Source organism: Apodemus sylvaticus, chromosome 15, assembly GCF_947179515.1.
Source record: "Apodemus sylvaticus chromosome 15, mApoSyl1.1, whole genome shotgun sequence".
NCBI classification, from domain to species: domain Eukaryota; kingdom Metazoa; phylum Chordata; class Mammalia; order Rodentia; family Muridae; genus Apodemus; species Apodemus sylvaticus.
This window is the reverse complement of record NC_067486.1, coordinates 64,050,138-64,122,226: the sequence shown is the minus strand read 5'-3', so window position 1 is coordinate 64,122,226 and position 72,089 is coordinate 64,050,138. Positions and strand designations below refer to the sequence as shown.

Sequence of the window (72,089 nt, the reverse complement as noted above, 5' to 3'; positions counted from 1 at the left end):
TTTGAGCTTGAACTTGTGAATCTTTCAAATTTTGGGATTATGAACATGTGTCTCTGTGCCCAGTGCTAACATCTGCTAACTTTCAATGCATTGTTCTTATAATTTTCTTTGCTCATGTTCAGACTCAGTAAATGACACGTCGGGGATGGAGGTCAGTGTTGGAGCTCTTTACCAAGCTTACTCAAGGCTTCAATCCCTTGTCTGACCAATAAAAGACATTCTTTCCCAAGGTGGATCATTGAACTGTTCCCTTGAAGACAGCCATAAAACCTAGACACCTTGTTCAAAACTCCCCCTTCCCTTTTGTGTAGGTCTTGACCCTGAGCAGGATGTTTACTGAGCCTTGCCTGGTAGTAGGTCATACAATCTTCATTCTAGGAGGGGTTCTGCCCAGTGCCATAGAGATGGACCTCCTCCTAGACAGACCAAGAATCTGAACAGACCAGCCTTGCTGGTTCTTCTACCCAGTCTTTCAGCAGTAGGTCATGAACCTGTTTGTCCAGTCACATCTGCAGTTAGCTGTCCATTTTGGGTCAAATAAAAATATTAAAAATGATCAGCTGCTTTTCTTGGGTATTTGGGACTCCATTTTCAAAGTGTCCTGTGTCATTTAAAACTTTGATTGCATAAACATTGCACCTTTTTTCCTGTGCTATCTTTTGTCATAGGAGTGTGAACCTTAGAAAGAAGAAGATGAGTCTTACCCTCTTGTGTGCCCCTACATAACTTTCATTGTAATGATTCATTTTGCTCTGAGTCAAAAGTTTGAAATATGCTTACTTGATACACCTTTATTTTAAAAAAATTCTTTTTTTTTGAGACAGGGTTTCACTGAGAATCTCTGGCTGGTGTGGAACTCACTGTGTAGATCAGGTTAGCCTTGAATTCAGAGCCCCACATGCCTCTGCCTCTCAAGTGCTATGATTAAAGTTGAGCACCAGACCACCTGGCTGATAAATTTGAGTGTCAACATCTAGTTCTATGTAGTTGTCCATACAATAATGACAGCAAGTGCCAGAAGGGCCAAGGCATGTTCTTCCAGAGAACGGAAGAGAAATGAGAGGTGGCTGAGAATGATGAAATACTGAAGATGAAAATCAATGGGGAATGAGGAGGGCTTTGCCACACTGTCTTCTGAGTGTGACAAGGCCACATAGGCAAGAACTCACTGACAAGGCCACTGTATACAAGAACTCACTGCAGCTGTGGTCAGTGCTAATTGGAAAGGACAACAAAGTAGCCTGAGAATGCTTGGGGAATATAGTGGGGGCGTGGGGAGGAAGAGTTTGAGGAATATATACATATAAGTATATGTATACACATACACACACACATACACACACACACACACATACACATACACACACACACACACACACACACACATACACATACACATACACATACACATACACATACACATACACATACACATACACATACATATACATATTAAGGCAAGAGGTTAAATTTTGCAGTCACAAAATGTGTGACTTGGTTTTGAGGTCATTAAAATCTGAGCCAGAAGCGGTGGCTTTGGTCTATTTTGGTTGTGAAGAGTTTTTTGAGTATGGTCATAGCTGTAGCCTTAGCAACCCCTTGCATGTTAACTGACTCACTATCTGTATTGGTTTTAATATTAATTTGGAATCTAGAAATTCTAGAAATCTAGAAAATTCTGGATGAGGCCAATTGTAACAAGACATGTTAGGCTCTTCTCCATTCAGACTGCGCACTTGACACTGCAAGAGATTCTCCATCTTGGGTTCATATCTACCATATCTGCAGAAATGCTGACAGAGGACTCCTCTCACCTCCCAGTGGTTCCTATGGTAGCATCCTCCTCCTCCTCCTCCTCCTCCTCCTCCTCCTCCTCCTCCTCCTCCTCTTTTTTTCTTTTTCTTTTGGGACAGGGTTTTTCCGTGTAACTTTGGCTATCCTGGAACTCACTCTGTAAACTAGGCTGGCTTCGAACTCACAGAGATCTGCCTGCAGCTGTCTCCCGAGTACTGGGATTAAAGGAGTGCACCACCACCATCAGGAAATATCTTTCTTAAGAGCACTGATAACAGACTGTGTTTAGTTTGGTTGCTATTGTTCTTTTTGGAATAACTGAAATCTTCTCAGATCCCAGAGTCTGGAGCAATGCTTGGCAGACAATACGTTTTGGTGAATAAGTCATTGTCTCGCCATTCTCCATCAGACATATGGAGATGGTACTTGGAGGAGTGACCCTGACTGTACCTTTCTCATTGCTATCCTATGCACAATGACCATGGCTATGGAAATGCCCAAAAAAATAACTGCTGACTACAGATGTGCTCTTTATCAGGAACGGGTTCTAGGTCTGCCCTACAGAACTCCCATCTAGTGTGGGAAGTAGGAACTGAGCTATCTCTACCTGTCTTGGGAAAGCAGATGGTGTTGGGGAACAGGCAGAAATGGGCTCTGCTCCTTGAGTCGCTTCAGTTGGAGGCTCTTACTGGCCTTATAAACCAAAGCTTCTTTTAAAAATTAGCTGAGGGTCTGCTTCTCCTCTAGTTCTCATAAAGTTCTTTTAATGATTTAGATAGAGGCCATCTTTTTACATTCTGAGAAAAACCCTGAGGCCTAGAGAAACAGTGTCTTGCTCAAGTCCACATGTAGCCAATGGCAGAGCTGGGAGAGTGTGGGGTCAGCTGAGCCTATGAGTCCTCCTCATCCCATACCATCTTCTCTAGCCTCTTCAGAGTATGGTTGACAATGACTTGAGGAAAATTCAGCTCTCTGTGTTCACTGTGAAGCCACCTAAAACCAAGGTGTTCTGAGTCAGTGAGCGTGGTTCGCTTCCAGGTTTGTGCTGAACTTGGCACTTCTTCAGAAATGCCGGAGACAGCTCCAGCATTCCACAAAACCCACTGATGTTACGGACATCTGTTTTGCACAGGAAAAGAACATAGGCAGTAAACATCACTGCGTACTTTGCCTTCTACACTGGGGAGGACCTCACAGTTCAGAGAGGAAGATGAACGCATGGAAAGTGTCCACCATCCCAGCCTGAGAAATGGCTTGGGGAAAAAAAACCTTGCCAGGAAGAGATGGCTGAGCTGAGCCTCGGAGGCCAATGACTTAGTTTCCACTTCTAAATGTCATCTTGAAAAAAAATTTTTTTTAAACGAACAGCTGTTTCATTGAGCTGGAATTGACTTACAAGAAAATGTTCATCTTGGTAACCTTGACATTTTGATATATGCTTGTATATACTACAGTTTGCTAAAGGTGTCTGTATTTGCTGATTTAAGCATATCTGTTTGTTTTTAATGTATAATAATGTATAAAAGGGGTGGATGTGTAGATGAGGTCAGAGTCGGTTCTCTACTTCTGGGATCCAAGATCAAACACAAGCTGTCTGTTTTTTTTGGTCAGTGGACTGAGCTCTCTCTCTGGCCCTTGTGTGCTGTCCCCTTCATGTGTCTCCACAGTCCCTGTCCCCAAGCAATCAACAATCCCTGTTGTTCTGTCCAATTCACACATCTTTCATGTGTGTGTCCTCCGACGGAGCGAGCCTTCTCGTACTTGATCTGTTCTGAGGTTCACTCATGGTGTTCCGTGTAGTAACACCCCATTCTTTACCCCTGTCATATTTTACGGAATGGATATGCCTCTGTTTGTTGACCTGCCAAGGGACATGAAAGTTGTTTTCACATTTTAGTAATAAAAATATCACTGTTGTAAGTGTTTATGGTACTTACTCTGGCCTTATTTCTTATACCTAGGAGTAGTGAGGCTGTAAAGCATGGTTAGTCTGTGATATTTATTTTTCAGTTATCATATGGAATAATGGGTTCCATTGGACCGGTTTCATATACCTATGGAATCGCATGTTGTTCTTCTTATCCATCCCTACGTGTTTACAGTTTTAGTGACTTAAACCTTATTTTCCAATGGTCCTAACAACTTTACTTTCTCACCAAGGTTTGAGAGTTCTAGTGTCTCTAGATCTTGGCTAATGAAAATGCACTAATAGTAAAGGGGACAGACCGAAGCTCAGAGTTTTTAATCCCCCAACCCCACCTCTAACAAGTTGCCTGTATGCTCCATAACAACTTCTTTTCCTTGGAAAAGTTTTATGATTATTCTGTAAATACATCACAACAACGTTTTACACAATGTTTGCAATGTACAAGGTGTTTGTTGCAAGTTTTCTAGGAGTTCTTACAGGAGGATTGCATAGCTTATCTGCAGATACTGTGCCATCTAGTCTAAATGAGTGCATTGTGGAGGTCCTAGAAGCCATCCCTTGCTGACCTGAAGGTCAGCTTTACTACTGGAAAATTCTGGATATGAGCTCTGTCTGTCTGTCTGTCTGTCTGTCTCTCTTTCTTTCTGTTTCTAGATTTTGAATATTCCCTAAAGGCCCACTAATCAAATGTCATCAAGAATCAGATTCTCATTCCACTCCACTCCCCACCCCTGGCCCCCACCCAAGGTGTGATTTTGAATGTCCCCAAAGGCCACTTGTTAAAGGCCTGGCCCAGTTTGTGGCACTATTGGGAGTGGTGGAAACCAGCGCTGGGGCCCAGCAAAAGGAAGTTGGGTGTGAAGAGTCCTGGCTTCCGGGAACTAACTAGTCCTGCTTTGATCCACTGCACAGCCACTGACCCAAAGCAGCAGGATTAAGTGATTATGTGCTGGTATAAGCTTTTCCTCCCTTTAACTTGATTATCTCGGGTATTTTGTCACGGTGACGGACTAAAAGCTGAGTGCCAGTGTGTGTGACCTATATGTCCCTTCTGGTCTTCTAGCTTACTTTCCTAGTCTTGTAATGGATGCTTTGGCTGAGCAGATATTTCTAATCCTAAAGAAGTCCATTTCCATCCTTTCGTGGTTATTGTCTATGTCGTCTTTTAAAAATATTTGCCTTCCATACAGTTTAGGAACATATATCTTCCTATGGTTTCTTATGCTTGCTTTCCAGACTTAAGCCTTTGCATTAAATATATAGCCCAGCTGAATTTATTTTCATGTGCGTGTGGTGTGATGCAGAGAGGAGTGTAGAATTTTTCTTTAGTGTTTCTTTACAGACAGCTGATGCTCCTGCATTGCTTACTGAAAAGGAAGGAACCACAGAAACGAACCCATTCTTTTACATTGCGTTTCATCAACACCTTCCTTGAGAACAGATGGTGGGTCTATGATGTGGGAGGTACTCTCTTCTCTATTCACCTTCCAGGACCTGGGGACCCCTAGAAGAGAAAAAGAAAAGAACTTTCCAGAAAGTCTCTAGATCCGGAGTGATCCGGAGTAATCCAGAGTGATCCGGAGTGATCCGGAGTGATCTGGAGTAAGGCAAGTGGAAGGCCTGGCCTCCACTGGGCCCCAGACAAAGGTGTAAATGATAGACTTCTCACCAGGGTAGATTTGGGGGCTGCCAGGACAAAGCTGCGAGTTTCCTGATTTCTCCACTTCCCTAGGGGCGTTTGCGCGCACCTGCTTTCCCATCCCAGCTGCTAAACTGTGGTGGAGGGGAGAATCCAGCACACACCCTCAATCAACATCAGATACCGGGGGTGTGGGGTGGGGATGGGGGCGTAAATCCACCACACACCCTCAACATCAGATACAGGTGGGGAACAAACCCCTGCGGGATTTGTGTGTCTTGGCTAGAGTAAGTGCTGAGGGATGCAAAAATGTGGCGGCACCCTGTGTGATTTGAAAACTGAGCCCTAGGCATCTGTGATTCTCAGCACTTAGGCAATCAATCGTCTCTTCTTTCGCACGCAGAAGCAGTGTTTTCTTGATTAAAAAAACTTGTTAAACCATAAGCATCATTCTTCCTACGTGACTTCCAAGCACCTACCCCTACCCATTCCCAAAGCCTGTGGCTAGAAAGGATAATGCCTTGCTGTACAGGAAAAGGAGACAGATTTACAATATGGAGAGAACAGGGTTGGGTTAATTCTGCAGAAATGTTGAAAACCTAAAGGATGTATCTAATTATTACTTGCATTTATATTAAAATGTCTCTAGACTATGCTCAGTTTAGAGATTGATATTTGCAGAAGACAGCCCTCCCTGTCCTCATATAAAGTACAGATGGAATTTATTGTTCCATAACCAGGATCATGACATTCTGAGCACTTGGAATTTCCTTGAAAAAAATTTTTTCCCTGACTTCTTTGGCCACCAAAATTTTCTGGAACTGCAAGAAAAACTTTTGTATTACAAGAAGTAATAAAGATTCTAGGCAAGAGGAGGCACGAACTTCTACAGAGGCTTTTTCTTGTTCTGTAACAGGTGAGAGGGGAGGGAACTTGGCAGATGGCCAAGTTAACAAAAGTAAAGCTTGCGCTGGAGACGGCTCGGCGGTTAAGAGCGCTGGCTGCTCTTCTCTCTAGAGGAGAGAGGTCCTGAGTTCAAGTTCCAGCAACCACCTGGTGGCTCACAACCATTTGTAATGGGATCCGATGCCTTCTTCCGGTGTGTCTGAAGACAGTGACAGTGTACTTGAACTTATTTATAATAAAATAAATACATCTTAAACAAACAAAAGAACCCAGAGAGGTTCAGAGTTTGCAAGGGTTAGCAGGAAGGCAAGAAGGGCCTAGAACGTGCTGGGCTCTGAACCGGCTACCATAACTGAGGCGCTTGTAGAAGAGGCAGCCGAAGCGAACAAATCTGTGAGTCTGTCTGCAGGTGCGCCATTTGCATTATGGTGTCAAGCATTTTGTTTGTTAAATACATATTTTTACATGTATTTGTTGTGCGTGTACATGCGTACGTAAGCCATAGTGTGAATGTGAGGTGTGTGTGTGTGTGTGTGTGTGTGTGTGTGTGTGTGTAGGTCAGAGCATAATTCATGGGAGTCCATTCTTCCTTTCCACCATGTGGGTTCAGGGATTGGACTCAGGTCCTTTGGCTTGGTGGCTGGTGAGCCATCTCTTCATCTCCAACCTTTTCAATCATCAAACGTTCAGCAACCCATAGCTTTTCTTGATTCAGAATGCAAAAAGTGGTAAAAACCAAACTGGAGTCATTTTGGTTAAACCCTAACCAGATAAATAAGCAATGGAAGCTGGCAGGCACTGTATGAAGGATTCTAAGCTTTTAGTACCATGCTAGAACTGTCATCTTGTACAGTGGCTACCACAAAGCTTCATTCTATAAGGACTATCTATCTATTAACTGCCCTTCTTACCCTTGGACTGTGTGCTGGGTCTTATGTCAACCTGACACACAAACTAAAGTTATCTGAAAAGAGGGAACCTCAACTGAGAAAAGGTCTCCATAAGATCTGGCTGTAAGGCATTTTCTTAGTTGGTGATTGATGGGGGAGGGTCATTATGGGTGGGGTCACCCCTGGGCTGGTGGTCCTGGGTTCTATAAGAAAGCAGGCTGAATAAGCTAGGGGAAGCAAGCCAGTAAGCAGCATCCCTCCATGGCCTCTGCATCAGCTCCTGCCTCCAGGATCCTGTCCTGTGTGAGTTCCTGTCCTAACTTCCTTCAGCGATGGGCAGTGCTGTGGAAGTGTAGGCTGAATAAACCCTTTCTACCTCAATTTGCTTTTTGGGCCATGCTGTTTCATTGCATGAAAATAAGTAAGACAGACTGACACCCTAAGTAAGACAGGCTGAAACCCTAAGTACAACAGACTGACACCACCCATGTCATTGATTCTCACAACCAAGAATTAACATTTCAAAATAACTTGTGCAACCCTGTCTTCTTTGTCTTTTAAAAAACTCCCTCTTGCCTCCATCTTGAATGCACCTATGGCCTGGGATGTCCACTGCCCTACTCCACCCTTAGCTATCTTTGGATAATCTCCTTATTTGTCATTTAGGTTGATGTGAGTGCAATAGAAATTAGTTTCTTTTTCCTTTTCCATGGGACAGTAGAGCCAGTATTTCCAATAATCCCACTGATTGCTGAGAGCATCCCAAATAATCCACAGAAGCATCTATGAGCCAGGGATTATTCAAACATCGGCTCAGCAGCCTGACTGATGAGTTGAGCTATGTTTTTGCCAGTAGATGAGGAAAGGAGGTGAGCTAATCCATAATGGATATCCAGCAAGCACCCTGGCAGACTGAAGTCAACCCAGCCAATTTTTATGACTAACTGGAAATGCCAGGGAGGAGTGGAGTTATGCAACCAACATCGCTGGATCTATCACTGGAAGAAGACTGTAAATCTTCCAGACGTAGGCGCTTCCCAAAATAACCATGTCAGTTTATACCTTGGGGAAAAAGGGCCTAAAGATTTATATGTGAATATAGGAAAAACATTCTCGAAAGGCTTCTTATTTTTTAAAAGTATTTTATTTTGCATATATGTGTGCATGTGTGCCACCAAGTGCACATAGCAGTCACAGAACAACTGCAGAAGTCAGTTCTCTCCTTCCAGGGTGCGGTTCCCAGGGATCAAACTCAGCTTACCTGGCTTTGAGACGAATGCCCTGCAGCCATCGAGCCATCTCGGTAGCCCAAAGGCTTCGAGATAAATGTTAATATATGAGTTTGGCTTTCACATGGATCAATATGTGCCTGGGGACCCACTGCATCCGAGTGAACTGAGACGCTGGTGCAAGGCAGACTCCTGAGCTGCTGGGCTGCTGTCTTTAAAAAGAGTGTGTATTTCAAAGAGGAGTCCTTGTGATTCTTAGGCGTATTACTCTTTGGAGCACAACAACTCACAGTTTGGTATCCTAAGCCTGTGGTGGTAGGTGAAGGGTGTGTGTGTGTGTGTGTGAAAAAATGTAGAAACCAGGAATGGTCTATTATTAGATAGACACAGTTCCTCAAAAGAGAAAACGCAAGTGGCCCAAGGGATGAGCTAAAGCAGATCTTGGCAGCATGTGCCAGTCATTCCAAAAGGGCATAGGTCAGTTCTGGGTTCATATAATGGGCTAGTCTTTCCAGTGTTGGTCCTAGCCCAGTGCTGTGGGACCAGTTCCAACTGAGGATTCTGTGCCTGTCATCAACAGGATGTAGTTAGACGTAAGGATTGCCACATTGTCATCCAGAAGCCAATCTGCTTTCATAAATGTGTGCGATGGGATGTGTCAATGAAAAATAAGTAAAATAGAGAGCCAGTCTACTCAATATATCTCCATAACCCATGGCCTGTCGTTACCTTCTGGGTCATTTCTAATCACTTTTTGGCCTAAGATCAAATGTAGTATCTGTTCCCTCTTAACCCCGAACGGTCCTTTTCCCTTGCCCTGACCCAGGCAGTGGGAAGAAAGAAAGGCAGAGTTAAATATTCAAACTTCTCTCTTCTTGGACCCATACTGCTCTGCATCCTTACAGAGTTGGTGTATTAGCCTCACCTGCAACAGCAGATGGAAACTTGCAGAACATTGCCGCTGTGGAAAGCCTAGAAACCTCCGACTTCAAAGCTGTCGCACAGATACCCTGGGGCAGTGCTGTCAGGAACCGCTCAAACTCCTGGTTTCACAAGTCTTTCCACTTCACTGGTCTCCTCTCCCTGCTTTCTTCATCAAAGCATTTGCCACTCCGTATTCATCCTTACTCACACCTTCTGGCTGTGTCCCATCTAACACCTCCCTCCCAACCCATACTTTCTCATACACTTAAAAACAGATATCTCTTTATGTGATGGGTGCCTCTGCTACCCATCAAATGTATTTTAAATTCCGAGAATACAGTTCAAGTCCTCAAGGGTCGTTTTGAACCAGAAATCCCTCAGAAATCCTTCCCAGCTCACATACTCTCTCGCCTCTTCCTTGGTTCCATCTTTGCTCCCAACACCTCATCCCCACCACAGTGTCTCCCCTGCTCCCCAGGGATAGCATCCTTCCTTTTCCATCAATTTACATCCGACTCTGCTTGCTTTCTAATCCAACACTTCCCATATGCTCTCTCTTTTCCCTAGATCTTGGCTTACGCCACACATGGCCTATTACCTCATTCATTCCGTGTAATTTTCTATCTATTATGTGTATCTCCTCTCTAGGAACTGACTGTAATCTCTTCTATGAAGATTGTTGTCTAGACTGTTACTCCAGCCAAGCTCCTAGACTATCATCATCACGGTTGCTTAGCAAACATGTGACTAAGTTCACAGATCTCCCACTGTCTTATGGGAGAAGTTGGCCCATGTGTATATATGGAGTTCTCGAAGGCCACTGGATGAACACATTTTAGTCAAGTTTTCCTTTTTGCAGTTAAGGAAAACTAGAATCAGAGTTTACAAAACTTGTTAGCTGCAGAACTGAAACTAGACATAGCTGCCACATATTTCTTTAACTAGTTAATGTCTGAGACAGAATCTGATGATGTAGCTATAGCTGGCTTGGTACTCACTATGCAGCCCAAGCTGACCTTGAGCTCGAAACAATCATGCCTCAATGTCAAATGCTGAGATTATAGTCTTGTGTCATCTGTTCTTGTAAGTGGGAGCTTAGTAGACCCTGTGCTAGTGTCGTGTGTGTGTGTGTGTGTGTATGTGTGTGTGTGTCTGTGTGTGTGTGTCTGTATGTGTGTGTGTGTATGTGTGTGTCTGTGTGTGTGTGTGTGTCTGTATGTGTGTGTATGTGTGTGTCTGTGTGTGCGTGTCCAGGTATCCAGGCAGGAATAAGAACCTTGCAAAGAGATAAGAATAACCCAGTGCAGACTGACTTGATCAACCTAGATCAGACTTCTGGGACTCTAATGCCAGGTGCTCGCTGTCAGCATATTTAAAACACAGCGCAATGTGGGGAAAAGGTTTCCCGCCAACAATTAGTCCAATTAGTCCAATTCCAGGTACACAATAAAGCTTAAGGTGTGACTGCATAGAAACTCCTTTACAGAGTACATGTGACCACAAGGGTGGGTTCCTTAGCTAAAAGGCCTAGAATCTAGTGTAATCTCTGACTGACTGCATAGAGGTCAACAGGCCATGAGGTTCATGTGACATCTCCCCTAAGGGTGGGTAATGACCTAGGGAGGAGAGAGTCTGGGATAATCGTTCTGAAGGATTTGGGTGAGGTCTGCCTCTATAGCATAAGGTCGGTGAGGTCTGCTTCTACAGATAGCTTAAGACCACCAGGTCTTAAGCAAATTCCACTCTCAGCTTTCTGGGCAGAAAAAAAATGGAATTTATCTCCTTCACTGAGGAGAGGCCCTGTGTATTTACCTTTCCTGGTTCCCTGGGGTTCTGTGGCTGCAAGGACATTCGTATCTCCAACATCTGTGTACAAGGCCTCATTTCAGCCAGGGATGTGGTAATGTGGTTCAAGTCGATACCCTCACAGGATTATTGGGATCAAAATAACTTTTCAACATGGAGCCTAAGTTTAAGAAGGCTTATGCTGGATGGGTTTAAATTTATTTCCATTCTCAAAGGGGAGGCTTGCCAGAGAGTGGCTAGCACTGTAGTCAATGGCATGATTTCAAAACAGGAAGAGCTGAGTTCACGGCTTTGTGCAGGTTGGCAACCCTTGGGAAGCGTCTTCACCTTTGATCATACATTTCTATGTCTGTAAAATAGAGACAATGATAACTACTGTACCAGATGTAAGAATTACACAAAGATTTATGTAGAATAGTGACTTTGGTGTATACGAATCATTTGGGCACCATTACATATGTGGAAGATAGCATGTTTTTATTTCCAGATATGGCCTTGTCTTGACATTGACAGACTCTCACGTAGCCCAGGTTGGCATCAGAGTTGCTATGAGGCCGAGGCTGGCATTGAACTCCTGATCCTATCAGCACTTTCCTTTCGTCTTAGGATCACGTGTGCACCACCATGCCTGGCTCTCCTCAGGACACCTTCAAACCACAGCAGTCATTCTTGCATCCTGGGTGCTCATTGCCTCTTGAAAGGCCTGGGGCGCAAGGGGAAGTGGGGAAGGCAGAGCAGGGTAGGAGGTGCTGCTCTTTGGGGTCGTAAATAGATTGGTTTTAAATATTTGAAGTGATATGAAATGTAACCAGAGTAGGCCGAGCTCCTAGCTTTTTCCTCCCTCCCTCCCTCCCTTCCTCCCTCCCTTCCTCCCTCCCTTCCTCCCTCCCTCCCTCCCTTCCTCCCTCCCTCCCTCCCTCCCTCCCTCCCTCCCTCCCTCCCTCCCTCCCTCCCTCCCTCCCTCCCTCCCTCCCTTCCTTCCTTCCTTCCTTCCTTCCTTCCTTCCTTCCTTCCTTCCTTCCTTCCTTCCCCAACTGTAAGATGTGGTCCTCAGAGATGGTACTCCGTGGATCACGCTGAGTGCTGGCTCTGCGGCAAGGCCTGCTTGTCTTCTGTCTGTCCGGTCCTTCTCCTTTCGTGGTCCATGCTTGGTCCTTGGCAGACGCGTGCTCTCCTGCACCCTCTGCTCCTGTTCAGTTACACCGACTCTGACTCTGTCCTCTCTCTCCCCTGAAGGGCAGCAGTACTCGGCTTCCCCTCCATCTTCCTCCCTAGCCACTTTCTTTAGTGCGTTCTTCTTACAGTAGCCAAGGTTTCCTTCCTAAAGGCAATTCTGGGGACTGGCACGACAGTAAGTACTGTTGGTAGAGCTCTTGCCTAGTGTGGACGAAGCCCAGGGTTTGGTCTCCAGCACTGTAGTAAATACTCAAGAGAAAGCAAGTCTTGTCACATTGTTTTCTAAACTAGCACCTTCCATAGGCTTCCACTGCTCTTAGGATGAAATTCTCACCTTTTTTTCTTTTGAGACAAGGTCTCACTTTAGCTCGGGGACTCACGGAACTACTGAGCAACCTAGGCTGGACTCATAGTCAAGACAATTGTCCTGGCAAATTGTGACACTCCCCCCTCCTCCCCACCCCACCCCTGAAAAATAAAATCACTCACATCGTGAAAAATAAAAACATCATGCAGCTAGTTTAAGGACATTTAATAAACACTGGTTAAACCTAAACTCTCCAAACACATCTCCAAACTGCCGGTGAGAACTGGCTCTTCCCTGGGCTCTGATAGACAAATGCTAATAATAAGAGTTTTACTAAGACTTCTCATGTGGTGAGTTATGATTTCATACTAAACTAACCTGGCTGTCAGAGCCGGCTTCTCTATGAGGTTACTCCATTTCTGAGTCTATACCGTTTCAGCAATTCACTGAAACCCTCAGAGATCCTAACATCACCCCAGTTCTGGACACACTCCAGAAACGCTTTGATCTCACAAAAGACAGAGTTGTCAGCGGGCTTCTCCATCAGGTGGGCTCCCTATGTCTCCTGGGTAGTGGCGTTGAACTTTGTGGGCTCCGCTGAAGCCCCTAATGATGGTGTGACCCAGGGTGTGCCCCTCCTTGGAGTTCACAGCCTCACAGGCGGCTGGCTGCTGGGATGTAGCACCAGACAAGCTACGAGCAGATGGTGCTTCAGTGGCTGAGCTGCTGGCGCTGCCCCGAGAACAGATCTCATCTGATGGTCCAGAGCCGCAACCAGTTAAAGCTACCTCAACATCTGTGCAGTTTCCTAGGGGCCCTTTTTCTTGCCCGCTGCTTATGCTGGACACCCTTGCCTGTACTTCTGTATACCTGGTTGATACCTTTTTATCCTTCGGGTCTGCTACGGCCTGAATTGAGTCCTTGCAAGGAGAAGAGGAAATTAAATTAAAACGAAGTCATTAGGGTGAGTTCTAATCCAATATAACTGCCACCTCCTTATAAACGGGGAAGGGAAAACCACATGAAGATATCAGGAAACAGAGGAGACAAACCTAAGAGGAAAGCAGTCGGAGAGGAGACACCCTGCTTTCAGATTCCAGAACTTCGGGGTGGTGCGCCTCGAGACTTAGGCACCGGTCGGTGGCTCTTTGTTCTGGTGGCCCCCATTTAGACTGGAACGCCATTTTCCCTGGGTCACATCCCCTTCCCTCCATTGTCCGTGTGTCTCTGAAATAGACTCCTGCGATTACTAGTATTTAGCAATTCTTTCCATAGTCTACTGGAATAACCCTTCACTCCAACCACTCCCCCACCCACACACCTTTGTCTTTCCTTTTGTCTAATCCACAGATAGAATGACAGTCAATAGTTGAATGCATGCATAATGCATGGGTGGCTAAAATCTGAGAGGTTAAGTTAAGGTTAACCAAGAGTCAGCTAGAGCTAGACACCCTGCCCCCCTCCCCCCCCCTCCCGCACGCACGTGAGCGACATTTGGGGACGATTCAGAGCGGGAAGGGAAGAGAGACAGAGACAGAGATAGACAGACAGACAGACACACACACACAGACAGAGATAGAGACAGAGAGACAGAGACACACAGAGAGAGACAGAGACACAGAGAAAGAGAGAGACAGAGAGAGACAGAGACAGACAGAAAGAGACAGAGACAGACAGAAAGAGATAGAGACAGAGAGAGACAGAGACAGAGCCATTCCTGGCGAAGACCACACTTTAACTCCAGGGCCAGTGGAAAACGCTGACATACGCAGATAATTAACATGCTGCCGAAGGCCAGATTCCTTAGTGACAGGAGAGTTCTCCTCACCCTTTTCTGGTTCTGTTGGGAATCAATTGCTGTGTCTTCCCTCTGGGCACAATGACACACACCACTTTATCTTATCTGCAAGCCAGAGCAAGACCAGGCGTTTGTTGATTTTCCAGGAGTTCGGGGTGGGGAGAGTGAGGGGAGCCTGGGGGTGTGGGGTGGAGTCAGCTGGTATAAAATCCATAAGTAGTCACACCAGAGTTCCAGGCAGATGATTGATGACTCAGACACTCAGTAAGCCAACCTGCATGACAAATTCAGAGCTGTGCATGGTGGCATATTCTGTAATGCTAGCACTTGAGTTTGAGGCCAGCCTGGGGGCATGTAGTGAGATTAGCCTGGGCTGTGTAGTAAGAACCAGTCTTAAAACCAAACAAAGCTCTTGCTTTCCTGCTCTTCCCTTCCCCCTCCCCATTCTCTTCCCCCTCTCTTTCCTCGTGCTCCTGCCTGGCCTCTACCCCCCTACTCTCTGCTTTTCTCTGCCTCTATTACCCTCTTAGCTCCCCTTCCCATGGCCTTAATAAATTCTCTTCTATACCAAAAAAAAAAAAAAAAAAAAAAAAAACCAACCAAAAAACAAAAGAACTAAGCAACAAAACCAAAGCAAAACAAAGAAACAACAACAACAACATGCCACCCCCCTCCCCCAGTCAAACACAGATCATGAGTTAGTCTGTTGTTTTGTGGGGGAAAGAAAACAATAGTGTCCTTTGGGTCTGAAATGAATATGTCAGTGACTTACAACTTTTTTGTTTGTTTAAAGATTTATTTATTTATTTAATGTATATGAGAACACTGTAGCTGTACAGATGGTTGTGAGCCATCATGTGGTTGCTGGGAATTGAATTCAGGACCGCTGCTTACTCCGGCTCTGCACGCTCTGGCCACAAGATTTATGTGAGCCACCATGTGGTTGCTGGGATTTAAACTCGGGACTTTGGAAGAGCAGTCAGTGCTCTTAACCGCTGACCATCTCTCCAGCCTCGGCTTACAACTTTGTTAATTTTCCATTCAACAGCCAGGATATTGAACTATGGCGGAGGTCTATTTGGTGAACAAGGATGTCCAGTCACAGTCGGAGATGGTCTGCAACGTGGTTGCCGTTCCTTATGTGGATGTCAGGTCTGTGCTTTAAAACCTCTTGATTAAATTATAGAGCACACACAGTGCACAAACCAGAATCCCAGTAAGTTCTTTCAGCTAGTTGTTCATTTGCTCAGTTATTTTTGAAGATTTCTTGATTTACATTTTATATGCATGCGTGTTTTGCCCGCACGTCTGTAAATACACCACATGTGTGATGCCTGTGGAGGCCACAGGAGTGCGTCAGATTCCTTGGAATTGGAGTTACAGACAGTTATGAGCTTCCAGGTGGGTTCTGGGAACTGAACCCTGGATGTTCTGCAAGAACTTTTGACTGCTGACACACCTCTCCAGCCCTCACTTGTTTACTTTGAGACAGAGTCATGGCTATGTAGCACAGGCTACTCTGAACTTGCTCCATAGCCTGGTCTCAAACTCATGATCCTCCTCTTTCAGCTTACCTAGGGCTGGGATTGTAGGCACGAGCCACCTTGACAAACTGTGTTTAGCCTTGTATTTATTTTTAAATTTATACTGATTCGTGTGTATTTGTGTGTATGCGCCAAGCAGGTGTGCACACACTAACATGCCGTGGCATCCATGTGGGGGACAGAGGACACCTTGAACTGTTGAGTTCAGGTCACTAAGGTCATCAGGCTTGGCTGCAAGTGCCTTTCTCCGCTGAGTCATGTCAGGTGTTTAAATAACACTGCTTTTGGGTCAGCGCCATGGTTTAGCAGGTGCGAGAGTTGCCCTGCTCCATACATGTGTCATGATGCAGGAATGCCTCCTCCCAGTAAATAACATATGAAATAGCAGTTGTTTAGGGGCTAGTGCGGTGGCACTGCTGGCAGAGTGCCCTGAAGAAAGCCATAGCTCTGATCGCCAGCCCAGCACAAAACCAAGTGTGGTGGACTTGTAATCCCGCTGCTTGGGAGATCGTCGGGAGGACCAAAAGTTCAAGATCCCCACAGAGTGAATTCAAGGCCAGCCTGGGATACATGAAATGTCTTGAGACCCCAAAAACATCAACAATAACAACTCCCCCAATTGCTTTATTTCTCAGACTATACAGATATCATGAACATTGCAGAGACACATATTTTTTAAAAGGAAGAATCATACCTTCTAAGTTCTGGCGGGAGATCTCCAGCCCCCCCCCCCCCCATTTTGCATCCAGCTACCACTGACTCTCCCTATCTTCAGGTTCTACATATGTAGATTCAACAAACTTTAGATCAAAAAGATTTGGGAAATGGGGCTGGGGAGAGGACTCGGTGGTTAAGAGCACTTGCTTGCTCTTCAGAGGGTTTGGATTCCAGAACCCACATTGGATATCACACAAAATCCTGTCACTGCAAATTGAGATTTGTCACCCTCTTCTGGCCTCTATGGGTATTGCATGAATTTGGTACATGGACACACACACACACACACACACATATAAATAAAAATAAAATTAAATATTTGGAAAAGTAGCTCTGTACTGAACATGTAGAGGCTTTTTAAAAATTATGTTTCTGCGAATAATATAAGAATGATTTACATAACTTTTATACTTTATTAGATATTAACATAATCTGGAGATGATTAAATGTCTATGGGAAGATGTAAGTTATATACAAATACTATGTCATTTCATGTAAATGTCTTGAGCAGCCAAAGATTGTGGAGTGCTCAGAAGTCTTGGGGTCGATCCCCTCTACACACCAAGGAACTGGTGTCTGGCTAGCATAAAATTATGATTACATGGTTCACATTGTCTTTGCTGTTTTGATTGTTAGTGTTCTTAGTGTATTCTTTCACAAGTTGTTTGTCCTTTGACCTCTCTGTGGCCTTTTCCCTTTTCATGGCTGTGGTCGGCTTGTCCTCATTGTTTGAGGAGAGAGATGGACATATCAGACAATGGTTAGACAGACGTTCTGATTTCTGCTTAAAAGAGTCCACTTAAGAAAGAGATTCTGATTCCACTTAAGAGTCTGGGGTCTGGGGATCTGGCTCAATGGTTAAGATAACTGACTGTTCTTCCAGACTTACTGTCTGTGACTCCAGGATAAAACATCCTTACAAAAACATACCTGCAGATAAAACACCAGTGCACATTTAAAAAACATTAAAAAGGAGAGAGATTAAATCTAGAATAGAGAGGAAGCCACATACAAGGAGTCTGCCTAAAATGGAATTTGAAAATATCTCCCTCAGCTTAGGGAAAGAAAATGGCCAAATGCACAAAAGTCTCTGGGGGGGCTGGAGGGAACAAAGGTGCTGGCAAAACCAAAGACTCTGGGTCGGCTAGGTCCAGGCGAGCGGCATTGTGGCCAGAAGCTTTGAGGCCCCATCTTATTTGGGGCATTCAGTGTTCACAAACCCAGGACTCCTTTTTCCTAATGAGGGCCCCTTGCCAGGGACATTTGCAGTCCCTCTGTCATCTTCAGAATTGTGCTAGGTCTCTGGTCATTGCTAGCTTCCACCTGCCTATAATTAAGACATTTTGCACACTGTCGAGGGAAGTGCAAGTTCCCACCATCTTGCTATTGTGTCTGTTCTAACCACCTGTACTGTGCGACAGCTCAGCTATCTGATGAAAGGTGGGGCTCTGTGGTCTCTGGCAAATAGGAGTGAAGAGCAATGATCCTTTTCATACATTGTATATTGATCATGTAGAATGGTGGTTCTCAGCCTTCCTAATGCTGCAACACTTTAATATAGTTCCTCATGTTGTGGAGACCACCAGTCATAAAGCCATTTTTGTTGCTACTTCATAACTGTATTTTTGCTACTGTTACAAATCATAATACATTACAGTCCATATCTGATATGTAGATTGTGGAGAGCCTTTTGGGGAGACCGCTTGGCAGGAATCTGACATTGGCCATGGACAAGGAAATGGGTGGTCTTCAGGCAAGAATTTGACATTAGGCCATGACAAGGAAGTAAGTTCAGGCAAGAATCTAACTTTAGGCTATAATAGGGTCGCAGGTTCAGGCAGGAATTTTAATCTTAGGAACAAAGGAAGTAGGCTTCAGGCAAGAATTTGGGGCTTGGACAAGGAAGTGGACTCAGATATTTTGGTCTCTGACAAGACCTTGGAAACACCTGTCACGGGATTAATCACGGGACTTTGCAGATTTCCTTGCTTGTTCTTTGGCTATTTGTGCTTATTGTCTTGCTTGTTCCGTATTGCACTACTACTGCCCTTAATACTCGAGTGTAATTAAAATGGTATAAAAGCGGATTGGGAAAAATAAACCTGCCCTCAGTCTCAGAATTGACTGGACTCATGCTGCAGCATTGTCTAATCAGTCCTCGATCCATGCTGGAGAACCTGTTGACTGGCTGAGCCGGCTTGGTCAGTGGCCTCAGGCTACCCTGTGAAAGGGTCTCTCAATCCCCAGAACAATTGTAAACCACAGGTTGAGAACCACTGACTAGAAAGACAGTCGCTAGGGGAAGTCAGACAGAGGTTTTACCTGGAACTTGTTGTTCTGAGAAGTTTGTTAATTAGTTATTCTCATCTAGAGTTCCTAGAAAGCTCCTATTCTTCAACAGTACACAGAAGGGTTTTACCACTGGAAATTTCAATCCTAAACACCTGCAAGATGTTCAGACTTTCAGATGTCCTGGGGAGAATTAAGCTATTCCTCTAAGAATAATAGCAGCTATGTACAGGATGTGATGCCTTTTTAATTCTTATCTAATAGGCACTTAAAAACAAGGTGGAAAAGAAGTTGCAAGATTCAGTAAAAGGAGTCCAATCCCCACATTCTTAAACAGTGAAAACTGGAGCAATTCAGCCACAGAGATAGCACAATGGAGCAGAGTTTAGAGAACTGCCCGCCCTGAGGCTTAATTCCTGCATCACACGCTCAATCTAGTCCAACTCTTTATTTTTAAACCCCTGGAGTTAAGAATGGGCTTTGTATCTTAAAGACTTTTTAATTTAATCAATTTTTTTGAGTCAGTATTTCTCTGTGTAACCCTGGCTGCCCTGACACTCACTCTGTAGACCAGGCTAGCTGCAATCTCACAGACACACCTATTTTTACCTCTTCATGAGTGCTGGGATTAAAGGCATGTGCCTCCACTGGCTAAGACTATTTTCAATAGTGTGTGTGTGTGTGTGTGTGTGTGTGTGTGTGTGTAGTGCATGTGGAGTCCAGAAGAGGGTGTTTGGATTCCTTGGAGATGAAGTTAGTGGCTTGGTGGGGTTCTAGCAATTGAGCTTGGGTCCTCTGCAAGAGTGTTAGATATTTAACCACAAAACAGTTTCTCCTGGTCCCAGTTTTGGCATTTTCAAATGACAGGGGAGGGAATCCAAAGAAGAATATTGTTTTATGAAACATGAGAAAGGGGTAAACTTTCAATTTCAGTGTCCACACATAAAGTTTCATGGAAGAAGCCACACAGTTTGCTTATGTGTTGGCAGTCACTGCCTTTGCACTGTTGAGCCAAGTTGAATAGTTGGTACAGTATATAACTTGTAGAGCTTAATATACTTGTTATCTGCTTCTTCTAGGGAAAAAAAAACCCTACTTATCCCCATGTAGCTCTAAGTTCTAACAAAGAAAATCTCTTCAAGTACAGCTATGCTCTGATGTCACAATAGGAATAAAATCAGTTCTTCCTTTTTTGAGTAGTTTAGACCAAGAGCAAGCCTAAATTTAAATTATCCATTTCTTTCCCTCTGTCTTCTGCCTATCTAATATCTGGGGCCATCTTTTGTGTTTGTCTGATGTCTGTCTGCCCTTAACAAAGGGCTTTTTGTTCTGTATTTCTTGAACATCACAGAAAATGTGGTATGGGAAAGAAATGAGGAATTTTCTATAGAAAAAAAAACATTAACAGAATTTGATAAGAGAGGAAGTTACTGACCCCAAGAGACCCAGAACGGTGCCCCAAATAACAGACAGATGTGATCCCCCTTGTAGTCACATGTTGCTTCCAGTGTTGTGGTGGATATTTGTTTTCTTTAAGATTGTTTCCAACCTGCTGGCTGCTTTCAGCAAATGCTTACCACTACCACCCTACCCTCCCACACACTATTGTAGGTCAGGGCCATTGAAGGGCACATAGCTTAAGATTAAAGCTGTGCATTTACCATAGGTTGTATAAGCAATGTGGTCATAGTAAGACTGGCCACATTGTTTCTTTAAGTTGTTATAGTTTCTTTAAACTGTTAAGGTTATACAGGGCAAGCACACACTGGGGAAACGGGGAGTCTGTAGTTAGAAGTGGTCTCAAGGCATATTCTTAAGTTGACTGCAGGCCTGACAGAAGCTCAGATGCTGAAGGTGAGAGGAGTTTCAGATAAAGTCCTTCCCAGGCTACTTTTTGGTCTATGGATAAGCAGTCGAAGGTGTTTCATGCCTTCCAGACTACATAATGTTACTTCTTGCTACCATGTCAGCAATTCTCCTTATCCTCAAAACACTTTCTAGCACCAAAGATCTTCCCTAATAGGATTTTCTAGTTTGTTTCTACAACTGTTTTTGGTTAAAACCAGGTACTTTTTACTTCGAATACTTTTTTTTTCCTTTTACGCCATTTTTTTTGTGTTTTTTTTTAATTTTTTTATTCGATATAATTTATTTACATTTCAAATGATTTCCCCTTTTCTAGCCCCCCACTCCCCGAAAGTCCCATAAGCCCCCTTCTCTTTCCCTGTCCTCCCACCCACCCCTTCCCACTTCCCCGTTCTGGTTTTGCCTAATACTGTTTCACTGAGTCTTTCCAGAACCAGGGGCCACTCCTCCTTTCTTCTAGTACCTCATTTGATGTGTGGATTATGTTTTGGGTATTCCAGTTTTCTAGGTTAATATCCACTTATTAGTGAGTGCATACCAAGATTCACCTTTTGAGTCTGGGTTACCTCACTTAATATGATGTCCTCTAGCTCCATCCATTTGCCTAAGAATTTCATGAATTTGTTGTTTCTAATGGCTGAATAGTACTCCATTGTGTAGATATACCACATTTTTTGCATCCACTCTTCTGTTGAGGGATACCTGGGTTCTTTCCAGCATCTGGCAATTATAAATAGGGCTGCTATGAACATAGTAGAGCATGTATTCTTATTACATGGTAGGGAATCCTCTGGGTATATGCCCAGGAGTGGTATAGCAGGATCTTCTGGAAGTGAGGTGCCCAGTTTTCGAAGGAACCGCCAGACTGATTTCCAGAGTGGTTGTACCAATTTGCAACCCCACCAGCAGTGGAGGAGTGTTCCTCTTTCTCCACACCCTCTCCAACACCTGCTGTCTCCTGAATTTTTAATCTTAGCCATTCTGACTGGTGTAAGATGAAATCTCAGGGTTGTTTTGATTTGCATTTCCCTAATGACTAATGAAGTTGAGCATTTTTTAAGATGCTTCTCTGCCATCCGAAGTTCTTCAGGTGAGAATTCTTTGTTTAACTCTGTACCCCATTTTTTAATAGGGTTGTTTGGTTTTCTGGAGTCTAACTTCTTGAGTTCTTTATATATATTGGATATTAGCCCTCTATCTGATGTAGGATTGGTGAAGATCTTTTCCCAATTTGTTGGTTGCCGATTTGTCCTCTTGATGGTGTCCTTTGCCTTACAGAAACTTTGTAATTTTATGAGGTCCCATTTGTCAATTCTTGCTCTTAGAACATACGATATTGGTGTTCTGTTCAGAAACTTTCTCCCTGTACCGATGTCCTCAAGGGTCTTCCCCAGTTTCTTTTCTATTAGCTTCAGAGTGTCTGGCTTTATATGTGGAGGTCCTTGATCCATTTGGAGTTGAGCTTAGTACAAGGAGACAAGGATGGATCAATTCGCATTCTTCTGCATGCTGACCTCCAGTTGAACCAGCACCATTTGTTGAAAAGGCTATCTTTTTTCCATTGGATGTTTTCAGCCTCTTTGTCGAGGATCAAGTGGCCATAGGTGTGTGGGTTCATTTCTGGATCTTCAATCCTGTTCCATTGATCCTCCTGCCTGTCACTGTACCAATACCATGCAGTTTTTAACACTATTGCTCTGTAGTATTGCTTGAGGTCAGGGATACTGATTCCCCCAGATTTTCTTTTGTTGCTGAGAATAGTTTTAGTTATCCTGGGTTTTTTGTTGTTCCAGATGAATTTGATAAATGCTCTTTCTAACTCTGTGAAGAATTGAGTTGGGAGTTTGATGGGTATTGCATTGAATCTGTATATTGCTTTTGGCAAAATGACCATTTTAACTATATTGATTCTACCAATCCATGAGCATGGGAGGTTTTCCCATTTTTTGAGGTCTTCTTCCATTTCCTTCTTCAGAGTCTTGAAGTTCTTGTCATACAGATCTTTCACATGTTTGGTAAGAGTCACCCCAAGATACTTTATACTGTTTGTGGCTATTGTGAAGGGGGTCATTTCCCTAATTTCTTTTTCAGCCTGCTTATCCTTTGAGTATAGGAAGGCCACTGATTTGCTTGAGTTGATTTTATAACCTGCCACTTTGCTGAAGTTGTTTATCAGCTGTAGGAGCTCTCTAGTAGAGTTTTTTGGGTCACTTAGGTAGACTATCATGTCGTCTGCAAATAATGATAGTTTGACTTCTTCCTTTCCAATTTGTATCCCTTTGACCTCCTTATGTTGTCGAATTGCCCGAGCTAGTACCTCAAGTACAATATTGAAAGGATAAGGAGAAAGGGAGCAGCCTTGTCTGGTCCCTGATTTCAGTGGGATTGCTTCAAGTTTCTCTCCATTTAGTTTGATGCTGGCTACCGGTTTGCTGTATATTGCTTTTACTATGTTTAGGTATGGGCCTTGAATTCCTGTTCTCTCCAAGACTTTAAGCATGAAAGGATGCTGAATTTTGATTTGTGGCATGTATTTCAGGGCAGGAATCTGCCGAGAGCAGCCTAAGGCCCCCTATAGGCCAAAAATCAGAGCCAGCTCACCCCTCCTTACCACTCTGGCTTTATTTTGATACTTAAACCCCAACCCAAATTTTCACTACAAATGACACAGTCACTCCAGTGACACCCCTCTTTTATAAAAAGAAAAAGGAGAAATTGTGGGACAGTAATGCCAGGAAGTTTGGTAAGGTAGAGAGGTGGCTGAGACCCAGAGACTCGGTGGGCACACTCCTGAGGCTGAGGTGACTCCCCACCCCTGCCAGATTCCTGATCTAGAACACGTGCCATGCTTCTCACATAAGGAAACGTGACCTGTGGCCCACAACAGAGTTCTCCATGCTAATGAGGTACTTAGAGGCCGGGAGGGCTTAGCCAATAAGCTTCCCTTTCCAAATATTTCTCCCTGCAGAAGGTATTGAATCTCAGGTCTACCCGGAGAAAGGGATCTGGTACATTATGCATCCATTTCCCACCATGAACAACCAACAACTGTTTAGAACCGTGGACTGTCTCTTTCATCAAGATTCTCTTTCCGTGGGGAGCTATGGAGAAAGCCTTGATTACAGAGTCACAGCTTAATTCTCCCGTAGAAGGCCTCTCTATACTCCCAGTCACAACTGCCACCAAGCCTGACTCTGCCAAGCTAAGGACAATCACCGCTGGGACAAGCTGGATCCCTCTGCCCCCCCCCCCCAGACTATGGCTAGATGCTGTCCCCAGACCACAGGCTTGGCTCTTCTGTGACTCCCAGCGGCACCTGGATGTCCAAAAGTCTGAGAACCCCATGGCCCCAGCCTCGTCATAGGGCCAGGGGCCCCCGAACCAGTCTTCCAGTTTTCCCACAACTCAGATAATGCTTTCCCACCCTTGGAGTTTGTCAGAAATGTGGGAGAAGTGCAATCAAACTCCCTGCGTTCTGAGGGATGGACCTGCGGCAGACTGACAGCCATTCAGTCATGTTCTGAACTGTCCAAAAAAGCATGTTGTCATCTTCAAGAAACATCCTCACAAAATAGTGTCCAAATCTATTAGTAGACTGTTTTTACCAGTTGAGAATCTTCCAGAGAGCTTGGATAGACAGCACTGTCACCAAGTGGCGGTTGGCACATGGCTTGGCCTTGCCAAGCTGAGCTACCATAGAATTATCAAGGGATCACAAAATCCAAAAGCCGATGTTTTTCTCCCCAAAGGTCAGCCCATATGCTTACTCTGTTATGCACAAGGCCAGATATAACGAGCCCAAGCTGAAAAATTGCAGTGGGGAGGGGAGAGCTGTTCAGGGGGAGGGGGCACAGACATGGTGCAGGGCGTGGGTGGGGGGCTTGCCTCTTCTCTGTTTCAACATCTGTTTATCTTAGAAAGTTGTAGCCTGGCTTTGTTACATGTTGGAGACTCACAACCTTCTTACCTGTTCCATTTTTACCAGGTAAACCACAGGGATGGTTTAAAACAGTCCACATCAGAAGGTCTTGTTTCTCTTTTCACCACACCCCCCAACACAAGACTCTTAGTTCTTGATTAAGACTCGATTGTGGGTGTGGAGGTCGGAGGAGAACCCTTACTCTTAGTCCTTGATTTCCACGTTGTTGTGAGTCAGGTCTGTGTTGTTTTATTTCCGAGCATGGGGACCCAGCTGCCCCGCAAGCCCCCACCGCCCTGTAGAAACACTGGGATTATACACATGCTACCTTACCCAGCCTTTACAGAAGCTTTGAGGATTAAAAACGCAGGTCTACTTCACGCTTGTGCAGAAACAGCTTTACCAACTGAGCCATCTACCCAGCCACTTTAAATCTTTTGTGTTAAAAGTACTAAAGTAAAGTCAGGTAGTGGTGGTACACACATTTAATCCCAGTGCTTGGAAGGCAGAGACGGGATGATCTCTGAGTTTCCGGCTAGCCTCTTCTACACATTATGTTCCAGGACAGTCAGGGCTACATAGAGAGACCCTGTCTCAATAAAAAAAAAATCAGAGCAGTGACTGCAGAAGTCTGCTTGCAGCCCATCGGGAAAGGGACCTGCTCACTACATTCATGGAATGACAAATTATTTGTTCATGTCTTTTGTGTATGTTTTTTAGATTTTGTTCTTTTTTCTTTTTATTCCAATTCTTAACAAGTCCCTTCCTCTACTTACATGTTTATCCTCATCCTAACAAGAAAAATAAAATGTTTATGTATTAGTACAAAATAGAAATTATGAAAAGAAAACTTTGAAGGAATTTCTCTACTCTTTGCAGGCTTCTCCTGCAATTCGCATAAGCCCCACCAGGTGGCAGCAGAGCTCCTGGCTATGGTTTCTATGGCTCATTTACATTAATTTTCTGTATCAATGAGGGTACAGATTTTTAAAAAAACTTTTTACTGTTTCTCCGTTTCACATCATGCACCTCAGTCTTGTTCATCTCCACATCCCCTGATATCTGCCTTTCAGCCTTGCAAATCCCCCCAAAATAAAGCACACACGCACACCCACACCCCCTCCACACACACACACACACCCAGAGACCCAAACAAAAAACAAAGCATAGAAAACATTTCATCGTGGAAGCTATAATATGTCAGTGTGTCCCACAGCCTATCCCTGTGTGCACATATCTTCACTCGGAAATGCTCATTGCAATGTCACTGGTCTGGCTCCAGGGCACTGGCTTCTGTGGCACCAGAACCCTCGCCGGCCTCCTCCTGGCTAGTCTGTTGTGGCCTTGTGTCAGGACGATCCTGAAACTTTGGATCAGCAAGACTGGCTCTCTCACGTGTGCCAACTGTTCTCAGAAAGTATAGATTTAGGGATGGGTCAGCTCAGAGCCCTGACTCTGGGCCTGGGTGGGTGCTCAGCCCCTGAAGCACCAGGGCGCCTTCCCCAGCACTGCTGCAGCTAGCCCCCCCCCCCCCCCCATGCCTCCCTCAGAAGGAGGCAGAGTCAACTCTCCGGATCTCATGCCCTGAGCAGCGCACCCTCATCGGGGTTTCCAGGGTCAACTCCACTGTGCTGCCTGGGTAAGGCAGCGGGTCCACTCCTCCGAGTGCAGCGAGGGGCAGGGGCAGCTCCCCGGTTCTCATAAGCTCTTTTGACTGCCAGAAGGTGATGAGGGGCAAGTGGGGGGAAGGCGCCACCCCTGCATCCTTGCATCCACACCACCTTATGCCAGACTAGGGTGAGGTCAGTTTCCCATCCTCACGCCTTTGAGGCCAGCTCACCCACACCCCAGCCACCAGGGTCAGCTCCACTGTGGGTCAGGGTGAGGTGCAGGCTCTGCTCTCCAGAGTGCTGCCACCACTTAGAGTGCCACCAGTTAGAGTGCCACCTCCAGTGAAGGGGGGCAGTTATACATACCCCTAGACACCCATGTGCTCCCTGGCAGCTGCCCCTACCAGGAACGTCCCATGTTCTCTAGGGGTTAATAGGAGCCACAGACACGCAGACATTGACCCGACCCCTGCTCCTGTACAGCCATGGGCTCAGACACGGCCCTCCGCAGCAGCTTCAGCTGGGGCCTCACTGTGGTCTCAGGTGGCGGGGTTGGCCACTCACAACAGGCGTCTCCTCTCCACCCTGGAGTCTCCAGCTCCATCTCTCTTCATAAGGTTCAAGCGGTGCCACTTCTCTGTCTCTCCCCTCTGACCACCTCACACTCACACGTTGTGATGGCTCCCGCTGCAGGCTGGGCATGCAGTTTGAGGGCCCCTGGGTGACATCTTCCATCCGTGCTGCCTGTGGTAGCAGCACGTGGGTTGTCTATGCCCACCTACCCCCCTGTGCTGAACGCTGGAGGGCAGGTCCATGGTGGCATGGAGGGCCATGGGTTTCTGTCTGTCTTTCTCCTCCCATGCTGGGCTGCTTGGGTTTTATTTTATTTGATATTTTTAATGATTTTTTTATTATTATTTGAACCCAGGCATGGAAACTCACACTTGGTTTTCAGATATATTTATTTTATTATTTTATGTGTATATGTGTTTTGCCTGTACGTGTGTATGTACTCTATATATGCATTCGGCTTTGCAGAGTTCAGAGGACAGTGTTGAAGTCCCTGGAACTGGAGTTGCAGATGAGGTGTTTGGACTCGGGTGGTCACAAACCATTCATGTCCTTAAATGCTGAGCCAGCTCTCCAGGCCCGCGTGGCACCTACTATATCTGGCTGTTGTTTCAATACAAATAGAAATCATAATATTTAAAAAAGCTTAGAAAGAACGTGTGTATATCTGTCTTTTATCCTACTTTTAACCGGTTCTTATCCTTAGACTAATTAGGATGTTGTTCCTTTATTCCCTGTTATAGCTTCTAATAGATAGATATGTTAGTAAGAAAGAGGTGGCTTAGCTCTGGACCTTTAGAGTTGATGACTAACTTCTAGTGGCGTCTGTCTCCTGTGGTGTATGGGATGTTGAGGTATAGGTAATAGTAGTCCTGATTGCCTTTCTCACTGTCCATAAGTTTCCATTTTTATTTTTAGAGTTTCATTTTTATCTGTTTTGTAGGCAAAATCAAGAAATGGAATCTATGAGTTGCTGAGACCAAAAATTCCCCCTCTACCAAACTGGTCTTCCTCTGGAGGGAAGCAGTTTCCCTTGGTTCTTAGAATGACATCATCCTACGCCATGAGCTTTCTAACTGGAAATGCACTGAAGCTATTTTACATGTGATCACATTTGCCAACACTTCAGATACAGCAATTATTTTTTTCTTTTCTTTTTTTGGCGGGAGAAGGGCTAGCATTTCAACATAGGGCCTTAGATATACGGGCAAGCACTCTACTACCAAACTATATTACCAACACTATTAATTTTATTTACTAGTTTTTTATACTGTTGGGGATACAATTAATTTTAGAAAGAAAACTCTATGAAAGGAATTTAAAACTAAAATGTAAGGTTTTTAATAAGAGTTGAATAAGTACTTATGAATAGTTTTAGAAACAAATTCCCTTAGATTTTTTAAAATTTAATTTTTAATTTTTCATGTAAGTATATTTTAGATATTTCACATTCCACAGCTTTTTTTAACATTTATTTTATTTTATTTTCATTTTTGCATGTGTGTGTGTGTACGTGTACATGTATATGTGCATGTGTGCACAAGTACCTGAGAAGGCCAGAAGAGGGTGTCAGCTGCCCTGGAGCGCTGCCAGACACTCGTGATGGCAACTAAATGCTGGTTGTCTGCAAGAGTCATAGACCTCCTAACCTCTGACCTCCTAACCTCTGACCTCCTAACCTCTGAGCCACTCATCCATTCCCTTCTCTATGTTTTTTATTGGAGAATTTCCAAACACTCAGGCAGACAGTGGAACAAGGACCTCTGAACCACCATGCAGATCAAACAATTATTAATATTTGTGATATATATTTTAGTACTTGCACAGCTCATTCGGAAACTTTTCATCATGCAGTTCTTAAGGACAAGGACATTCTGCCACACAATCAGGTTCTGAAATCATGAGAGAATTCACAACACTTCCTAAACTTCTTATAAAACTGTTTATGGGCTGGAATGTTGGCTCAGCCATTAAGCACAATGGCTGCTCTTCCAGAGGACACAGGTTCAATTCCCAGCACCCTCAGGGAGGCTCACAACTCTCTAATTCTCTAACAGGGAATCTGTAACCTTCTTATGGTCTCTGAGGGCACTGTATACACACAGGCATACATACATACATACAGGCAAAACACATAAAGTAAAGTAAAATATGTAAAATCTTTTTTTAAAAAAGCCTTTTAAGACCACATTTGCATTTCTAGTATGAAAAGTCATATTTGGTGATTCTGAGTCCCTATAGATTCATGCCATCTAAAATACGTTTTATTTTATTTACTTTTTTTAAAAAAAAATTGTCAGTGCTGGAGATTAAGCCAAGGCATAATACTTGAAAGTGTTCTACCACACTAAAATAGTGACAGTCTTAATATGTAATCTTTAAGAAGTATTTAATGTGCATGTGGTGTGTGTGTGTGTGTGTGTGTGTACATCTGAGTGCATGATGTGTATCTCACATGTGTAAGAACCTCCAGAGCTCAGAAAAGGGCATCAGGTTCCCTGTACTTAAAGATATAGATGTGGGAACTAGGAATTAAACATGGGTCCTCTGTGGAAACGGTAATGGATTTTTATTGCTGAGCCATCTCTACAGCCCCAAGAAAGGCCTAAACACACACACACACACACACACACACACACACACACACACACACAGAGAGAGAGAGAGAGAGAGAGAGAGAGAGAGAGAGAGACACGCACACAGGAGCATGGTGGTACATTCCTATAACTCCAGCACTCAGGATAGATGATTATATATGTCTGTGTATGTATATCTCTATTTTAAAGGAGGCCTGGCAGTGGCCCTTTTAATGTGTTGGCATCTTAGATTTATCTGATTTACCTTTGCAGTGTTTAGTTTCATGACTGCCAGTTCCCAGCAGCATGTGAGGTTTTTCAGAAGTGGCCGTGGTTTGAACCCACTGTCTTTTGGTTTGAACAATTCTTTCATGGCTCAGGAAGACTTGTGACCATCGACTGTCAGATCGGGGAACCTCCTCCCACACATTAGGAAGCCGAGACCCTGAGAGGGCAAGTGCAATGGTTTCCTGTTGTTCCTGTAGTGTGTTACCACAGACCCAGAGACCCAGACTTCACATGACCCAGAGGCATCATTTCACACATCTGGAGGTGGGCTGGATTACATCATAGTGCTGGTAGTCTGGAGAGAGGCAAACCAGCCACGTTCCCAGCTTCTGCTTTCCTTGGTCTATGGCCACTTTCACCGGCAAGGCCTCTCCTGCCTCCCTCTTTTAGGACTCTGGAGACTACACTGGGGCCCACTTGAGGAATCTAGGACACTCTTCTGATCTCAGGGTTGTCTGATTAGCAACCTAAATTCAACGTGCAACCTCAAGGATATTGGGTCAGCTTCAGGGCTTGGCAGTGAATGGCTAGTAAGGGACCGGAAGGCCACTCATGAAAATTCTGGCCTTTAATTTGCAACAGCTCATCTCCCCACAATCACGAAGTCAGCCCATCGTCAGGGTCTTTAACATGTGTGCGGGTCAAAGTACAGTCTTTTTCACGGTGATTCTTCAAGTCTGTGAAAGCAAGAACACCTTGGGCACCTGAGAGGTGCTGAGTCTCCCATTGAAGGGGTAGAAGTTCAGGGGAAGCTCACAGACTGTCGCTGTGTACCCATATTAGGCCACTCACCCCATCTGGCAGCTGTTGCTACTTAGGAGAGAGCTGGCCTCCAGGCTGTGAGGATTTAGGCAGTGATTCTCAACCTTCCTGATACTTTGACTTTTTAACACAGTTCCTCACACAATAATGACCCCAAACATAGAATTATTTTCATTGCTGCTTTATAATTGTAATTTTGCTACTATTATGAATTATAAGGTAAATAGCTGATATGCAGAGGGTCTTAGGTGACCCTTGTGAAAGGGTCATTCAACCATTCAAGGGGTCACAACCCACAGGTTGAGAAAAGCTAATTTAGAGTTAATTCTTTTGTATGTTCTTCTTCCTAGGTTCTGTTCAGGAGAAGTGTCTGGAGAGGCGAATGAACCAGACATTGCAGGACACTTGGGAGAACTGAAACAGCACAGCATTGATTTGAATAAGCTTCAGCACTAGGTCCCAACAGACCAGACTAGAAATGGGGAAAGGTTTTCCTGTGTTTAGTTCTGCTTCACCAACAAGTACTAATGGGAAGAAACCCAGAAAACATCCAAGTTTCACCAACAGACCAGTATCAATGGGTATGTTTAAGTTCCCTCTGCTTTAATCTTTACACACAGAGACCAACCTGAACTAGGCGGGTAGTCAATCCACTGGTGTCTCTGTCACAGCTGTACAAGGAAAGTTACAGTGACATAACCAACACATTTTTTTTTTTTTGGTTTGGTTTCTTTTTTTCTTCGGCCCCTTTCTTCTATTTATTTTATTTATTTCTTTTATTTTTAGCCCACAGGGTTATTTATTCTCCATCACAGAATAGAGTGTTACCTGATTCTAGAAGCATAAAATAGAACCAACTTAGGTCTCTAAATTACTGTAACTATGTTCATTTTTTGAGTCATATTTTTAGCTGTGTGTGTGTGTGTGTGTGTGTGTGTGTGTGCTTGCTTGTGCGTGCATGCACACGCATGCACATGCCATAGGGAGTATGTGGAAATCAGGGGACAATCTATAGTTGTCAACTCTTGCCTTCCACCACGTGAGACCTGGGAATCTGTTTGGGTCCTCAGTTTGGCAGAGAGGCAACATCACGCCCTGAGCCATCTTACTGGCCTGTAATTTTGTTTTTGAGAGTAGCTTCCCTATCTAAGCACAAACCCTCTAGGTAAAACCTGGGGCTCAAAGAGTGAAGAAAGGCTCAGTATAGCAAGTCAGGAGAGAATTCTTCAAGCGGTGCCCCCTCTGACAAGGACCGCAAGGGCCTTGTACTGGGAGAACACATACATGCTTACTCAGGAAAGACATGTCACATACAGCAGTGAGCATGCTCAGTTTGACGTCATATATCACGTGTTCCAAAATAACCAGGGAGTACCTCCGGGTGGGGAGGCTAGCGTTGTACGAGCAAAGCTTTGATGCCAGGACATGTAGAATGAACCAGAGTCACCTTGTGGTTCTCACTGATTTTCTTTTTTTGTCTTGTTTTGTTTTTCTTTCTTTTTTTTTCCCAAAAAATCTCTAATTTTATCACTTATCCTTGTTTTGCATTTTGTGGGAGGACAATTCTTCTTTTTTGTTTTTGTTTTTTGTTTGTTTGTTTGTTTGTTTTTTGAGACAGGGTTTCTCTGTGTAGCCCTGGCTGTCTCAGAACTTACTCTGTAGACCAGGCTAGCCTCGAACTCAGAAATCTGCCTGTCTCTGCCTCCCAAGTGCTGGGATTAAAGGCATGTACTGGGATTAAAGGCATGTGCCACCACTGCCCAGCATGGGAGGACAATCCAAAAAGAAAAAAGAAAGAAAGAAAGAAAGAAAGAAAGAAAGAAAGAAAGAGAAGAAAGAAGGAAGGAAGGAAAGGAAAGGAAAGGAAAGGAAAGGAAAGGAAAGGAAAGGAAAGGAAAGGAAAGGAAAGGAAAGGAAAGGAAAGGAAAGGAAAGGAAAGGAAAGGAAAGGAAAGGAAAGGAATTGAACCATTTAATAGTTGGTTCAAGAGGATGAGGTAAAAAAGGGTCAGAGGTCATAACTGGATCTATCAGGCTCCAGGAAGACTGTCCTGGTATGCTCCAGAGTCACCTTGGATTGTAAAGATCTCCAGTTAATTATTGTTTTTTGTTTGTTGTCTGTTTTGGAGACTGAACCCAGGACCTCAGCAGATACTGCACCCAACCACCAAGCTATTCACTCTGCCAATGTCTTCTAAACGTTTTTACTTAATTAAAATGTTGACTCCACAGCAGACTTTCAGGTTCTTTTTGCTGTGATCATTTGACTGACTAATTTCTCCGGTGATTAATCTCCAGTCAAGTCAGGGGAATTCTTCAGTGTGACTTTTAAGCTGTTGAATTTTTAAAAAATCCTTCGCCTGCTTTGTGATATATATATATATAAAACAGAAAAGAATTTAAACCTCGCAGAGGCAAAGAAACAGACATCCTTGATGAGTTTTTTTTAAGATCTATTTATTTATTATTGTGTATACAGCGTTCTGCCTGCATGTAGGCCTGCAGGCCAGAAGAGGACACCAGATCTATTACAGATGATTGTGAGCCACCATGTGGTTGCTGTGAATTGAACTCAGGACCTCTGGGCCATCTCTCCAGCCCCATCCTTGATGAGCTTTAATAACCATGACCTTCCGTGGCTCGTCCCCTTTACTACACATTTATCCCCTCAGAGTACATATACACACGTATACATATACATACATATGCACCACACACACACACACACACACACACACACACACACACACACGGAATCCATCTGTGTTTTCTCTTTATGGAAAGAAGCTAAGACTCAGCATACATGACACGGGCTGGACTTGCCCCCTCTCCTACTTCCTGGTACACATGAAGCAGATGTTCAGCTTGGTCTTCATGTGGGTCCTGACAAAGCTCTCTCAGAACGGGGGCTATCTCAGAAGCTGTTACCTGTCTGTGGGATATGTTCTTCTAGCTGGGCTGCCTTGTCTGGCCTTAGTAGTAAGGAGAAAGTGCCTAGCCTTGCAGAGTCTTGATGTGCCAGGGTGGGGGTATACCCAGAGGGACCCCCACCTGCTCAGAGGGTGGGGTAGGAGATGGGGGAAGGATTGTGGGAGGGGGTGACCAGGAGGGAGGAGGGGAAGTGAGTGTAATGTAAAGTGAATAAGTAAAAAATTAGATTAAATTTAAAAAAGGAAATGAGATCACCCACAATTCTAAGACACAGACACCGTCACTGTTAAAAGACTGTGTGTTTTTTCCATATGCCAGATACAGCCATGCATGTGAAGATGCACGTACGTGAACACACATCACTTAAAACCCACTACTAATGGGCTGTGACAGACCCTGGCAGACCCCGCCAGACCCCGCCAGACCCCACTCTCTGGGGAACTCCCCCCCACCTGCTCTGTCTTATCTGTCAGCAGGTTGCTCCTCTTGACCAAATTAGCTCACCTCTGTTTCCTTGTCAGGGTCATCTGATCATCACGTCTGTTGACATGAAAGGGAATCATACTTTACCCCAACCCCACATCAAGAAAGTATGGGTTTCATTTTATGTTTGATCTTAAAAGATGTGGTTTGACTTGCCAGGTGACAGCCTGGTTTATTCACCCTAGATCACGATCTTTCATCATGCCCCTTGTGAGAAACCTCAGAAGCCAACACTACATTTCCAGGCAGATTGTGGGCTGCATGTCTGCCTGTGACCACAGGCAGCTACAGGACAGGCTCTGGGTCCTGGATGCTGAGGGAAGGTGAGGGAGGTAGAGCAGCTTTGCCTAACAACCCGGAGAGGGAGAAAGTGCAGATTGGTCCCGGTGGGGCCCTGTCCGAGCCTGGATCCCCGGCTTCTCCCAGTGCCTTAGAATGAATGCCTTCCTGAGTAAGCAGTGCAGAATGGGTGCTGCTCTTTCCAGTCAGGAAAGCTGATAGAAGAATCCACTGAGTTCCACACCTGCCCAGTATTTAAAAGTAAACCTTACGGGCTCAATGCTTATCTATATTTTATACATATTCTTGAAGGTGATATTTTTCTTTTCTTTTTTTATTTTTTCCTTTCTTTTCTGACACAGGGACTTCCCTCTGTAGTTTTGATGATTCTCTGCCTCCCTCTTGAATGCTTATAGGCATGTGATAACATACCTGTCTTTATTTATTTTTAAGATTTGTTATGTTTAAAAATGTGTGTGTGTATGTATGTGTGTGTGTGTGTGTGTGAGAGAGAGGGGGGGAGGGGAGAGAGGGAGAGGAAGAGGAGGAGGGAGAGGGGGAGGGAGAAGAGGAGGGAGAAGGGAAGGGATAGGGGGAGGGAGAAGGGGAGGGAGAGGGGGAGAGAGGGGAGACTGGAAGGGGAGAGGGAGAGGAAAAGCAAAAAGGGGGGGAAGGGAAGAGGGAAGGGGGGAGGGGGAGGGGACAGGGAGGGAGAGAGGGAAGAGGGAAGGAGAGAGGGAAGGGGAAAGGGGAAGGGCCCAGGGAAGGGGAGAGGGTGATAGAGACATGTGTTGGTGCCCAAGGAGGCCAGAAGAGGGCCTGGAATCCCCTATATCTGGAGTTACAGGCAATTATGAGTTTCCCAGTGTGGATGCTGAGAACTGAACTGGATCCTCAGGAAACTGGCAAGAACTCTTAAACAGGGAGCTGTCTCTCTGGCCTTGTAAATTTACAACTGCCTTGTAAATTTTAACTGCCACTTTTTTTTTTCAGTGCTAAGCACTGAACTCAAGACCTGTATATACAAATAATTTTACACCAATTAGTTTATTTGGTACATAGCCACAGTTTGTCACTTTAGTAGGAGGTAGTATATCTGGTTCACATAGGAAACTGAGACAAAGAAAGACTGTTATACTCATTGGAATTCTTCTCTAGATTTTCCACCAATGTACACAGTTACTATGTATATGAATAAATAAATCAAAGGATTTCATAGACCATTCACCATTCAGAACACAGAAAAGTCTTAGGGGACAGGGATGACTGCCCAAATAGTGATTCTCATCTTTAACAATGTGTGCATCTGTTTAAAATTCAGCTACACGCCCCCTTTAAATTCTTTTTTTATTTTTAAGGAAATTCTGCTGTGTCTGTACCAGGTCTGCAGCATGATGCTATAGGATGAATATCAACAGTAAAATGGCCATTAGCATGGATCAAATGAACATAGCCATTGTTTCCTAGGGCTGCCTTAATCTATTTTGTGCTACAAATATTCTAGCAGAATACTTGGGACTGGGCAATTTAAAAGAACTGAGACTTATTTCCTACAGTTCTGGGGTCTGAGAAGTTCAGAGTCATGCCTGGTGAGTGTCGTCTTACCCTGTCATCTTAAGTGGGAGGCAAGAGCTCAGATAAGGGTGTATGTCTATGCTTGTGCATGTGCACAAATGAACAGTGCAGTGCGGGTGGGAGGGGAGAGAGAAGATTGGGCCCAAACTCATCTGTCCATCAGCAACACGGCTCACTGCCAAGGTAACAACAGCACTAAAGTGATCACCAGGAACTGACTTGACCTGTTTGTGCAGGCCGGGAACTTACCATCTAGACCAAGCTGGCCTTGAAGGCACAGAGATCCACCCATTTCTGCCCCCAGAGTGTTGAGAATAAAGGTTTGTGACACCACAACCTGTCCTAAGAACTTCTTACAGGCTCTACCTCTCAAACGGTGTTTCATCCCGGTATACATTTTTACCATGTGAACCTGGGCAGACACATTCAAGATATGGTCGGTCTATCTATCTATCTATCATCTATCATCTATCTATCTGTGTCTTCCTTTTTAGCAAGAACAGCCAAAAATATTCACTTAGCAGAAATCACAGACATTGTGGTGTGTTGGTGCTAGACATAACTTTCTAGACTTATTCATCTTTCTAAATACTTAGAGCTTTCTAAAAGCAAAACAAAAACAAACAAACAAAAACAAAAAACCAAATCAATAATCCGACAGGCACAGTGGTGCACACCTATAATCCTAGCACTTGGAAGGCACAAACATGAGGACCAAGAGTTCAAGGTCATCTTAGCTATACAGTGAGCTTGTGGCCAGCCTGGGCTACATGAGGCTCTGGTCCTGAAATAAAAACAAGAAGCAAAACAAAACCCAAGGCAGAGGCGGTACCAGCCGTTCGACAAACTCCCTGTGTAATATGAACTGGTCACAGGGAAGCAGTCAGGGCTTTTTGATTCCAAGAGAAGAGAATCTGGGCATTGTGAACATCCGCGGCAGGCTTGGCTTGATGTACAGGAGGACGGCCATTTCCTTTCTACAACATTTCCTGATGCTTTTGCCAGGCTTCAAGCCCTGCACCAATCCCAAGGGCTCTCCCTGGATTTCCTCTCTTCTCTGCGCTCAGTAACCACACAGGCTGTTGTTTGTCTTCCAAGTTCGAGGACTTCAGTTAGAGTTAGAGGCTTTTACAGCTTCCAGCCTCCTGTGTAGTCAGTTGTCTGGAGGTGAGCTGTGCACAGGCAGCCAGGTCTCAGGTAGAACATTGACTTTGAATCCCCAGAGACCTGGTGGGCGGGGTTTCCACCTACGACCTGGTGGGAGGAGCTTTCAGAAGGAGTTCGGTCACCGCCCCCTGGGCCTCCGCCCCTGTCACAGTTGCAGCCCCTACAAACGCCCCCCACCCCCATTGCAGGAGAGGTGTATGGCCACCAGTCATGTAGGAGCAGCACCAAGCCTTCCCACAAGTAAAGTTTCCCCAAGTTCTCAGTCCAAGCCAATGAGAAGTACCTACTGCCAAACCCTGAATCACCCCAAAACTGTATACAAACCCTATCTTGAATCCTATGGGGATCAATTAAAGATGTGTGAGAATTACTCCATCTGAGAGTTTCTGTCATAAGAACTGTAACAGGAGGGAAGAAGTCTGCTCTCCTGAACCGTTACCAGCAGCCCTGCCTTTCGTAGGCCCACTAGACCCGACTCATGGCAGAGCATTGAGGGTAACCAATATGGTAGCAGCAGCGGCAGCGGTGGCCGGTGGCGGCGGCAGCGGTGGCAGACCTCTAGAACCCAGCAGGGCCTCCACCCAGCAGGCCCACAGTCAGGCACCCAGGTGGCTCGCCCACGGTCCAGAGGCAGCTGCTGATTCATCATTAGTGCGGCTTCCTCCCCTCTACCCATTACCTTCTAGTCAGTTAGGAGCTCTTTTTATTTTTATTTTTTTAATGTTGTTATTCTATTCTATTATTTTCTGCATGGGTGTTTTGCCTGCATGTATGTTTATACACTGTGGTACTTGGTGCTCTGGGATCAAAAGAAGGTGTTGGAACCCCTGGGAGTGGAGATACAGATTGTGAGCCACCATGTGGGTGTTTGGGATCAAACTCTGCTACTCTGTGGGGAGCAGTCAGTCCTCTTAACCGATGAACCACCTCTCCAGCCCGGGGAAGCTCTTAATATAAACAGGTAGCCCCGCTGACTTTCTTCCACACCAAACTCCTTCTGGGCTTAGAGGAGGAGAGGATTACAACAATGACCACAGCCAAAGGGAAATTCACCCCAGACTCATTTGATATTTGAGGTGGGGATTTCCCTGCAGTCCCTAGGTATGCCTTCAGGCTGGCTCTGGCCAGCTGTCCCTGTGCGCCTTTACTAGTTTCCCACCCCTTGTGCTACCTGCCTTGCAGTGAAATACTCTCTTGTCTATCTTCACAAAGTACACCTTCCAGGACCAGTCCCTTCCTGCGCTTGCATGCCGGTGGCCCCATCTCGCTCTGCTGAACAGCCAACACATCAGAGTTCTCAGGGAACCCTTGAAGCTTTTCCTCTGCCTGGGTCAGGAACCCAGGCTCTCCTGGCAACCAGAGATTTCACTACAACTGCCTCCTGTGCACCCCAACTCCCTACACGGTTGGTATCTGCCTTTGCCCTTAATGGATTCTAGAGTGACCAGCTATCGCTTATCACCTCATTCTGGTGATTTGCACAGAACCCTTGTGGACACTCTGTCCCTCCAGGTCTAATGTTTTTTCATTCTCTCTCTAAGTCCCCCTTCCTGTCCTCCCTCACTCCCCTCTTTCACTGGGTCTTGCTATGTAGCTCAGGATGGCCACACATGCTCAATCTTCTAGCCTCAGCCTTCAGAGTAGTGGTGTTACAGATAATATACCACCACAACAGTTTAGCACTAAAGGTCTCAAACATGGATGGCAAAGGGGAAGAACGCGGCTTTATTCAGGTGAGAAGACAGACAACATTGCCCCAAACTGTAACTTTTAGAGAGATAGTATTGAGATAGCCCAGCTTTCCCCAAGTGTGAGACAGTCATGAATGTTAACGGACTAAGTCCCAGAGCCTGTAAGCAAGCCCCTCAATTAAACACGTTCTTTTAGAAGAGTTGCCTTGGGTCATGGTGTCTCTTCACAGCACTAGAATGGTGACTAAGACAGTAATCGTGTATGTATCTCTTAAAATCTTTTATGTAAGAGAAAAATGAACACCGGCATGCTGAAGCTACTGTAAGGCTTCTGCTGCTCACAGACAGGTTGGAACAGCTTGGCTATTTGTTGTCTGTAGCCACAGGGGACACAAATCAGAACACAGGGCTACAGTTCCCACACCAAGCTGGGGAGAACACTGGCTAAGACCAGTTCCTGAGGAAGAGTGAGCTTGTTGGAAGGGAGGGTGGTGCTCGCATCAAGCAGGAAGGGATGTCTGAGAAGGGCTCTGCCTGATGTCTTGAAGCAGAAAAGGTCAAGAAAAGTCATGACTTTTGGCTTGAAAGCAACACCAGGGGGCAGAATGCCTACTTTTCATGTTGAAGGCCCTGAGTTCAATTCCCAGGACTGAAAACCAGTTGCTAAAACAAAGGACCACAAACTCAGTGACTTAAAACAACATATATTTATTATCTTACAGGTCTAGAGGTCGGAAGTCCTCCAAGGGTCTCACCGGGCTGAAACCAAGGTACTCAGCGCTGCATTCCTTCCTAGAGACTCCCCGGGGAAAATCAGTATCCTTACTTTGTCCAGCTTCCAGAAACAACCCAAATCCTTTTGCCTGTCCTTTTCTCCCATACACAAAGCAATGGAGGATGGTTGCTCTGCAGAATTTTCCTCACATTGTGCCACCTGACACCAATTGTTCTGCGGTTTCTTACCTCATGGGTAACGGAAGGAACCTTAGTTTAGTGAGGATCTTAGATCACCGTTCCTTTGACACAATCACAGGCTCTGGGGTCATAACTCTCAGCATCGTTGACTGAACGTTATCCTGTCTAGTGCACTAGGTTTGTCAGTCTTTTGCCCCATCTCTCACTCACCCTAATGTACAGGAAGCCTCTGCATTGACATGGCTAGGCAGCAACAAGAAGGGGTAACCTCTGTGAGAGCTCATAGGTCTCTAGGATGGGCATGGAGGGAGCTGAGAGAGCTTGCAGGCCTAGGAAGGGCCAGTCGTCTGAGACAGTGATTCAACCATGGAAACCACCACAGATCCCCCTGTGGGGACTGTGGACTGGATGGAGATATGATGTTTTTGTAGTTTAGATATCATTTCCAAGGGGGTCCACACATTAGGGACTTGGCCCCTAGTGTGGTGGCACTGAGAATTGGAAACTTATGGAAGGACCTTAGGTCAATGGGAGATCCGCTCTTTGAAGAATTTAAGTAGTTCTTATGAGGACTGCAGAGTCTCAAGATTGAGTTGTTGTAAGAGTTAGTGCTAACTCCTGAATCACCCTCTCACTTCCAGTTTTGAGGTGTCATCCCTCCCTTCCAGCGTTTTCCTGCCATTGTGGTGACCAGTGGTGACGGTATGGTCTTGGCCCTTCAACAGGCACAAATATGAGTTAATTAAACCTCTTTTCTCTATAAAGTTGGCCTGCTTGGCTATTCTGTTACAGTAACAAAAAGCAGACTGCCACAGATACATTTCAGGAAGCCAGCATGGAGACACAGTTACTGAGAGCCAGACAAGATGGCTTTAGGAATGCTAAGAGGATGTGCCCTTGATTGAAGACCCTCATGTTCTTTATACTACAACTCACCTGGAAAGAGGGAAAAAACCCAACAACTTCTGAACTGATACCTAAAAATAAAATGTGAATCAGAAAACTCAGGATTTCCAGGGAAAACCCCTAATTTGACTTAACTATAGCTTTGATTGCTGGCTGGATAGGAATTTGAGATAAATGTTAGGTTGCTATAGAGACATAATGAGAATTCCTATCTACCTTTCTGATGAGGGTGTTCATAGACATTACTTGATGTACAGGCCCCTGGCAAAAATGAACACTTAGTGCAATGTTTTCCTTGCTGATCCTCATTTTTCTTTTCTTTGTGAATCATGGGATGAGGAGATTATTTGCAGAGGAAGGGATGTTGTGCACTGAAATCAGACTAGTAAGGATGAATGTGTGACATTCTACTGAAGTTATTTCCACAGTTTTGTGACACGCTTATGAAAAAAAATCATTAAACTTTTGGCTGCAATTTTGTTACTTATTTATTTATTTATTTATTTATTTATGGGCCAAGTGAAAGGGTTAAAAATAAATGCTCAGCACGCTGCGTCGCTCAGAGGCTGACAACAGAAGGCAACAGGCTCTGAGAGGCTGTGCCCTTTCTGGCTGGGGTGTTGGTGGCTCATGGGGACAGTTTTGTGTTCTGTGACAGGGCCTGCTCTCTACTGCACACTCTTGTGGCAGCTCATCATCGTCTTCATGGTCGTAATGCCAACCATTACCTTAAACATCCTCACAAGGAAGTGGTCAGAGGCAGACTCACCATGGACTGTAAATCTTAGACTGCTGATGAATTTACATTCTATGGCTTGGTCTTGGCATCAGCGTGGCTTGGCTTGGCAGAACCTGCTCTGAGAACTTGTTAACCAGTGACAGTGCTGGAAGTGGTTACTGTTTCCACAGAATCGAGACACTGGGGTTGTTGCGGGTAGCATTTGGCTCCTGCTAACACCTTCACCTGGACCTTAGAAGTTTTGTACTTATTCTGAAGAAAGTTACTGTGATCGGTGGATTAGACATTGAAATCTGGATGCTTAGTGAGATTTCTGCTTTATCTCTTGTATTAGTCAGCTTTCTCTCACTATAATAAAATACTTTGGATAATTAGAGAGCGAAAAGGTTAATGTTGATGCTTGGTTTGGAGGTTCTGGTCCATGCTCTGGTGGAATGCTAAATGACAATGATGTGCCAGCCTGTGTCACAGAAAACTGTTCATCTTATGGCCAGGAAAGAGAAGAGAAAGAGAATGGGGCCAGAGTCCCATAACTCCCTTCACAGGCACATCCTCTGTGACTGAATGATGTCCTACCAAGTTCTGCCTCTTAAAGGCACTGTGACCTTCAAAGAGGGCCACTCCAGAGACAGTGCTGTTAGCAGGAGGACCTTAAGTGTCATAGGCCAAGCTATGGCATAGTCTAAGCAAGTGGAAACTAGTAGTTACTGTATCACTAATCGTATATACTAACACTAAATGTGTATGATGTGTTAGACACTGTGCTAAGGTATGATGCACACATGTTTACTTAACTCGTCTGAGAGCTCTGTGGGAAAACAGCTGCAATTCTCTACTTTACACTCAAAGAAGCTGGGGCTTAAAGAGGCTGTGGTTCCCACCTGAGAACCACCCATCTTATCAGTGACCAAGCCAGAGCCTGAACCCTGCTCTCTGCTGTGCAGAGTCTGGGTTCCTAGCAGTGGCCAGTGGGCACGTTTAATTTCGATGCTACAGGAACTGTGGCGTTCCCTGGGAACCAAACTTTCTTCCGGGAGCTTATTCTCCATAGAGCTAGGTTAGGATTTGGCTTCACAAAGCCTTTAGCTCAGGGATGGGGCATGGGGCATAGGGCGTGGGACATAGGGCATGGGGCATGGTATAACTCAATAATACTGCCTTATAGAATCCAGACTGCGACATTTTTCAGTTCATAATAGCCCATGGATTGTTACAACAGAAGCATTTTCTTAAGGATTAAGCTATGTACATCAATATTAGTTACAGAGATAGCTCATTGGATTTAGTCAGTTCTTTCCTGGTGCTTAGAGTGAGTGATCCTGAGATCTAAGCGTAGCATTGCCTTCAGATTCTGGACACAGCCAGACATGATGCCACACGAAGGATGCAGATGGAATAGATGTCACACAATAGCAGCAACAGGGAGGATAAAAAGACCACGTTTCTTAAGGTCTTTATAAATAGGAGAGAACACATCTGCCTGATGTTTTGAACACTTTAAGTTCTGTCCACTGTCAACGTGATATGACAGTCCCGGTGACTATCTGGCTTTTAGACTCTAGTGGCAGATCTGATGTCTCATCGGTCTGTATGTGGACTGTATTTCAGACCATGTTATCCATAGAATCCTGGGGCAGGCATTTCTGGATCTAATTTTAGAGGGAAGCAGGTGGGTAGCTTATAGCCTTGCTGTCATCTGAGCTGGTGGTGGATGGAGCAGAGGAAAAGACTTCAGCAAACCCAGGAATGATACTGAGCTCTGGGAAACGGCTCCAAACCATGGCTCTTCTTCTAACTTTAAAAAGCACACCAGTCAGTTCACTGTCATCCAAAGTAGTGCAAGGGTACAGGCTTTGATGTCCCTCCTATCCCGGGCTTCCTGGGAAGAAAGGAAGGACCCGTCCTTTTTTCTGGGACTCTAAGAAAAACTCTCAACTGGATAGCCTTTCCCTCCATTAGGAGTGCAGTATGTTTTCCGTCACAGAACTACCTCCACCGCTAATGACGAAGCTCCGAGAGGTGGACATGACCAGTGCTGGGGACATTTCATCTTGGCTTTCCATTTCTGGCTGGTGGTCCCCCACCATGCGCCCTTGCAAGCCCGTTGTTTCCTGAATGGTCATTTCTGAGTCCGCCTCTGCACACTGTAGGGGAAGCAGAGCCTGGTGTCTGTTCAAGGTGTCATTGCTCTTCTGGGCCTCCAGGGAGTTCTGACGCATGGAGTTCCTGTGGGCCATGGCATTCTTCTGAGGCTCGTCAAAGCTCAGAGAGAAGGTGACCGTGCCACTGCCGAAGATGACCTTCTGTTTGCATCTCGGCTGCTGTGGCTGCTGCTGTGGCTGTGGCTGGAGAGTCAGGGGTTGCTGCTGCTGCTGCTGTTCTTGCTGGGTCAGGGCCAGCGGATGCTGTTGCTTGTGCCTCTCTGGCTGCGGGAATCGGTCTTCGCTGTTGCTTTTGCTGCTGATGGAGGAGGAGGGAATGGAACCAGTGGAGCCTCCGAGGCTGCTGGACCGCTTCCGGGAGATGTTGGGGCGGCGCAGAGTGGCGCGGGCTGCCACTTTGAAAGCATGCGCCGCTGTGCTGGAGCGCACCTCCTCGATTGTGTTCCGGGAAGGCTTGAAGAGGATGATGTAGACCTTGTTGAAGAAGATGCAGGCTAGCAAGCCAAAGCTGGCTGCCAGGATGGCGATCACCTCCACTGCAGAGACAAACTTGCCGTAGGTGCTGGCGTAGGCTGGAATGAAGGAGATCCAGACGATGAAGAAGATAAGCATGCTGAAGGTAATGAACTTGGCTTCGTTGAAGTTCTCTGGCAGCTTCCGCGACTTGAAGGCAAAGAAGAAGCAGATGGCAGCCAGCAGGCAGGTATAGCCGATCAGGGAGCCGAGCGCCATGAGTGACCCCTCATGGCACGTGATGAAGATGATTTCGTCTTCCAGCTCGTGGTTGCGGTAGCTGGAGGGGGGCGCCGTGTACAGCCAGATGATACAGATGACAATCTGCATGAAGGTGCAGAGGAAAACCAGCAGGAACTGCAGGTTGAGTCCCCACCACTTCCGGTGGAAGCTGGTGGGTATTTTGGCCTCAAACACCAGGAGGACACGATTGGTCTTCACCAAGATGCACGAGATACAGAGAACGAAGCTGATGCCGAAGGCAGGCTGTCGCAGGCGGCATGTCCAGTCCTGGGGCTCCCCAATGAAGAAAAGGGAGCTGGAGAAGCAGCAGAGTAGGGAGAAGAGCAGGAGGTAGGACAGCTCTCGGTTGGTGGCCTTGACGATGGGCGTGTTTCGGAACTTGATGAACACGCCCAGCACAAAGGCAGTCAGGAAGATGCCCAGTACCGCAAAGAGAGTGAGAGCGATTCCAAAGGGCTCGGTCCACGCCAGGAACTCAATCTCCTTGGCAATGCAGGAAGTGTGGTTCTCATTGGACCAGAAGTCATCTGGGCACTTGTCACAGGCACTCGCATCTGAAAATGGCCAGTGCAGATTCAGTTACCGTGTGGCACAGTCAGTTTAAGTGTGCATGTGGAGGGGAGATGCGGTCACTTCGTATTTTACTTATTGATGATATTATTGCTATGTTTTACATCTATTAAGAATAAACTGTTCCCTTCCCCCAACAACTGTGGGATGGTCCATTTCTTTTGACACTGTCTGCAATAGTTTATAGCAGACACTACCTTTCACCCAGAGGTCTAACAGAGCCCCACACTCTGTTTTAAATTCTGTCTGACTTATACTTTAAAAAAAGAAAAAAAAAACAAATAAAAAACAACCGAATTAAATTGTTCAAATTTGAGATTTTCAGTTGGAGTTGTGGGATGCAATCGGATAATAACCTGGCTACAACAGTGAATTTTATTGACACTGCTACTATCTCCCACACAGACTGGCTTATTTTGGGTATGTGATGGTTGCCATGCCAGAAAAGGTGTCCTTTTAGATGAAGGCATATAGTTCCTTGCATGTGGCCAGTCGTATCTATGTTCTGAACTTTCCAATGAGACCACATATTTATCTAGATCAGTGGCTCTCAACCTTCCTAATGCTGCAACCCTTTAATGCAGTTCCTCATGTTGTGGTGACCCTCAACCATAAAATTATTTTTGGTGCTATTTCATAACTGTAATTTTGCTACTGTTATGAATCATGCTGTAAATATGTGTTCCACAGGATATCTGATATCCTACCCCCAAAGGGCCACAAGCCACAGGTTGAGAATCGTGGATCTAGATGACGGATATTTGCTAGGTTGTTATGGCCTCCCAGGTAGTGTGCAGTTTGGAGCATGAATGTTTTCAGTTAGAGATTGAGATGGGATCCTGGCCATGCCATTTGCTAGCTGTGTAACTTTGGTCACACTTCTCCAAGCCTCAGTTTCCTCACTTTTAAGATGGAGGGAAAGATGAGGCCATTATTGTGGTCAGGTTGAAAGAGCAAGAATTATAGTCAATATTTATCTAGTCTTCCCAATATGCAAAGGCCAAAGTTTTATTTCAGAAGCATATATATGTGTATATATATATATATATATATATATATATATATAAATTTAATATTAATTTGTTTAACTATCACAGCACCATAAGGGGTCTAATTGTGATTCTCTGTTAGAAGAATGTGAGCCTGGGCTGCAGAGATGACTCAGTGGTGAAGAGCACTTGCTGCTCTTGCAGAGAACTTGTGTTTGAGTCCAGCACGGATATGGCTGCTCCTAGTCACCTGTAACTCCAGTTCTAGCAGATTTAATACTCTCTTTGACACCTGTAGCCACCCGATATGCATTTGGCACACATACATTCAGACAAGCAAACACTCACACACATGAAATAAACACAAACAAAAGAACAGGAAGAACATCAGAGAGAGGAGAGGGAGGGAGGGAGGGAGAGAGAGAGAGAGAGAGAGAGAGAGAGAGAGAGAGAGAGAGAAGAAGGAGGAGGAGGAAGAGGAGGAGGAGGAGGAGGAGGAGGAGGAGGAGGAGGAGGAGGAGGAGGAGAGAAAGATCACATATAACACCAGGAACCAGCAGGCAATCTGTCACAGCCTTGACTCTGGAGCTCTGGAGCTGGAGCAGATGGCACTTTGTCCACTTAGGACCATGAGCTTTAAGAAAAGGGACACACGATTGGATGGCAGAGTTGGAGGCAGAGAGAGGAATGTCACAGGAATGTGTATAAACACCTGGAATATTAAAATGATAGCCGATGAGTCCTTTCTCTTCATCTGCCCAGCGGATTCAGTGCTTACACATGCTCTCCCTAGAAGGCCAGTGGTTCTAAGCACCAGCTCTCTCATAAGTTCTCCTCTGGGCTTTGCTGACTCAAGGCAGCGCAAGTCCTGCACAGGGTGTGTGAGGAGCTGATCCCTTACCTGTCTCACCGCTGTACTCTCCGTCAGGACACTCCACACACTCAAAGCAGCAGGTGGGCTCTCCCTCAATGATCCCCTTCCTGGTCCCTGCCTGACAGTCCCGGCTGCAGTTGGAGAAGGGCACCTAAGGGCAGAGAACATAGAGTGAGAGGTTTGGGGTGGGGGTGGGGTGGTCAAGCGTCGTCTTACAACTCTTTTGACATGGCCAAAGTGAGCAGTTTGGGTATTAGGATTCATGTGGGTATCTCTGGGCCATTCCAGATACAGAGAGAGCCAGGCTCCTTGGTGTTCCTTGTAAAAGCAAAAAGTGTGAAAATACTTGATGGTTTGGTTCAAACTCACATGCAAAGTCCTAGATTTCACTTGATCTCAGTAGCAACTTCATGAGATTTGTAAAGAAATTATTAATATATAATTCATAACTAAACATACATGGTATTTCTGTACTTCCTTCTACAAATTTTTCAGAAGTCAGTTTGACTCTAAGATTTGTTGGACACCTATTGTGTGCTAGCTTTCAGACCATGTTTCGATCAAGACTTGAAATTTAATTTATAATTCTGTCAAGTAGTCAGGGACATAGGTGATCGCATTTATAAGGATTATCTCTGTCATACATTTACTAATGTTTAAGCCTGTCACGCCCATTGTCTGATAGAGGACATTAGGATTGCAGGGACCTGTACAGGAAATAGCTTCCAAGTAGGAGGCAGATGAGTCACACTCCAATGACAGATAATTGCATGCACTAGTGAGGGAAATGATAAGCTGATAACACAATAGCAGTGTGCTGGTGATGGGATCACCAGTCGGGTTGGGATCCAGTCATTTGAAAAGCAGACAACGATGTAATTAGTGGGCATAAGAGTTTAACCTGTGGAATCCCAAAACCTCCATTCTGAAAAGGTCATGACACATGCTGTAATTGAGGTGAGCACTTGCCCATTGTGGGTGAGATTCACTGTCACAGGAGACCTCTCCATGGTGAAGCCACCCATCCCATAGACTGGGAAACAACCTGGCGATAAGAACAAGTTGACTCTTTGGTCATATCATGAAAAGTGGTTCTCAGTGCTCAACAGAAAGGCACTGCAAAGAGCAGTGTAGTGGAGCTCAGCCAGACTCCCCAGGTACTGTAGAGGATGCCTGGTCCTGAGGCTGCTTCTGCAGAGGGGCTGGGGCTCCGCATCTTGCTCTGTTCTAGCAGCCTCATTATGCTTTTGCTGCTGTGAGACACACCAGGCCTGAAAAATGGTTTCCTTCCTTTAGGCTGCAGTCCATCATCAGGCAAAGCCAGGACAGGACTTGAGTCAGGGACTGAAGTGGAGGCCATGGAGGGGTGCTGCTTATTGGCTTGCTCCCCTGGCTTGCTCAGCTGGCTTTTTTATGCCAGTCAAGTCTACCTCCCCAAGGGTGGCAACAGACACATTGGGCTGGGCATTCCCTCATCAATCATTAAATCAAGAAAATGCTTCATGGACTTAAACACAAGTCAATCTGATAGGGCATTTCTTTTTCCCAACTGAGGTTTCCTTGACCAAAAAAAAAAAAAAAAAAAAAATCTAAGCAGTACATTAGCATACAGCCACCCAGAATCTTCAACATACCCTTTGTCTTTCTTTCTTTAATGGGCATCTTCACTGAGTAATGAACTTCTGGTTATTGGTCAGGCTTTGAGATATGGGCCGGACATATTTTCCAGAGTCACAAGCATATTGCTCTTGGTTAGGGGGCTTCCAAAGTAGAATGAATGGCCCTTTTGATTTTTTGTATGGGCCAGCCTGGAGCAATTTGAATGCCATCATTCTAAAGCACCCACATCTATTTTGGGCTCAAATCCCTACATGGGTAATGAAGATTGGGGTAGATGGAAAATGCTATAAAAGATTATCTCATGTATGCTGGGCATTTAGCATCCCTGAACCCCAAGTGTTGAAGGCCATTATTACTTCCGGGTCATTGTGACATCCTAAAAAGTAGTCCCTTCAGTCTCAAACTTGAATCCCCTATACAAGGTTGGTAGGCTGTCTCCTTCAGTGCCATTTGACAGCCACTGACCTGAGAGATGTTTGCTTAAATATTCTGCTCTGGTTGGGGGAAGTTTATACCTGAGAAACTTTATGACTAGCCAGGGAGTCAAAAGTGTGGTCAGTCATGAGGCCCAAGCTCCTGGGCTTCCTCTCATCACTAAAATACTTATAGTTCGTGACAACTCTGGACACACAGAACTGGGGCACTTAGGAAAAGACATTATCCATGGGTTGGAGAGGTGGCTCAGCAGTTAAGAGTACTGACTGCTCTTCTAGAGGTCCTGAGTTCAATTTCCAGAAACCACATGGTGGCTCACAGTCATCTATAATGGAATTTGATGCCCTCTTCTTGTATGCATGAAGAGAGCGATAGTGTACTCACATACATAAATAAATTAACTAAAAAATAATTTTAAAAAAAGACATTATCCTAAGGGCCTGTGATGAATCTCAGGGCCCACCCAAGCCAACTCCCAGTCTGTAGTGCTGACGGGATGTGTTTTGCTTGTACCTCTCTGGAGAACCCACTCCACAAGATCTTCCCCTCGTTGATGAAGAGTCTTTCTCCCTTCTTGGCATATGCGTTGTAGTACCCAACTTCCTTGAACACAATGGAGCCGTCCTCTGGGGAGAGGTGCCAGTTGATGATGGAATAGTTCCCCATCAGATCACCACACTCATCAAAGGTCACCTGCTCCCCCATGTTGTTGGTGAAGTTCAGGTGCCGTAGGTGTTTCAGGACCTGAAGAGGACAGAGATAAATGAATAAGAGTCGTGGACTGTTGGCTTTGTTGGCTGTGTACTATAAATATCTCATTCCAGCAAAGAAAGAAACATGAAACTGAAGAAGAGTCTTCCTCTACTTTTCCTTACAGCGTCCGTGGTCGCTCTGGTGAGCTATGCTGTATCGACTATCTACAATGTAAGTGGTATAGGAAACATGTTTTTGAAGATGGGGAGGAGAAAAGACTGTATATCCCCTCACCACATCAAATGAAAGCCTCTTTAGGTGCATCACGACCCTGCAGAACCATGATCAGCAGGGCCAGGCCCTTCCTGGCATCTCCTGAGTTGGGTGTTGGGGAAGGAGAGGAGGGAAGACGGGGAGTTCTTGATCTTTGCACCTTCTTTCCCTATGTCTTTGAATCTCTAGAGATGTCTCGTTGCCAAAATTCAGTGTGGAGTAGAAGGAAGGAGCAGAGACACTGTGGGTGGAGCCCTGGCCACCACTGTTGACAGTCATGACATATCCATAAATTTATCTAAGGTCTTAGGGGTCAACAGAGTCCTTGCAAAAAAAAAAAAAAAAGCAACTGTAGTAATTGCTATTACACATGAGCCATTTAAATTTTTAAATATTGTTTTACTGCCTTTGAGTCATGGTCCAGTGTTTCATGTTATTTAATCACAAAAATAACATGAACACCCCCTTCTCTCTCTCTCTCTCTCTCTCTCTCCTCCTCCTCCTCCTCCTCCTCCTCCTCCTCCTTCTCCTCCTCCTCTTCCTCCTCCTCCTCCTTCTTCTTCCTCCTCCTCCTCTCCTTCTTCTTTTGAGACAGGGTCTCACTATGTAGTTCTGGAACTCACTTTGTAGACATCTGTGATCCTGTCATAGCTCCTCTCACTTCTGGCTCAGGCTAGTTGGCTCCTCCCACTTCTGGCTCAGGCTAGTTGGCTCCTCTCACTTCTGGCTCAGGCTAGTTGGCTCCTCCCACTTCTGGCTCAGGCTAGTTGGCTCCTCCCACCTGTGGCTGAAGACCTTCCAGGGCTCAGATGAACACTCTTCAAGCTTCTCTAGGAAGCTCCCAGAAGCTCCCTGCCTTAATCTTCTATGTGTGTAATCACTTTATCATGGACGATGCCACGGTTGCTACTGCCTTTTCCACTTGCCACACCAGCGCTGGCTTTACCGTGAAAGGAGATCAGAACAGTAGAGAGGGAGGTGTGGAGCTATGTACTCTATGTGCCGTGTGTCAGCATTGCTGTCTAGGAATATAGCTTCACTGATGCCTCACAACCCTGTGGATTCCTTTTATACACAATGAAACTGGACAACAAGGCTAAACAGAAGTCAGGTGGTAAAGCTTAGGGCTGGGATGTAAACATGCCTTTCTGCTGCTCCACACTGCCTCCAATAGAACGGGCTCAGTGTCCAAGGTGAAAAGGTCAATACAATTTCCTTATTCAATGAATTTTTTAAAAACCATCATTCTTATTCGAAGAATCCTTCATGTGTGCGATTAATATTAGATGTTGAGGTGACTGGACTGCAGATTACCTGCAAATCTGGTAAGTGCTATCTGGATGAGTGACCCAGTGTGCTTTGGAGGGGGCTAGCATGTGAGTTCAGTTAGCCTGGTGGAAAGGATCCACACCTAATGTCAGTGGACACCATGTAACCTTAGGGTGATCATAGAAAACAAATATGGATGGGAAACTGGCCTCTCTCCCTGTCTTAGTCAGGGTTTCTATTCCTGCACAAACATCATGACCTAGAAGCAAGTTGGGGAGGAAAGGGTTTATTGAGCTTACACTTCCACATTGCAGTTCATCATTAAAGGAAGTCAGGACTGGAAGTCAAGCAGGTCAGGAAGCAGGAGCTGATGCAGAGGCCATGGAGGGATGTCTCTTACTGGCTTGCTTCCCCTGGCTTGCTCAGCCTGCTCTCTTATAGAACCCAAGAGCACCAGCCCAAAGGTGGTACCACCCACAAGGGGCCCTCCCCCCTTGATCACTAATTGAAAAAATGCCCCACAGCTGAATCTCATGGAGGCACTTCTCCAACTAATGCTCCTTTCTCTGTGATAACTCTGGCCTGTGTCAAGTTGACACACAAAACTAGCTAGTACAATTGACCCCTTGTCAACTTGACACACAAACACATCACTATTAAGCCTCAACCCTTACTTTCTTATTCATCCCCAAGATCTAAATTACTTTAAAAGTCCCACAGTCTTTACATATTAAAAGTCCAATCACCTTAAAATATCTTTAAAATTCAAAGTCTTTTAAAAATTCAAAGTCTTTTAACTGTGGGCTCCACTAAAATACTTTCTTCCTTCAAGAGGGAAACATATCAGGGCACAGTCACAACCAAAAGCAAGACTCAAACTCCAATGGTTCAATGTCTGGGATCCAACTCACAATCTTCTGGGCTCCTTCAAGGGCTTGGGTCACTTCTCCAGCTCTGCCCTTTGTAGCACACAGCTTGTCTTCTAGGCTCCAGCTGCCTGTACTCCACTGCTGCTGCTGTTCTTGGTGGTCATCGCATGGTACTGGCATCTTCCACTGTAATTAGGCTTCACCAATAGCCTCTCATAGGTTCTCTTCATGGTGACAAGCCTCTGCTCCTATGCATGACCCCTTCAAGTCCTGGGCCATCAATTGCAACTGAGGCTGCACCTTCACCAATGGCCTTCCATGGCCTCTCACAGTGCCAAGAGCCTCAGTTGCTCTTCATGACCCCTTCATGCCTTCATCTGGGTGACTCTTACACAGTACCAAGTCCAACCACAGCACAAAATACAACTGTATCTATCTCTGGAACACACTCTCTGTGCTCTCAGAAAACACTTCCAAGAAGATTTCATCTCAATGATGCTGGTCTCTTCTTAGTCACCACTAATTTCTTAGCTCCAGCTAACCAGCATCAATAGTCCCAGTAACACAAAGGTTTGCTTTAGTTGTTTTGGTATCTTGCTACTCACAGCTGATTCTTCAGCCCCAGCTTACCAAAACCACAGAATCTTCACAATCAAAACATGGCCACTGTAAGAGTCTTTAATCTTCCCTCTGAAATTTCACAAGCCAGGCCTCCATCTTTTGCACTGTTCTTAACATTGTCTTCCAAGCTCCTACAGAACTTTCCACCGAGCTCTAAATACTCTAACGGATTTTCTAGCTCAAGGTTCCAAAGTCCTTCCACAGTCCTCCCCAAAACATGGTCAGGTTATCACAGGAATACCCCACTACGCTGGTACCAATTTGCCTGTGTAATAGCTATTCCTGGTTGTCAACTTGACTATATCTGGAATGAACTACAATCTAGAATTGGAAGGCTCACCTATGATCCTAATCTGGAGGCTCAGAGATATAAGTTTCTGACCTGGATCTTGGCATGGAGATCTTGAAGCATAGTGGCTAAGAATTTCAGAAGATTAAGACAAGGAGATCTCTGAGTTCAAGATCATCTGGGATTAAAGGCATGGAGGCACACGCCTTTAAACTGGGCCACACCCTCTGCTGGAGACTCACACGCCCGTAATCTGGGCCACACCCTCTGTTGGAGACCTACAGCCTTTAATCTGGGCTACACCCTCTGCTAGAGATACATAAGGACATTGGAAGAAGGAAGATTTACTTACTCGTCCTTGCCTGCTTGCCTCGTGGGACTGAGCAACTGCTAGATCCTTGGACTTCCATCCACAGCTGCTACTGACCATTGTTGGGGAGTTGGACTATAGACTGTAAGTCATCGACAAATTCCCTAACTATATAAAGACTATCCAAACGTTCTGTGACTCTAGAGAACCCAAACTAATACACTCCCCAAGACTGAGGATACGACTGCCTTTTGTTGGATATCAGAAGTTAATGCTCTGGACTCCAGGGCTTCAATGGCTGCATTCCCAGGTTCTCATCGTCCAGCTGAGAGTTGCACTTCTGAGAGCTATACAGCTGAGTGTTGATTTCTGTAGTTATGAGGTCTTCCGACAGAGGTGTCACCAGCCTGTAGACTGAGGACTTCACATCTTCCATAAACGCATACATGTATATCCATAGCCCACTGTCCTGTTTCTCTGAGAACACTGAGTAGTATCATATGAAATAGGAAAACTAGAGCCATCAATTTCTTTCTTCTTGTTTAGGTTTCGTGGCTCTTAACACACTGTACTGGCTGATTTGTGGGTTGACACAAGCTGGAGTTATCACAGAGAAAGGAGCCTCCCTTGAGGAAAGGCCTCCATGAGATCCAGCTATAAGGCATTTTCTCAATTAGTGATCAAGGAGGGATGGCCATCTCTGGGCCTGCTTCAGCTCTGGAGTCATGGTAGTCATGGCTGTGTGGGTCAAACTCACATCCTGATGCTTGCATATCAAATGTGCCTTTCCACTATGCCATCTCTCCAGCCCCTTGTTATACTCTCAATGTCTATATCATAATATTCTCCTCATTCCTGTCCTTGGCCTCCCTGATAATGCCAAAGCAGGTTTCAGACCAAATTTATGAAGCCATACTGTCCCTGGCTGAGACAAAGGAAGGGGACCCTCCTCTTTCTGGGGCACTGATCAAGGGTCAGTCATTGTTGGAGCACTGTTAAAATCATTGTTAGTGTCAGCAATAAGTTCTGACTATAAGCACTCCTGCTGTTCATATTCCAATGAAGAAACAAGGAAGTGAGGATTGGATAATTCTCCCTGCCTCCAGCTATGGTAATCTCCCCTTACAAAGCTGGTTGCCTTGGGCAAAAGGATATCAGTCAAGCAGCCAACAGAGCCACTCTGACACCAACACCAGCTATTGGGACCACCCCACGGATGCTCTGTGGAAGTGACACTATGATCCGAACACTCGCTTTGGCTTCTGGGGTGCAGTGCTGGCTTCATTGCTTGAACAGCATTAAGTGGGACTTTCTCTGTGATTATACTTGCTCAGATAAAAGTCAGAGAACTTCCCCTGCAGGCCAGGCAGGGGGAATTGCTGGGACTGGTACAAAAGGGACTGTGCCAGAACTGGTGTAGACATAATCCTCTGTGTGCACAAAGGGTTTGTGACGATTAATAGGAACACTGCTTTTCCAGCTGTTTAGGTCTATTCAGGTCTCTTGGTAGAGCAGTTTCACCGGGGCAGCAAGGGGGTGGCTGCCTCTCAGAAGTAGGGACCTCAGGGAACTATAGGCCTTCACGTGGTAGAGGCAGAGCTTTGAGAGCTGCAGTAGAAGGGAGGTGACGATGGCAGTGGCTGTGACGATGGCAGTGGCTGTGACACTGACAGAGGTAAGAGCAACAGCAGCTCTAACGGCCAAGGATCTAGGACTCCCTAGGTCTGGGAGCTGGATTTCTGTGCTTTGTCAAAGGTGGAGGAATCCTGACTTCTAGGGTGATGCAAGGGCTATAACACTCTTGTAGGGCTGAGACCCAGAACTGTGGACTTGCTTGAGAGCTGTTTACACCAGCAGGAGCCACCTGCTGCAGCTCCTGCCTATTTGGTGCCGTCACTGGCTGCCTTCACATACCTGTGGGTATAGAAACTGCCAAAGACCAGCCCCATATTTCTCATCTACCCACACATAAGAGATGCTCAGTAAACGGTGGTCCATAACGATCTCTACCGTGTGGAATACCAGAACCACAGCACGCTGACTGGGAACATGGCCGCTTGTCTGAGACCATACACCTTCTTCCTTGTCTATCCAAGGAAGTCTTAGCATCATAAAAGTTCTGTTTTCCCTCAATATATGTCTGTGGCAAAGTCTCTTCCTCGATTTATTTGTTTATTTCACAAGTAGGAACAAAAAGGCTGTTTTGAAGGTGAGATATAATAGTGTTTGATACAGATAAAGAGATGTTGGTTACACCCTAACATGGTCAGTCATATCCACACACAGCTTCCCCACACCACACTTTCTCCCTGTAGAAAGTGTGTGTATGAACCAGGCTGTGAGGACAAGTGCCCGAGTTCAGCACTGCACTGGCATCTTCCCTGGGAACCCAGCTACAGACCAGCAGCCTCTCAGGATCTAAACAATGTGTATGCACAGGGACCTTTTGACTATCCAGCTCTTTCAGAGGTAACAGTGTCCACGACAGGCACAGGTCGTCTATATGGACATGGCCTTTCTTACTGGAGTAGCTATCTGACTTTGGTAAGTAATTTTAGTTTCCTCAGGTCTTTTCCCCATCCACAAGATAAGAGTGCTCAAGACCACTGTTTATTGAACATTTATCTGGTATAGACACCACCCTGAGCTATCTATGCATATTAACTGATTATTAACTTATAATAAACTTTATAAATCTTATGGTGCCTGTTTCTCAGACCAGGAAAGTGGGGCATAGGGCATTAGGTGGCTGCCTAAGGTCAGAAAACTATTAAGTGGCAGCTGACAATGGCTGTCTGGAGGAATAGTCTTTATCCATGTACATGAGCCAATCTACATTACCAGCTGCTTATGTGTAGAAGTCAGATTAGACAGGTCATCAGGCTGTCTGTCTCTAGTTCAAATCTTATGCTGAGAAGAAAGTTTAAAAATGGGATGGTGGGAACCTGGAGAAATGGCTCAATGGTTAAGAACACCCGTTGCTCTTACAGAGATCCTGGGTTCAATTCCCAGCACCCACATGGTGGCTCACAACCACCGTTCACTCCAGGGAGTTTGATGCCCTTTTCCAGCCTCCTTGAGCATCAGGGATGGATGTGGTACATAGACAACCATGCAGGCAAAACACAAATCTTTAAAAAGAAGATAAGATAAAAGTGGAATGGAGGCTTATGGGAGACCATAGCTGGAAAACAAGTTTGGAGTGAATGATATCTTGCTCTTCAGATGTGGTTTATGCTTTTCTATCTTTAAGATTTAAAGATCTGAATCCACCTTGATGAGAAATACTTTGCATAAGATAAATGCACCCACATAAGTAAAGCTCCTGAGTTTTATCCAAACATCATCTCCATTACTGTCATGACCTTCCTACAAGGCTTCCTGATGCTGTTCGCCAGCTGTGGTGGTTTGAATGGCAATGACCACAATAGACTCCCATGTGTTTGAATGTGTGGCCCAGGGCTAGTAGCACTATTAGGAGGTGTGGCATTGTTAGAGAAGGCGCGGCCTTGTGTGAGGAAGTATGTCTTTGTAGGTGCGGGGCTTTGAGGTCTCCATGCTCAAGATCCACCCAGCATGGAACACAGTCTTATTCTGCTGCCTTCGGATCAAGATGCAGAACTCTCAGCCCTGCCTCCACCACCATTCCTGCCTGCATGCTGCCATCCTTCTCGCCACAATGATAATGAACTGAACCTCTGAACCTGTAAGTCAGCCCTAACTGAATGTTTTCCTTTTTAAGAGTTGTCTTGGTGATGGTGTCTCTACACAGGAATGAAAATCCTACCTAAGACACCAGCCAACCTCCATATCCTCACATCCAGGACCCCCACTGATCTGTCATTAGAGATAGAACACCATGGAAAAGGAACCAGAAGGCTCTATTCTTCCTCCTCTATACCTCGACTCCTTATGAAGCTAATGTTGCTGTGACTCATCCATCTAGTCTGTATTTACCTTTGCACCAGCATTTCCCCATACAGACCCTTCTCCATAAATCCTACCTGTTCTTCAGGACCATATTGCATGACATTTCCTATTTCCTTCCTTACCTTAAATTCTAACCTGGATGGTATTATAATCTTTCATCCTCACGTGAGGATGTGAGATTGTATTTTATTCAAAATTTGTGTCTTTTCCAGTACCAACCCGTTATTTTCTTACTAAGTATTATTTTTTTAAATGTTTTTTTTTAGAAATTATTACTTTATCCTATGTTTATGCATGCTTAGCTTCCATGGGATGTTTGTATACCACGCACATGCTTGGTGTCAGCAGAAGCCAGACATCAAAGGATCCCCTGAGGCTGGAGTTAATGTAAAATGTCAAGCCACTTATGCATCTCCCCTTGGTCGCCATGTGGGCACTAGGATACAATCTGAGTCCTCCTAACAGCCAATGGTAGTAAATTGGAGATTCATCTCTACATCCGTCTAAGTCCCATTTCTTTTTTTTTTTTAAATAATCAACATATTAAATTTATGTGTGTGGATGTTTTGTCTGAATGCTTGTCTGTGTACCATGTGCAGAGGCAAGAGGATGGCATTGAGTTCCTTGGACCTGGAATTAGAGACAGTTGTGAGCTATGGGAGTGCTGAGAATTGAACCCTGGTTCTCTAGAAGTACAACTGGTGCTTGTAAACACTGAGCCATCGCTCCAGGCCCAAACTCATTTCTTTAAGCTTCCTTAGTAGTTCTTTTGGCATGCGGGCTTATAAGTTTCATTTTAGAGCACTTTATATTCTGCATAATACTTCACCTTTAAGTCATGTAACGGAGAAGACAGAGGTGAAAATCATTTCACACTTAAGAGCAATGACAGAGAGTCTTCACATTGATTATTCCTGGCACACACAAAAACATCTATTTTTTAAAATGGCACTGGGATTTGAAGCCACAAACCTCATGACTGCTAGGTAAGTTCTCTCCCACTGAGCTATAGCTAGTGAGGCTGTGGGGAAAAGGGAACCTTTGTAGGGTCCTGGTGAGAATGTAAATTAGACTAGCCCTATGACTGCCAGTGTGGAATTCCCCCAGAGCTGAAAGATGAACCAGCTATGACCCAGGCGTGGATGCACTGGAGTTTGAATCAGCCACAGGTAAGAATGAAATTGTGTCATTAGCTGAGAAATGGATATAAACAAAGATGATCTGATTAGGTAAAACCAGCCAGACAAATATCATGAGTTTTGATTTTTTTTCTTATTTGTGGATCCTAGATATATTATACAGATACACAGATGTCATCTATAAAACAGAAGTGAGACTGTCTGGGAAAGAATGGGGATCAGGAGAGGGCAAACAGGGGAATGCAAGGGAGGGTGGGTGTGGTCAAAATACATGACATACTTGAATAAAAATGTCTATGAAGCTCATCACTAAGTGCAGTGAATATGGGTCAATAAAAAGCAATTAAAATAAAACAGTATTTCAGTATTTCTCCCAGAGAAGGCACTCTTCTGTTTTCAGAATGCTAAAAAAGAAAATGATAATTTCACTGAGAAGAGAATATGAGGTTCTTCTTTAGACTGTACACCAACACAATGTGTTGCATCTTTGTTTTCTTTGTGAAGTAGTGGGGGGAAGAAGGATGAGTAAATTGGGGGGTTGGAAGGCAATGAAGACATCACAGGATCCCCGGTGCATTCACCGTAGTCTGAGAAGGGCATGTGTATCTCAGAGAAGGGTAAATGCACGCAAGTTCTGAGAATCCCACTTTCTTTTGTGTGGTGATATTTCCATCTTGTGGTCTTTGAGGGTATTCCCACCACAGGACTCTAGAGCTAGCATGTGTGCATTGTAGGCACGAGTGGGAAGCCCCTATGTACATACCTTCTAAAAGACAGTAGAATTTAGCCAGAGCCAAGAAGCCAGAAATGGTCCACGCACAGGTAGGACTTTCCATTAACGAAAGAATGGAAATTTATGCTTGGTAGGAAGCCAGCAAAAAAATGAGGAAGAAAAATTAACAGAATGGAAGTATATGAGAGTCCGACTGGAAAAGATTTCCAGGAGAAACCGAACTGTGACAAAAAGGAAAAGTTCCATGGTGGATAGTGTTCAGAAATAAAATGTGGTGCTCCTTGGGACCTTCCATGGGACATAGGTCCTCCTTCCATGGGACATAGGTCCTCCTTCCATGGGACATAGATGCCATGCCAACAGCTAGTGAGAAATGAGATTTCTGCATCAAAAATAAATACGGGATTTGAAGGATGGTGCTGGGCAAGGGGCTTAGAAGCAAAGAGTTGAGAGATGGCAGACACTGGGCTACAAGTTAATTCTTGGATGAGGCTGTATATAGGTGGCAGGCTTCTACATATATGTAGGCCCTCATAAAGACATCATGACTTGCTGGTACATCTCCTGATAGTGAGAGACATGGGAAAGATCTTAGAGAATCTGGAGGCCTCTGGGGATCAATAGAGACTGTAGTAATCACGGAAGACATGTTAGCTAGTGCCCATGCCTTTCATCCTCTGTTCTCCGGACCCACTTTCCAGTCCCCGCCCACCCCTCCTTCTTAACCTTTTAAAACTTAAAGCTACTATAGACAGACACTGCAAACAGTGACACCTGGGGGTTGGGGGTAGGATAAGGAACAGAAAGACAGAGATGGAATTACCTGTGGCGGGAAAGCTTCTGAGATCTGCAGCGACTAGCCACAAAATTTCCTCCCCCCCCCATTCTGCACAGATCATTTTGGCTTGGGTTTTCTATTAGATTACTAATGAGCTTGAATCATAACTATAGTCCCTCCCTTGACTCATATTTAGCCCTGGCCATCTTACTTCTTAGACTGGGAGAAGAGATACTGGAAAGTCAAGTTTCCCATTGAAAACTTTTTTCCCTTCCTTTCCTGCTCCTGTAGCATTTTCAAGAGCTTCCTTTCATGGGCTATAGATGTGAAGAGATCTTTACCACCCAGATATTATTGTTTAATTCATCTTACTTAAAATTTTGCATTTTGAAGCATTACTCCTGATGTCTTCATTGTAGCTTAATGCTTTGGTAGCGGAACAATGTGAAGATGAAGTTTGGGCATCCCACAGAGATTAGAAACATCTGCTGGCAGTGATGTCTGAGGGAGATTTTCCCATTCAAGGAGGGCAGGGAACCCGTGAGTACTGACTTGTTTTATGAGCCTAGACAGTTAATCCTTACAAGTGCATGGGATTTGCTACATGAACACACATAAGTTACATGCTTTTTGTTTCTTAGTGTCTTTCCCTGAAAGGTTCATGGTGGTTGGGATCTGTATACAAAGCTGTTTTACTTCTAATTTTGTTCCTCTTCCTCCTCTTCCTCCTCTTCCTCCTCTTCCTCCTCTTCTTCCTCTTCCTCCTCCTTCTCCTCTTCCTCCTCCTTCTCCTCTTCCTCCTCCTTCTCCTTTTCCTCCTCCTCCTTCTCCTTCTTCTTCTTCTTCCTCCTAGACAGGGTTTCTCTGTGTAGTCCTGGCTATCCTGGAACTCACTCTGTAGACCAGAATAACCTCAAACTCAGAAATCTGCCTGCCTTTGCCTCCCAAGTGCTGGGATTAAAGGCACGGACCACCACTGCCCAGCTACTTCTAATATTTGTCCACTGATTAATCACAAGTATATTAAGATACCACATGTTAAGGGCTGTCAAAATAGCTCAACCATTAAAATGCTTGCATGAAGAACTGGGTTCAGTTTCCAGTACATATGAAAAAGGCCAGACATGATGGTACATCTCTGTGGTCATAGCATTGGAGGGAAGGAGAAAGAGACAGAGACAGGACTCTCGTGAGCTCCAGGTTTAGTGAGAGGCCTTGTCTCAAAATTTAGGTGGAGATCTACTGAAGAAGACACTCAGGAGTTGATTGCTGATGTCTGCATGCATGTGACACATGTGGCCACACCCATACATGAACATAAATTATTACTCTGATAGTCACATATTTGTTTATAGCTTGCAAGTTTATGACTTGCTTTGTATCTCATTTCATTTTTAAAAGAAACTTGTGTGGACAGCTGGTTAGACAGAAGGCCCATGTTACAAGGGAAGAGGCTATCACTTAGAGTCTTGGCTTGCCTAAGATCACAGCTTGGAAAGAAGATGCTGAAGCTGGGTCATTTGATTTGGAGTCAAGGGTTAGCACATTCCATTCTTATGCAGTTTCTCTGCTACATTCTGGAGCTGAGAAATACATATGTTTAGTGTGGCTTTTTAATACATACTTTTGTCTTATACAAAAGGTATAGGACAGAGTCTGATTGAAAAACCAGGGTTGCCATGCAAGACACAAGCAGCTGCATGGGATATAATCCAGACGTGATTGTTCCCTTCAGAAATTCATGAGATGGCAAACATTGTGATGTAACTTCTATGTATATTTAAAAACTCCCGGACACTAAATGAATAACCCATAAAACACCTGCAGTGTTCACTTAAGTCCTGATTTTTCTTTTTTAGTTATGGCTAGTGTTTCCCTTTGAAACATTTGCCATTTTGGTTTGGCATGCCTTCTGTATGCTTGTGCCCCAAGTTCATGCTTAGCTGGCCAGCCAGCCAGTCCAATGCAGGAAGAGCAACATTTGGCAAACACAGTGTCCGCACACAGCACCACTTACCTCCCTGTAAGCACACGGAATGCCGTAGGTATTGGACAAATGCTGGTTATTTACAAGGGAAAATATCTTTAACTCGGATGTTATTAAAGCCACACTAAACCAGTCCCCACACACTTGAGGACTTTTAGGAACAAAGCTTTAGGTGTTCTGGACATCGGACTGATTGACAGTTGAGCTGCAGCTTTCCAGCGACAGGTAATCAAACACCACCAGTTTTGTAGTGGTCAGTTTCTCAGATGTTTGAAAAAGGTTTCATGAATCCAAAGTCCTGCTTTGCTCTCAGTTTGATATTGCAATTTTTGCAAACTCTCGGATGACTAATCTTCACAACTAATCAACTAATCTTCGTTGTCTTAACTGATCACCCAGGAGATGGAGGCCGACCCCTGAGTGTGACCATGAATGTGCCTTCAGAAAGGGTTAGCTGAGGGGGAAAGACGCACTCTGATGCTGGCACCATCCCCCTGCCTGAGGGCCTGGAGAGAAAGGAAGAAGGAGAGGGAGGAGGAGGATGGAGAGGAAGAGGAGGAAGAAGAGGAGGAGGAGGAGGAGGGGGAGGAGGAGAGGGAGGAGGAGGAGTGGCTAGTAGGTCCTTGTCTCTGCTTCCTGGTTGGCCAAGAAGTGAACAGTTCTCTTATGCCACATATGGTTATGGCTATGATGTCCTTCCCAAGCACATGGGACCAAATGTCTCATAGACTAGACCCTTGGAAGCCAAGCGTTCAAATAAATCCTTCTTTAAGTTGGTCTCTCGGATACTTTGGCTCATAGTGCCACAAAAGCAAATTATGTAGTCATTATGTTTCTCACAGAGAACTGCTAGCTAAGTGACAGACTTACCTGCCAGGCCTCAACCTTCTTGATGTCTGCACAGGACCCGTTGGTGAAAAGCCCTCTTCCGGGTAAGCAGGTGTATATATCTTGCAGGGCATGGGCAATGGAATAGACGGCTAAGTACACGTTGTAGGATATCCGTAAATGTTCGTAATCCATGTAAGGGGTCTCGACACTGTTGATGTTCTCATCCCCTGTGCAGAGGGGTCGGAACGCCGTGGAGCTATTGAGTAATCTGTGGCCTCCTTCCTCGTGACTTCTCACAAAGGTGTCCACAGGTAAAGGTCCTTTCGCGCCTTCTTGCAGGTGGCAATTAAATGTTTCTTCCCAAAACTCTTTGGCAAAACCATTGTGGACAGACTTCCTGGGATGGACTTTCTGTAGGAATTCTCGGAAGCCTGGAATCTGCCCAGCCTTCAGACCGAACCCAATGGTGCCCCCGACTACATGAAAGTACTCCGGCATAGCAATCAGGGAGGAACTGGCCCAGGCCTCGCTGGCTAGCCAGATCCTGCCTGTGATGTTCCGCCGCACAATCTCCTTGATGAGAGGTTCTAGGTCTGGGCCGCTGGAGAAAACGACAATGACCTTGGCTGTAGAGTTCTGGATCACTTCCACCACCTGCTGGATCTCGTCCTCATCAGAGTACTGGGAGATGAGCTCGCTGAAGTCAATGCAGATGTCCCTCTCCTCGGCCTCCTCTCGGAATTTCTCAATGCCAGGCCTGCCGTAGTCGTCATCAGCTGCAATTGTGCCCACCCAGTTCCAACGGAAATACTCGATAATGTCAGCCATCGCGGTGGCCTGGTGTTCGTCGTTGGGAATGGTGCGGAGGAAGGACTTGAACTGGTTCTTATTGCTGAGGAGTCTGCTAGAGGAGGCATAGCTCACCTGTGAAGAACCGAGAACTCGGCATGAGTGAGTGAGAGTGCGGGTGCCAGGCCAGTCTCAAGGATTAACGAAATGTCACTTACCGATTGTGTTCAGTGTGGGCAGGACGGAGGTGTGGAGAACGAGCAGGCAGTTCCACCCCAGCATGACCCCCACGCACCTCTTAGTTTATCTGGCGAACTTCCTAAGTCCAAGTGCGTGATTCTTCACCATGATGCTTTCAAAACTACTACTAGCAATAGTCTTAAACCCATCACAGTGGAACACGCTTCCCGCTAAAGAAGTCTTGTGCCTTCTAGCTTCCTCTGAGGTGCCTCTTTGGTTACACTAGATCCATGTGCTCACTTGACACGTTTTGCCTGTTGGGCTCAGGTTCCGGTCTGAGCATTATAGCTTCCTGCTTACTGTTATGAATGCTTTATACACAATCTAACATCTGGGAGAATCGCTTTCCTATAGTTAAAAACTTCAGGCTCTTCAGAGGAACCCCAAGGAGGTCCTTCCTCCAACTCTGCTCGTTTTTTTTCTCTTCCCATTTCCCAGCATGTCTCTCCTATTTTCCCTGCTTTTTAGATAAAACTAACAGCAATTGCAGTTAGAGCCCAGAGCTGTTCAGCTCCTAGGCTCAGTTAAGTCAGTCAAGCTTAGCATCGTAAGCTCATTCATCCCACAGTACAATAACAAGAAAGAGCCTCACTAAATACCACTAGAAAAACACCTTTCCTTCTCCCTGATTCTTGGTGCCTCCGCTACCACCCAAATCTGCTTTCTTTGCTCATCTGCAGGTAAGGAGTAAGACAACTTGTCCAGACTCTGGAGTGAGTCTCGGAGACATTATAGAGGCTGAAAGGGAGGCCTGGAGAAGATGCGTTGTTAGTAGGACCCCTGCTCTGCATTTGCTCATGGGTGTCCATCAGAAACAGAAAGTTTTTTGATGTTTAGAGATCACTGTTTACAGAGCTCTGCAACATTTAAAAAAATATCATGACGCAGGAGACGGGGCAATGGGCGCACTGACTCGCGCTAGCAGCGGGAATCTCAGGGTCTCCTCGACTCAGGCCTCACTTAGTTACTGAAAGCATCAGAGAATCAACACCCCCGGTTGGGCCCCTGGAAGCACCCCTGGGAGTCCCCAGGGCTCACCAGCTAGGCAGTCCCAAGTTATCAGAGCATTTCTTCTGATGAACAGACAGCTTTCCTCTCAATAGGGTCCTTCTGGGAAATGAAGTAGCATTTAACAGGCGCTGTTCTCTAGTTCTCTGAGGCACCCCTTGGACTTCTTCAGAAAACAAACCAAACTGACCAACAGGGATGCTTTGCATACACTTCTTACTAATGGGAATAATTAGCTTCGTTTGGGCAAACTTTTAAAGTAAACATTTCCAACAAGCATCTTTTTCATCGATTTAGAGTCTTAATATAAAAAATATCCAAGATACAGGCTATGAAAGACTCACTCACATTTGCCAAAGGCAACTCCTCCGATAAGAACTTTGATCTTACAGGCTGTAATAAGAAAGCAACAACTTCCTTTTAAAAATCTGAATAATCCCCTCCTGTTTTCATAGAAGTCCAGGATCTGGGTGATCCGATGATGCGATCTGTGTACGTATTACTGATTTCTGAGAGCCTGTTTGGAGGTCCTAGCAGGGGCGCTCAGTTAGACCTCTTTGAGGAGCTTCAGGAAGAATGTACCTGGAGTGGTTGGGGAGGACAGGGACACCTGCCTAGCCCACCAGATCAGCTGAATACGCTGGCAATCAATGGGCTGACAGATGTCCTAGCCAGATCCACATTATTAAATCTTGAAAGTTTTGTTTGTAGGAAAAAAAAAGGAGAAAAAAGAAAGAAAAAGAACCTGGCTTCAGAGTAAGGGATTTGCTCTGACGTTTGCCCAGCATTGCTTACTTCTTTATGTTTGAAATATGGACCAAAAAGGTTTGCAAAAGGATATAAATTACAACTCATAACTGAGACTGTCTCTCGTGGGTATATTCTCTTAATGTATTTAATATAATATTTGACCTGTTTTCAAAAGACAACCTATAAACTCGAGGAAATGTCACTCTGCGTCCTCCCAAAACAAAAAGCCTTTAAAAACACACCAAAATTTCCTTGACAGAGGGAAAAACAACGTGGAAAATTTCTATTTTCTTTTCCAGAGACATTCAAGCTACTTGCAGTTTCCACTGTGACAAAGTGATGCGATGGATCTGCAGTTACTAATCCAAAGAAAGGTTGACTTGAGAGGGCCTAGTGCTAAAGGGGGAAATCAGGTAATAAAATGGCAGTTAGAGTTTGCTGTTGTTTGGTGTGGGGGAAGTGGAATACAATTTTGAACCAATGCTTATAAAAGGCTTGCGTTGGTGAATGATTAGTATTTGGAAGCATACCCACCTCCTGCCCAGGCTGAGTTCTTGCAGGATGGAGAATAGTCATATACACTCTGTCAATATTTATTGGGGGATATGAGGGTGGGCTCCATTTCAGAACGCATGACACAGTGATTAGTCCCCTCTATTATGGGGAGGCACATTTTATTTCCCCCTGAATGAAAGCTGATAATAAGAAGAGGAAACTTGGAGGGAAAAGAATTAGGGGCAGATATTTTTTATTTGAATGGTGAGACTCGAATCATAGGATCTTACTCCTTTTGGTAAAAATAGAAGGCTAGTTACTAAAGGAGCAACATGGGAAACAACAGTGAGAAAAAAGATCCAGCTGTATCCATGCGAGTTATTTTGAAATGTATATTGGAAGAACAGAGAAGGTCTCATTGACATCAAGGTCTCAGAGATGCCTAGGTGCTCCTGATACAGTGCCCAACTACCTTTGGTCTACGGGAAGCCTCAGAGGACACTGCTAGCATGCAATTCTTCAAACCTGCTTCTCCTGCTTCCCGAGTCTGGTGCCCATCTAAGGAGATGCCACCTGGGTGGAGAATAGCTCAGAGGCTAAATGGTTGAAGTGATTTTTCAGAGAACCTGAGTTCAGTTCCCAGGACCTGTGTTGGACAGCTCACAGCCACCTGTAACTCCAGCTCTGAGAGATCTGACACCTCTGGTCTCTGAAGGCATCTGTACTTGTGCACATATTTAAACACACACATAATTTAAAGTAATAAAAATAAGTCTTAGGAAGGAAGGTAGTCTTACCTGGGGGATATAGAAAAGTCCTAGCAGGTTGGCTACTGCTGTGGAGACACCAGAGCCGGTCGCTCCCACCACGGCGATGGTCGAAGGGATGTGCTCGGAGCAGTTGCAGAACTCATCCAGGTTCAAAGAATCAATTTTGTTCTGGGCAACAAAACTCAAGGTGGCCTCCAGTGCCTTGGAGACGGTGTTACAGGTGTCAAATATCCTGTATCCCAGCGTCATGTTGGGAAGAAGGGCAGGGCTGCTGTTTATCTCCTCTATGGCAAATATCATGGCTTGTAACCATCGGAATCCTCGGAAGTTATACCTGGAAGAAAGACATGGATGTGGTGGGAGACCCTGTTGGAGTACCAACTGTCGGAGTCGGGCTTGAATCTTGGCTCTATCACCCTTCAGTTTTGTGATGTGTGCCCTTTGAGTTTCAAGGTCCTCCGTGTAAAACCAGGAATGGCACTTTCCTATTAGGCTGCCTTTAAAGATGTCAGGAGATGGGGAAAATTCTCAGTACAATGCATTCCCTTTTAATTAGGAAACAATAATAAAAATGACTACTATTGGTATTTAGTTGAATAATTTGTAGCTTCATTCTCTAGCATAAAGTTTGCAGTAGCTGGTGTGAAGGTATGAACGTGTGAGCATGTAGACGTAAGGCATGGCTGGGTGGGTGGTGTATGCCTGTGTGGTATGTAATTATCAGGATGGAACAGGAAGGTTGTGAGTTTGAGGCCAGTCCTGGGCTACATAGCAAGTCCCTTACTGCCCTCCCCTCCAAAAGCACCTAGGGACTGTAAATATATGAGGATATTAATATGCGGGAACCTAAAAATAACCTCAGATTTGCAGATTTGTCACAAACTTAGGCTGTGACATTCCTGGAGGTTAAAGCAGAAAGTGAAATAATCCTTTTGTAGACAAATCAAGTATTTAAAGAACAGCAAACAGAAGGGGTAGGAGATGCCTTAAGAATTCTATGCTTTGGGCTAATTTATAATTTTTGCTTGAAAAAAATGACCATTTTTGCTTTTAAAAGAACATTATTCTAAGTAAAAAAAAAAAAAAAGAAGGAAAAGAAAAGAAAAAAAGAAAGAACCAAGTAAATCAACAAAGAAATAGTGTCAGGTTTCTTTCTCCCTGGCTTGGGAGGGTGAAGGCTGGATAAATATGCTGACTCAGCAAATTGGGGTCCAGAGGAAAAGCCATCACCAGAGGCAGGGTCCTCCTCCTCTGTGTTGTGAGCCCAACTCGAACTCACAGGAGGAAAAATCTGACCCATTGTATTCTACCATATAGTCAGGTTTCTAGAGTTCTTGGTTTAACCTTGGAAGTAAAGTGATTTCCATATCACTTTATGTTTCTTTCAACACATAGCTACTTGTTTCAAACTTGTAAGATTATTGGGAGATGCTAGATTAATTTTTAAATATTAATTAATATTAGTTGACTAAAAACCACTGCCCAACTGGTTTTGCTATTATTAACACATTTCCAGGGCAAGCATTTTGTTCGTTTGCAAGGCTGTTCCGTAAGGAGCTGCACGGGCAGCACTTGTCCATGAGGATCATATGAAGATACGGTCAACTTTGATGTGCTCCTACACTTAGGTTTTTCCATATTCATGAGAAAAATGTCCCTGGCTGTCCTTGTGGCGTGAAAGGAAATCCAGTTTTGTTGGGATAATGTTGACCTTCATTTTCCAGCTATCGTGAAGCTCAAGGGGGAGGGCTGGGTCCCTTCTAGAAGCTTCAGGGTACAGGGGGAAAGAGAACACCCTCTGGAAAGTGGAGTCATATGTGATATGAGCTCAAGGCGCCTGAGCTGTATCTCCTGTCTAAGCGAGATGACACCCTGCTGATCACACCCCACTATGGAGCTGTCTGTGGCTGGATGCCATGTTCTAAAGGGACCACGATCAAGGGAGCATCAGATGGGGACAAGCAGAATGGTGACTGGTTAAAAAGTCACACAGCAGAGGAACTGATAAGAAAACGGAGACTTTTGGCTCAGAGAAGAAAAGATTTGGAGGGACATGTTAGCTGCCTTCCAGTGTCCTGAGAGGCCACGGGATACTAAGTATTCTGTGATGTCCTATCTGTGCCAGGTATGTTCTCTGTGTATGACAGAGTCAAGTGAGGATCGTGTCTGGGAGTGGGGCACAGGGAGGGGCTTAGTTTTTCTTATGGGAAAGACATTTAACAGAAATAGTTTCAAAATGTAGTAGGCTGTGTTTAGAAAGGGCTTGCGTGGGTCTAGAGGCTACCCGGCTTCTTTCAGCTCTAAACGCCTCTACTAAGCTCTAAATGCCTCTGTTAAGCTCTATTCAGCTCTAAACACCTCTATTAAGAGGAACAACAACCGAAAGGGCAAGCAGCCGAGTCCCATGGGTCACTGGGGCACAGAAGTCAAAGAGAAAGTTACTACAAACGTTTGTGAGCTAAAATGAACTTTCGTCCATACCTGTTTAATTGATCAATTGGTGAATGGAGAAATTGATTAATATTGCAGCATTGAGGATTGAACACAGTGCATTCTAGGAAGAACTGTGCTCTAGGCTAAGTACCAAGTCTTATTTGTGTGTTTGTTTATTATCTGTGTTTTGAGACAAGGCCCTACTACTGAGACAGGGTCTTTGCTGTAACCTGGAATCTCTGAAGCCTCCTGAGTCCATGTTGGAGTTGGAGGATGCAACCATGATCAGCTCGACTCCTTCATGGTCTTGAATAGAGCGACACTGCTGCTGGATGCTGAGACTACATGAACAGCGGTGCTCTGGCTACCAAATCACTGGCCCTTGACAGGCCTGCTGTTTTCTATACCATACCCTTGGTGTTTTGCTTTTTTGGGAAAAGAATTCTTTAAGGAAAGAAAAGAAAGGATTAATAAGCCCCAGCAATGATAACCAACTGTTTTGAAAAAGAGGGGAAAGGTTTTTAATGATCCTTTTGAGTCCCATGCAGCCTTTTCTGTAACCATCCAAAGATGAAGCTACCCTCAATTCAGCCTTCCCTTACCTAATGCACTCCACAGACTCTGGCCTTGATTTCAGGTCTTGATCTTTGGCTGCTACTCCAAAATGGATGGGAAAGAGACCTCCTAGAATAATGTCGCCCTTCTTTTGGGCGCGCTGGTCGGGCCCATAGGCGGAGGAACACCAGGCGAGAGCCAAGAGGGCCAAACAGCAGCTGTACGGAGCCATGGCTCTGCCTTCTCTCCAGCGCACAGTTAAAGGTGCTAGTGGTTTGGGGGCCTGAGAACTCCACGTCCCCCCACCCCCGTGCAGTTCACGCCTTCTGGTGGGGATGCATGTCTACAGAGTGGTTAATAACAGAACAGAAGTGGTGGCCTTTGTGTCTCCATTTCTGCCTTCTCCACTGCAGAGGTGTAGGGTGACGGGTCCTCGAGTCCTGAGAAGCGACATCATGCAGAGACTGCCCGAGATGTTTTCTAAAAGAGACAAAGTAGATTCAGCTAAACCTATGTTCCATTATAGTACGATGACAGAATTTCCATTCGGAGGGGCTCAGGAATAGCATATTGAGAATCATGGCTTAGAATCACAATTTTAGAGTACTGCATGTAAGATACAGAAAACTTCAGTTGTCCATATTGCAGAAGGACCAGATCCAATCCTGAGAGGCCACATTCTAAAGAGACCATCAACAAACACAGCCTGTCATGTGGCTTCTGCCTGTAAATCACTCATCATGTGACTGGCATATGGAAATGTCCTAGAAGTAGCAGCTCCTTCCGTTAAAATACCAATGGTGCTTTACTTACCCATATAAAACCTGTAGAAAACACAGAACAAGTTTCATTTAAGTTTAAATCTGACTTCAAACCAAGCAAAAATGTCAGAAAAGATCATCCATTCTTTATTTATTTTGATAGCCCCCTCCACTTTTAGTGAAGGTCTGTATTTCCAGTTTGTAATGTAATGGTTCACAAGGCTTTTATTAACATTTCATATGAAATATAACATCTTAAATGATGGGTTGCAACATCGTGGGTCATGCAATGGAATATAAGAGATCCTGGAAATTTTGTTAAGGGCCAGCAAGATGGCTCTTTGAGTAAAAGTGCTTGCTACACCAGCTGATTACCTGAGGATGGGAGTTCAATTCCTGAAAGGGGAGAATGGACTCTTAGACGTTATCCTTTGATCTTACTATGTGCACAGTACCCTGAACCCCCATGTGTACTACTCCCTGAACCCCCATGTGTACTACCCCCTGAACCCCCATGCAATTTTAGAAGGAAAAAATGGTAACGGTAAAGATTTTCTGAAGAAGCACTGACTACACATTGATTCTAAATCAAATGCATGATGAATCTGAGGTGCTTCTGGCAGTGCTTAGCCCGGCTGCATCATGTGATTTTACCACCACCTTGGTTCTGAGCACACATGTACTTTGGCACTAGCCTGCCATCACACTAGGTGACAAACTAAGGCTCCCGGAAATGCTTTAGCTTGGAGTCAAGACAATTGTGGGTATGAACCGCAGTGTTTTATTGAGGATACAAAGTTTTCTGCTCTTAGACAGACATAATGGCTTAGTTACAAAAAGCAGACATTTTCTATTTCCCTATTGCCATTCCTTGACAGGTGTTAAAACATTGTATTTTCAGATTGTATTATGTCAGAAGGTTTGATTTTTCAACATTGTCATTTGAGTTGCTGATTTGAATGTTTTGAAAAAGGGAAAACCATTCAGTGGATTTTGGCTTGGGATTGGGACAGATTCTCAACAGTTTCTGAGATATTCCTAATTAGACTTCTGCCATTTTGTACTACATCTTTATATGAAGTAGCATTTTCAGCATTGACAATTATAAATCAGATAGCAATGAACTCCTGACAATGTTGAAGATGAGGCATAAGTTTTAGCTGAGATTTATTTATGTAAACATAAACAAGTCCATTCAAATCAGTATGCAAATTTGCTGTTGTCTTTAATAAATGTTAAAATTATATGCATACTAAATGTCTTATAATGTTTTTTTTTCCTTTCTTTGTTTTGTTAAATACAGTGTAGGCCTACTTTGTAGGCCTAGTTGGCCTGAAGCTATCTATGTATTCCAGGCTAGCCTCAAACTCTCAGAGATCCACCTCCTCCTCCCAAGTGCTGGAATCAAAGGTGTGCACTACTATGCCTGGCTCCCAGCCAGCTTTAATTGTCAACCTGACATAGCCTAGAGTTATTTGAGAAAAAAAAAGTCTTGTTCTAGTCATTTGCTATATAAAGTTTCCCTGTGGGCATATCTTTGTGAGATTGTCTTTTATTGATCAATACAGGATGGCCCAACGCCCCTGTAAAAGGAACAATTCTTAGGTTAGTGGTCCTGGGCTGTACAGGGAAGTTAGCTGACTATGGGCCTGTAAGGGACTGGTACGCAGCATCCTTCCTTGTTCTGCTCCTGGCCTTGATCTCCCTCAGTGAAGGACTTTGACCTTTAAGTGTAAGATGAAATAGACCCTTTCTTCTTTTAACTCTCTCTCTCTCTCTCTCTCTCTCTCTCTCTCTCTCTCTCTCTCTCTCTCTCTCTCTCTCTCTCTCTCCCCCTCCCTCCTTACCTCCCTCTTTCCTCCCTCTCTTTCTTTCAAGATAGGGTCTGACTGTCTGGAACTCATTCTGTAGACCATGCTTGCCTCAAACTCAAAGATC

The 72,089-nt window shown here is 44.9% G+C and overlaps 1 protein-coding gene across 1 annotated transcript; it reads right to left on the bottom strand.

The window, feature by feature from the left end:
- Window positions 1-39,390: 39,390 nt before the first annotated feature.
- Window positions 39,391-69,864, bottom strand: Casr (calcium sensing receptor). The gene is made up of 6 exons (XM_052158937.1): window positions 69,438-69,864; window positions 66,430-66,736; window positions 62,390-63,274; window positions 49,142-49,372; window positions 46,601-46,724; window positions 39,391-44,694 (listed from the first exon to the last, which is right to left on the bottom strand). Exons 1-6 carry the CDS (start codon window positions 69,620-69,622, stop codon window positions 43,178-43,180), a joined length of 3,249 nt encoding a protein of 1,082 aa, XP_052014897.1. The 5' UTR covers window positions 69,623-69,864; the 3' UTR covers window positions 39,391-43,177.
- Window positions 69,865-72,089: the final 2,225 nt, after the last annotated feature.

What these genes read in the sequence shown, in the direction of transcription:
- Casr (XM_052158937.1), bottom strand. Translation starts at nt 69,622, where the DNA reads ATGGCTCCGTACAGCTGCTGTTTGGCCCTCTTGGCTCTCGCCTGGTGT. An exon ending in AGAAGGTTGAGGCCTGGCAG is followed by an intron (nt 49,373 to 62,389) that starts GTAAGTCTGTCA and finishes TGTCCTCTTCAG; the next exon opens with GTCCTGAAACACCTACGGCA. An exon ending in GGAGTGGGTTCTCCAGAGAG is followed by an intron (nt 46,725 to 49,141) that starts GTACAAGCAAAA and finishes CTCTGCCCTTAG; the next exon opens with GTGCCCTTCTCCAACTGCAG.